Raw genomic sequence first — 60,130 nt, forward strand, 5'->3', positions numbered from 1 at the left:
GGGGGTGGGAGGTGGCTTGGCTGGAAGCACTCCCCTGCCCCGGGAAGCTTCTCCCATGGCTAGAAAGAAGGCCGAGGACATTTTGCGCTTTGGGCAAAGTGCTCAGAGACTGGTGAAGTGTACCTTTGTAATTGTTGAAACTGTATGATTTCTGCTATTGTAATTTATGTAATGTGCCTAATTTCCTTGCACGGGGATGCTGGTGATGTAAATTGGTGGGTAGTAAAGTGAGCATAGGGGTGGATTGTTGGGCAGATAAAATATATTATGCTCACTTAGTTAAAGACGGTGCTGCCCACGAGGAGGCCGTCACCCAGGTGATATTAATGTGTGTTGAGGATCCTTGTAGCCTGGGGCTTGGTTTTGGGATTAAGCCTTTCCTACCCTTTTTGATGTGGGGCGGTACAATCCAATCATGCCTCAGAGAAGTGTCTTTGTATTAGAGACTTCCCTATTTTGTATATTGGATTAAGGGTTTGGATTTCTACACTATAAAATGGGGGCGGAACGAGAGCTTGCGCTCTTGGTTCCTGAGGTTAGCATGAGAGAGCAGAGAGAGTAGAGCCAGCAGCGGAAGGAGGCCACGTGGAGGAGGCCAGGAAAAGCAGCCAAGATGGCAGAGTGCTGAGTGAGATGCCAGTTTGTGTAGAGTTTGTATCTGGGATGAGGAAGGAGATGGGGAACTGAGGAGAATAAGGCTGGTGAGCTAGAAACCTTTGATTCTAGGAAACTCGGATAATTCAGTGGCTTTGTGAGCACTGAATGTGAGTGGGTTTTGGAGCCCAGCATGTGTTTTTACTTGCCCGCCGGGTACAAGCTAGAATTAAAGACTATGGCCCACCAGTTTGTGGCTCCGTTGTTTCTTTACCGACTGTCCGAATCCAATGCGAACCTGCAAGGGCCGGGCGGCTGTGATGGTGGCCCTGGCCGTGGATACTGGCTTAACGGGGGGGGGGAGGGGGGGGGTCAGGCAGTATCCTTATAGCCTGGGGCTTGGTTTTGGGACTAAGCCTTTCCCACCCCTTTTGATGTGGGGTGGTGCACTCTGATGAGGAATCCCATTATGCCTCAGATAAGTGACTTTGTATCAGAGACTTCCTAATTTGTATATTGAATTAAAGGTTTTGATTTCTACACTATAAAATGGGGCAGACCAGGAGCTTGCTCGCTCTCATTTCCTGAGATTAGCATTAGAGAGGGGAGCAGATAAAGGCCACCTGGAGGAGGCCAGGAGAGGCAGCCAAGATGGAGGAATGCTGAAGAGACCAGTTTGTGCAGAGAGGAGATGGGGAACAGAGGTGAATAAGGCTAGTGAGCTAGAAACCTTTGATTCTAGGAAACTTGGATAAGTCAGTAGCTTTGTGAGCACTGAATGAGTGGGTTTTGGAGCCCAGTGTGTGTTTTTACTTGCCCGCCAGGTGCAAGCTAGTATTAAAGCTAAAGTATTAAAGTTTGTGGTTCCGTTGTTTCATAACTGTCTGACTAAATCTAATGAGAACCTGTATGGGCCAGGTGGCTGTCAGGATGGTCATGAATACTGGCCATACAGAGGGAGATCATACAGCACTAGGGTCTTAGAGTGTTGACAAGCAGGCTATTAGTCTTTTTATTCATTTTTATTTTATTTAGAAAATAAAATTTAACAGGGTGACATTGATCAATAAGAGTCTTGTTGGGCAGATAAAATATATTATGCTCACTTTGTTAAAGATGGTGCTGCCCATAAGGAAGCCATCACCCAGGTGATATTAATGTGTGTTGGGGGCGGGCTGTGGTCAGGCAGGATCCTTGTAGCCTGGGGCTTCGTTTTAGGACTAAGTCTTTCCCACCCTTTTTGATGTGGGGTGGTACAATCCCATTATTTTCTAGTGTAAAGCCAGAAGCCAAGGTCAGGGCCACTATCACAGCAGCCTGGCCCATGCAGGTTCGCATTGGATTCGGACAGTCGGTAAAGAAACAATGAAGCCACAAACTGGTGGTCCATAGTCTTTAATTCTAGCTTGCACCCGGCAGGCAAGTAAAAACACAAACTGGGCTCCAAAACCCACTCACATTCAGTGCTCACAAAGCTACTGACTTATCCGAGTTTCCTAGAATCAAAGGTTTCTAGCTCACCAGCCTTATTCACCTCTGTTCCCCATCTCCTTCCTTCTCCCTGTACAAACTCTGCACCAACTCTCTTCTCACTCAGCACTCCGCCATCTTGGCTGCTTCTCCTGGCCTACTCCACGTGGCCTCCTTCTGCTCTCTGCTCTGCTCTCTCCTCTAATGATAATCTCAGGAACCAAGAGAGCAAGCTCCTATTCTGCCCCTATTTTATAGTGTAGAAATCCAAACCTTTAATCCAATATACATAATAGGGAAGTCTCTAATACAAAGTCACTTCTCTGAGGCATGATTGGATTGTACCACCCCACATCAAAAAGGGTGGGAAAGGCTTAGTCCTAAAACCAAGCCCCAGGCTATAAGGATTCTGTCTGCCCACCGCATGCCCCCACCACATGGGCAGTGTCATCTTTAACAAAGTGAGCATAATACATTTTATCTGCCCAACACCCAGATAAGTGACTTTGTGTTAGAGACTTCCCTATTTTGTATATTGGATTAAAGGTTTTGGTTTCTACTCTATAAAATGGGTGCAGAACAGGAACTTGCTCTCTTGGTTCCTGAGATTAACATTAGAGGAGAGAGCAGAGAGGAGAGCAGAGAAGAGCCACGTGGAGTAGGCCAGGAGAAGCAGCCAAGATGGTGGAGTGCTGAGTGAGAAGCCAGTTTGTGTAGAGTTTGTACAGGGAGAAGGAAGGAGATGGGGAACAGAGGTGAATAAGGCTGGTGAGCTAGAAACCTTTGATTCTGGGAAACTCGGTAAGTCAGTAGCTTTGTGAGCACTGAATGTGAGTGGGTTTTGGAGCCCAGTTTGTGTTTTTACTTGCCCACCGGGTGCAAGTTAGGATTAAAGATGATGGCCCATCAGTTTTTGGCTCCTTTGTTTCTTTACCGACTGTCTGAATCTAATGCGAACCTGCATGGGCCAGGCGGCTTGTGATGGTAGCCGTGGCCACTGGCTTTACAAGTATATAGGTTTCAGGTGAACATCTCTCTGTTGGTCAAATAAGTTTGTAAATATGATATATATGTTTGCTCGCTTGTGACTTATATTGGGTGTGGGGGACAGGCTATAAGCAGGCCAGGTCGTTGTAGCCTAAGGTTTGGTTTTAGGACTAAGCTTTTTCCCACACCCTTGACTGATTGTATGATCTGGGTGGTGCACTCTCATGAGGAATCCAATTATGCCTTGGATAAGTGACTTTGTATCAGAGACTTCCTTGTTTGTATATTGGATTAAGGGATTTTGGTTTTCTGCACTATAAAGTGGGACAGACCAGGAGCTGGCTCACTCAGTTCCTGCTATCACGATTGCAGGGGCTTCCCTGATCCCTTGCCCTTCATGGGAAAAGCTGGTTTTCTGCTTTTCCCTTGTCTTCTTTTGTGGTTTGCCTGTCTTGGTGAGACACCAATAAATAGGATGGCCCCCCATCCTCTGACTCCGCCATTTCTTTATCGTCTGCCTGAATCCAATGGGAACCTGCATGTGAATGGCCACGATGGCGGCTCCTGGCCTTACACTCTCTCTATAGCATTTGAACTGTTGATTCTGTTGTGTGCTCATCACTCAAAATCAAATCATTTTTCTTTTTTTAATTGATTTTAATTTATTGTGTTTACATAGATTCTAGTGTTGCCCTCAAATCATTTTTCATCACAGTATATTTTTCCGTCTTTACTCCTTTCTTCCCCACCACCCCCCTCAGAGTCTATTAGTCTTTTTTTTCTTCTTTTACAGAGACAGAGAGAGAGTCAGAGAGAGGGATAGATAGGGACAGACAGACAGGAATGGAGAGAGATGAGAAGCATCAATCATTAGTTTTTCGTTGCGCCTTGCAACACCTTAGTTGTTCATTGATTGCTTTCTCATATGTGCCTTGACCGTGGGCCTTCAGCAGACTGAGTAACCCCTTGCTCAAGCCAGCGACCTTGGGTCCAAGCTGGTGAGCTTTGCTCAAACCAGATGAGCCTGTGCTCAAGCTGGCAACCTTGGGGTCTCGAACCTGGGTCCTCTGCATCCCAGTTCGACGCTCTATCCACTGCGCCACTGCCTGGTCAGGCAAGGTCTATTAATCTTAACAAGTGAGTTAGAGTGTTTTAGTTGACTCACAGTACAAACTTCCAGAATCAAGTCTTTCCTGAGTTAAAAAAATATTTTAAAACAGAGAAAGGAACAACAGGCCTAAATGGAGTCACTCTTGCTAAGCCATGTCATCAAACCAAAACAATAACTATCAGGGGGACGCGAGAGGTGCAGGAGGGTATGGGAGATAAATGATGATGGATGGAGACTTGACTTGGGGTGCTGAACACACCATACAGTGTACAGAGTTGTGCTGTAGAATTGTGCACCTGTATAATTTTATTAACCAATCTCACCCCAATAAATTCAATAAAAAGAAGAGGAAAAAAATAAAATTAACTGAATTGCAGTTTTAGCATCTCCCAAAAATGGAATCTTAAATCAATCAGTGTGGTATTTTCTGATCAACTGCAGATAGGTGATCTGCCCTTAGGGAAGACTAAGGGAAGGTCCCTTGCCTGAAATAACCCACTCTTTTACCTTCTAGTCTCACCCTCTTTCTGCCTATAAGAAGCTTCCATTTTGTACAGCTCACCTGAGTGCCCTCCTAGTTGCTACATGGGATGCTGCCCAATTCATGAATCACTTAAGAGAGCCAATTAGTTCTTCAAATTCACTCAGTTGAATTTTGTTCTTTAACACTTGAAACAAGGCGCACTGAGGAAGGAAAGGCAGGTCCCCTCCTCTCTGATAAAGAAGAAACTAAAAGAATACAAGGGAGAGGACCCAGCAGGGATAATTTATAACTCAGTTATAAATTAACTGTATCCCATGGTTCTCTACAGCAGTGGTCCCCAATCTTTTTTGGGCCACGGACTGGTTTAATGTCAGAAAATATTTTCACGGACTGGCCTTTAGGGTGGGATGGATAGATGTATCACGTGACCGAGACAAGCATCAGGAGTGAGTCTTAGATGGATGTAACAGAGGGAATCTGGTCATTTTTTAAAAATAAAACATCGTTCAGACTTAAATATAAATGAAACGGAAATAATGTAAGTAATTTATTCTTTCTCTGCGGACCGGTACCGGTCTGCGGCCCAGGGGTTGGGGACCACTGCTCTACATGGTTGCTTAGAGTCGCTTATTAACACAAAGCAAGAGAAGCAGGATCTGTATGTTGTTATGACCAGTGATCTGGGAAACTCTTCTTCCTTGCTAATCCCACTGAAACTCCCCTCTCTTCTTGAGTCCTGGGAAACCTTATATAGAGAAATCAGGTGCTTATTGCTTAGATACTGTAAAGGTGTATCACTTGTGAGAAAAATCTAATTTTGGGCACCCGTGTTTTGGAGCTACAAACCCCACGTGCTCTGCCAAATTTAATAAATTCTCGTTCTTTCATTGATTAAGTTATCTGAGTGTCTTACCTCCGTCGGGTCACTTTCTGCTACAGATTTTGGTGCATTGGCCGGGAAGCAAGGAGAAAAGGCACCCGCATTTGGCGAACTTCGGGTCCCCACTGGGGAGTCCCTGAACCATCCTGTAGATGCATCTTCTGAGTGCACACCAGGAATTTTCCTGTGTGAATGCCTCACAGGGTGGAAAGGGGAATTCCCATCTGTCAGTCCCAGCAAGATTCAGATAACAGAAGAACGGGAACGGAGGCACATCTGAAGCACAGTAAGGCATGCTGGGCAAGAGTAGCTAGCTGAGGTCCTGCCCTACTGGGCAGAAGGGAGGCCTGATCACTCTCCAGAAAGTCACTAATCACCCTCCATAGGTTAGGAGCAGCGACTGTGCACTCTCCACAGGTGTGGGGAGTGGTCTCTGTGGTGAACAGGCCCCATGGGTTAGAAGCAGTGACTCGTCACCCTCCACTGGTGTGTAGGAGGTGGTGTGAAAAAGAGTGAGTGCAGAGTGAATAAGACAGACACTAGGAGAGGGTTCTCTCTCCCACAGGGCTGAAGCAAGTGTTGGATCCTGAACCGTGGTTCCATAGGGTGCCTTGTACAACTAAGAGGCAAAATTGCATGCTGATGGTTTATATCCGCCTGCCATAAGTCAAGAAGGTCCACCATTGCCATGAGGGAAGCGGTCAGTGATGGACTGAAGTGAGTGGCGTCCCCTCCAAGTTTCTCTTCCTCTTCTCCCTTTCCTTCTTGTGGCGTGACTGTTGTTTGTCGTGGGAGTTATGGGGGTGTTGTAAGTTATAAAAAATTAATATTAATATTAATATTTTAGGAGGAAAAGTCAGGCTTCTTGCCCCATCCTTTCTTTAAAAATGGAGGGAGAAGAATGCAGAAACTTTCTGGCTTGCAAGGATGACTAGGTCATTTAGTTTAACTATAGAATAAAGGTTATTTGAAGAACTTGCTTTTCTTTTCAATAAGAGACAATATTTACATACCCTATACTTTAACTCTTTCTCCCTTCCTGGAATCCTGAGAGTAACATATATCTCTAGGCAAAAGGAGGAGAGATACTCACTAAAAGATTTGTGAATGTCTTTAATATGTAAAACGACATCACTATTGTGTTACCTTGAAAGTTTTAATATTTTTTATAGATCCTCTAGACAAATGTTATAAGCTTGTTAATAATGATTGTGTTATGCTCCCCCTCCTTTTCCCTCAACCTGTATGTGGTCAAGAGTATATAACCAGCCTCAGAGCTATATTTGAGACCGCACAATTTGGGTCAGCTATACCCCGTGTACGTCATATACAGCGGGCTTATTAATAAATCTCCTCAAAAATTCATTTGGATTTGGTGTCTCTATGTAACCCATGGATTAAGGTACGGTACTTTACAACAGGGGCTTCACAGGGAAAACCCACTCTTTTAGCCACGATAGTCAAGAATTTTAAGAAAGGATTCTCAGGGAATTATGGAATTGCTATGTCCCTAGCGAAATTGAGGACCTTGTGTGAACCAGAAGGAAGTTTGAATAAATCTGTTGTACAGATGTTGTAGCAGGTAATCACTAGAGATCCAGGCCGCCCCGATCAGTTTCCCTACATAGACACTTGGCTTACACTAGTTTTGCACCCTCCCACTTGGCTTAGAGGCCAGGTGAAAGGCCAGGAGCCACCATCATGGCCATTCACATGCAGGTTCTCATTGTATTTGGACAGTTGGTAAAGAAACAATGGAGCCAAAAACTGGTGGGCCATCATCTTTAATCCTAGCTTGCACCTGGCAGGCAAGTAAAAACACACTCTGGGCTCCAAAACCCACTCATTCAGTGCTTGCAAAGCTACTGACTTATCCAAGTTTCCTAGAATCAAAGGTTTCTAGCTCACCAGACTTATTCACCTCTGTTCCCCATCTCCTTCCTTCTCCCTGCACAAACTCTACACAAACTGGCTTCTCACTCAGCACTCCACCATCTTGGCTGCTTCTCCTGGCCTCCTCCACATTGCCTCTCTCTGCTCTCTCCTCTAATGCTAATCTCAGGAACCAAGAGAGAGCAAGCTCCCGTTCTGCCCCCATTTTATAGTGTAGAAATCCAAACCTTTAATCCAATATACAAAACAGGGAAGTCTCTAATACAAAGTCACTTTCTGAGGCATGATGGGATTGTACCACCCCACATCAAAAAGGGTGGAAAAGGCTTAGTCCTAAAACCAAGCCCCATGCTACAAGGATCCTGCCTGCCCACAGCCCGCCCCCAACACACATTAATATCACCTGGGCGACAGCTTCCACGTGGGCAGTGCCATCTTTAACAAAGTGAGCATATATCGATATTTTATCTGCCCAACACTAGGCTTCTACAGTATTGATAGCAAAGGCAAGGAAGTGTTCCACCAGACCCAGAGGGCCGCTGCAGCAGCTGAAACCAGAAATTTTAATCCTTAGTGAACCAGAAGCTCTGGCTCCTCCACCTTCTGTGCCGGCGAGGCTGTACCTTTCCACACCTGACTCTCCACTGCATCACCAGAATCAGGCTCAGGCTCCTCTCCTAGCTGGGAGGTTATACTAAAAAACAATGCCTTGTATGCAGATGCCTCTGAGAAAAGTAAGAAACAGTGATAAACAAGCAGGAGAATATAGTGGAATGGCAGGTGCTGGTGTATCAACCTTTCACCACCACTCTCCCCCTTATACAGAAAAACCTCAGGCCCTAACAAATCTCATGCAATCCATAGTCCAGATCCACAATCCTATGTGGGCTGATTACCATCAATTGTTCCTCACTCTGTTCAACACAGATGAAAGACACTAGATAATACAGTAGGCAACTAAATCACTACAGGAGAATGCTGCTGAGGAACACTAGAATCCCCAGGAATATGCAAGGATCCAGATGCCAGGAGAGGATCCTAAGTGGGACCCAAATGAAGAGGAGGGTTTGAGACGGCTCAGGAGATATAGAGAGGCTCTCCTCCAAGGCTTACAGAAGGGAGGCCAGAAGGCCACTAATATCAACAAGGTGGCAGAGGCTTTGTAGAGGAGGATGAAAGTCCGGGTGACTTTTGTGAGAGATTGTGTAAGACCTACCGAATGTATACCCCTTTTGATCCAGAGAGTCCAGAGAACCAAAGAATGGTTAACATGGCCTTTGTTAGCCAGAGTGCAGGAGATATAAAAAAGAAATTCCAGAAATTAGAAGCTTTGCGGGATGAATATATCTCAAATCCTGGAAGTAGCTAATAAAGTCTATGTGAACAGGGAAATTACAAGCAGGCAGGAAGATGAGCGCCAAATGCAGAAAAAGGCAGAATTCATAGCTGCTGCTCTTCAGCAGAAAGAAAAAGGATAAATTGCCCCTGTTTGAAAAAGGAAGAGAACAAGCAAGGGCAAGAAAGGGCAGTTAGACCGAGCTCCCCTGTGACATGATCAGTGTGCCATCTGCCAGGTCACTGGAAAAATGAATGTCCCAACTGGGGCAAGGAGGAGGCAAGCTTGCCAGCAGCCTCCCAAGGGAAAGGCTCCCTGTTCAACATGGCTGTGGAGTCCCTCTTGGACTGAGGGCAATTGGACTGAGAGGCCCCCACTGAGTCTATGGTCCACATGGAGGTAGGGGGCCAGAAGATAGACTTCCTGATTGACACAGGGGTTGAACACTCAGTGGTGACCTGGCCAGTAGTGCCGCTCTGCACCCGTAGGATGGATATTATAGGAGCTACTGGAACACAGGCCGAACAGGCATTCTGTCTGCCCATAAATGTACAATAGGAGGTCATGAAGTTATGCATCAGTTTTCATACATGCCTGCCTGTCCAGTGCCCTTGTTGGGAGGCGATCTGCTGAGCAAATTAAAGGCTACTATCTTTTGCTGACAGTGGCCGGCTGGACTTGCAGGTGCCTAAGCCTAGGCTTGTTCTAACTCTAACCATCCCCAGAGAGAAGGAGTGGAGGATTTTTCCTACTGAGTCTGGGAGGCTGCCAGGCCAAACACTAATTCATAAACACCCTAAAGTCTGGGCTGAAGAACCCCCCTCCCCCCCGGGCCAGCAATAAACCAAATGCCAGTACAGATAGAGTTGAAGTCTAGAGAACTGCCCGTCAGCCAGAAATAATACCAGATTCCTAGGGAGGCCTTAGAAGGAATCCAGATACATTTACAGAGGTTCAAGGAGCACGGCATTATTATCCCATGCCAGTCACCCTAGAATACTCCTTTGCTTCCTGTCAGAAAACCAGGGATTAATGATTATCGTCCATTATGGGACTTGAGGGTCGTAAAGGAGGCAGCAGTGACTGCACCCGACAGTACCAAATCCTTACACACTCCTAAGCCTCCTCCCTGCTCAAGTCACATGGTTCACTTGCTTGGACTTAAAAGATGCCTTCTTCAGTATAAGAATGGCCCCTGAAAGTGGAAGCTGTTTGCCTTCCAATGGGAGGACCGAGCTACAGGGGCAAAGGAGCAGTACACCTGGACTAGGCTCCTGCAAGGATCCAAGAACTCCCCTGCCATCTTTGGGGAGCCCTTGCTCAGGATCTCCAGAGGTTTCTGGCTCAGGATAGGATGTGTCCTTTTCCAGTATGTGAATGACTTGTTGCTAGGTCATGAGACTCTCCAAGGATGTGCTCGAGGAATGAACGAGCTTCTATGCCATCTAGAGAAGAATAGATATAAGGTCTCGAGGAAAAAGGGCTCAGATATGCCAAAGGCAAGTAGAGTACCCGGGGTTCATTCTCCAACAGGGGAAAAGGAGGCTAGGGATAGAACAGAAACAGGTTATTCAGAACATCCCAGTCCTCACCATGAGGAGACAAGTTAGAGAGTTCCTGGGTGCAATGGGATTCTGCCACTTGTGGATCCCCAATTTGTAGTACTGGGCAAACCCCTCTATGAAGTCACAAAGGAGGGAGAAAAAGAGTCCATGGACTAGAGGCCAGATCAGGACAAATCAACTTTAGGACAAGACCTAAAGGTGCAGGTGCCACATGCTGTACTGACTCTAATGAATGCCAAAGGACATAAAATAAGTAGCAACGACATACTGCTGAGGATACCAAAAGAGAAGAATGGTAGAAACCCAAGGAAACGCCAGAAGAGATGCAGAGGCAAAGAGAGCTTCTACTCTGCCCTATCACAAGGGTATAATAGCCCCTCTCATCCTGTGGGCCCTGGAACTTACACCCAGATATTCTGAGGGAGAAAAAAAAGAGATAAAAAAAGAAAGGGTCAAAGAATTAAAGGACAGCTGGATGCAACAGCCAGATGGCAGAGTTGTTGTTCCTCACCTGTTGGGGACAGTGGTAGTCCAGGTTTTGCATGCTGCCACCCACCTGAGACAAGAGAAGACAGAAAAGCTGCTTGGAAGATATTTCTATATTCCTCTCTTGGCAACCCTAGTCAAGAAAGTCAGCCTGCGCTGCTCAACCTGCCGTCAGAATAACACAAAACAAGGACCTTCAGTGCCCCGGGTATCCAGTCATATGGGGCAGCCCTCTTTGAGGATATACAGGTGGACTTCACTGAGATGCCCAAAAGTTAAGATTACCAGTCCCTGTTGATGTTAGTGTGCACCTACTTAGGATGGGTAGAGGCCTACCCCACCTGGACTGAAAAGGATAGAGAAATAACAAAGACATTGCTCAGAGAGTTATTCCAAAATTTGGACTGCCACTTCAGATAGACTCTGACAGTGGTCCAGCCTTTGTGACTAAGGTAGTGCAAGGAACAGCTCAAGCATTGGACATCACCGGGAAGCTTCACGCAGAATATAGACCTCAGAGCTCGGGAAAGGTGGAACATATGAATAGGGCTCTGAAGTTAGGGATTTAGCAAATTATGTCAGGAGGTAGGTCTTAAATGGGTACAAACTTTACCTCTAATATTGTTTTAGATTTGGTGCACCCACTTCAAGAACCGGGTATTCACCTTATGAGGTATTATACAATAGGCCTCCCCCAATGTTATGTAGTTTACCAGGGACTCCCTGAGAATAAGGAGAAACAGAACTATATAGGCAATTAGAGGCTTTAGGCAAGATGACTGGTACCATATCCAAGTGGCTGCTAGATAAGGTTCTTATCAGTTTGTTTATCCCTGTCCATTCTTTTCCCCCAGGAAACCAAGTATGGGTCAAGGATTGGAAACTAGCTCCCTTCCAACCCAGGTGGATAGGACCCTACACCATGATCCTGACCACTCTCACTGCTGCCAAAGTAGAAGGCACACTCACCTGGATTCACCACAGCTGGCTGAAGCCTGCAGCCCCAATGGAGACTGCCTCGTAGATAGCGGAGACTGACCCTGCCAATCCTTGTAAGCTGATCCTGAGAAGGACAGCATGCCCTGCTCCAGCCACAAACTGAAAGCCGGCTGGTCCTTGTATGACCAAAGCTTGAGGAACCTTGCCGTGGGACTCCTTATAATTGGAGTCTGGGGAGGGAGGGAAACTAGGGCAGAGGACTGTGAACTATGTATCCACATCACTAAGAAAGGCCAAAAATTCTCCACCACCTTGCTTTTTTACAGCTTCTATGAGTGTAAGGAAACTCAGAAAGAGATATGTATCTATAATCAGACTCAATATTCAGTGTGTGACCCCGGGAATAACTAGCCCTCTGTCTGTTATAATCCTATAGATCCTAATACTACAATAATATTTGAAGTAAAAATAGTGTCAGGAGGATGGGGAAAATGGATAAAAGGACCAACAATAGCCCAGATCAAAGTTAAAGAAAACCACAGTCAAGTTACACTGAAGTTTGATGCATGTGCAGCCATTAGCCAGGCATCATGGGCAGAGGGAAGGACACGAGAGCCTCTCAGCTGGGAGAGAAGCTACAAGGTAGAAGAAAAGTATATATGCTCACAAAGTTTCACCTGTGAAACCAGCTGTGCACAGTGGTCATGTGTTTTTTGGGGGCAACCTGGGAAAAAGATAGCTCCAAGAAAAGGGAAGTATACCTGAGGAAAGGAACAGCCCTGTCAAATTGCACTACCTATGGGTACAGTCCCTGAGAGCTAGTTATAACCAACCCTCGGGACTCCTGCTGAAAGAATGATGAGATATTAACCCTTGGCATTAATGGAGCTGGCTTAGACCCCTATGCTCAGCTCATCATCCAAAGCCAGGTGCATAATTACCCAGTCCGAGCCTTCCAAGTATGTCTTTTTATGAAGAAGCAAATAAGCCCCTGCTTTCCCCAGCCCAATCTACTAAAAACTTATTCCTCAGGCTAGCAGAAGGGATAGCTCATTCTCTAAATGTCACCTCCTGCTATGTTTGTAGAGGAACCCTAATAGGGAATCAGTGGCCATGGGAAGCTGAGGCACTAGTTCGCACTAAGGCTTTGCCTAATGCCACAGCTGCCCCGGATCTCTGATGATAATCAGTAAATTTTGAAACATACTCTCATAGGGCAGCACTGCTTAGCCAGAGGAGGAGGAAACTGACTGAATCAATGGGGGAACTGACTTGCCTTGAACAATGGTATTATAATGCTATCTCCAAGCAAAGTGTGTGGTGGGGAAACCAGATGGAGAGAAATCCGTTAGCCAGAATCCTAGAGCTAACTGGAGCCTGGCAGGACCCAGGCAGGGCCCAAGACTAGATATAACACCACGTAGACTTTACGAGATCTGTAAAAACAGGGCCTATACCTGTCTTCCCAAGAATTGGGAAGGAAGCTGTGTAATAGGTATGATAAAGCCCTCCTTTTTCCTCTTGCTTCTGGAAACAGGGAACTGCCTGGCTACCCAGCTCCACGGCCCTTACAGCGGGTAAAAAGAGAACTCCAGATAGGAGACTGGAAAGATGATGAGTGACCCCCAGAGTGGATAATCCAATACTATGGTCCTGCCACCTGGGCAGAGGATGGATCTTGGGGATACTACACCCCCATTTACATGTTGAACCGGATTATCCAACTGCAGGCAGTTTTAAGAAATCATTACCAACGAGCCTGGGAGAGTCCTAACCCTCCTTGCACACCAGCAAACTCAGATGAGAAATATCATCTACCAAAAACAGTTTGGCACTAGACTATCTGTTAGCAGCAGAAGGAAGAGTGTGTGAGAAATTCAATCTCACTGTTGCCTGTAAATAGGCGACCAGGGCCAGGCAGTTGAGGACCTTGTCAAGAAGATGACAAAACTGGCACACGTGCCCATGCAAGTTTGGCACAGATAGAACCCTAATAGCCTTTTTGGGGGTGGTTCTCAGTGTTTAGTGGGTTTAAAACCCTAGTCCTAGGAGCAGTCCCAGTAAGACTGCTCCTAGGAATTTGCCTGACAGGTCCGTGTCTGTTGCCCCTGGTGATGAACAGCATAAAGAGTATGATAGAGACCACCGTACAGCACTGAGCCACGGCTCATAGAGACCACCGTACAGCACTGAGCCACGGCTCATAGAGACCACCGTACAGCACTGAGCCACGGCTCATAGAGACCATCGTACAGCAATGAGCCACGGCTCATAGAGACCACCGTACAGCACTGAGCCACGGCTCATAGAGACCACCGTACAGCAATGAGCCACGGCTCATAGAGACCACCGTACAGCACTGAGCCACGGCTCATAGAGACCACCGTACAGCAATGAGCCACGGCTCATAGAGACCACCGTACAGCACTGAGCCACGGCTCATAGAGACCACCGTACAGCACTGAGCCACGGCTCATAGAGACCACCGTACAGCACTGAGCCACGGCTCATAGAGACCACCGTACAGCACTGAGCCACGGCTCATAGAGACCACCGTACAGCAATGAGCCACGGCTCATAGAGACCACCGCACAGCAATGAGCCACGGCTCCTGTGGTTTTTACCTACTGCTATCAGGCCCTACCCCCAGGGGTCAGATGAAGAATGTGAGACTTCAGCATAAAATAAATTCTGAAGTCTCAAAGTGGGGAATGAGGAAGGAAAGGCAGGTCCTCTCCTCCCTGAGAAAGAAGAAACTAAAAGAATACAAGGGAAAGGAGCCAGCAGGGATAACTAAGTCAGCTAGCTATAAATTAACTGTATCCCATAATTCTCTACATGGTTGCTTAGAGTTGCTTACAACACAAAGCAAGAGAAACAGGGTCTGTATATAGTTATGACCAGTGATCTGGAAACCCCTTCCCCCTTGCTAACCCCACTGGAACTCCCCCTCTTCTCTCCTTGAGTCCTGGGAAACCTTAAACAAAGAAATCAGGCGCCCATTGCTTAGATACTGTAAAGGTATATAACCTGTGAGGAAATCTAATTTGGGAGCCCGTGTTTTGGGTCTACAATCCTCACGTGCTCTGCCGGCTTTAATAAATTCTCCTTCCTTCATTGATTAAGTTATCTGAGTGTCTTACCTCTGTCGGGTTGCTTCCTGCTACACGACAGTTATTTTTGCCTAGTCCTGCTCTAATGTAGCACAGAAATAGGGAAATAAACTTTAGTTCCAAATATGTCAATGCCTTTGTTTCATATACATAATTAAAAATTGTCTTCTATTTTTTATTTCATACATGTTTATCTATCTCCTCAGCTAAATTCAGAGCTTCTTTGAGACAGAAGCCATAGCTTGCATTAGGTCATTTGACTGTGTGGAGCATAATTCTCACTATTATTTAAAATGTTACCTCTTTGCCCTGGCTGGGTAGCTCAGTTGGTTAAGAGTGTTGTCCTCATATGCTAAGGTTGCAGGTTCAGTCCCTGGTCACGGCACATACAAGAATCAACCAACAAATGCAAAAATAAGTGAAACAACAAATCAATGTACCCCCCCTTCCTCTTTCTTTCGCTGAAACCAATAAATAAAAAAATATTTTAAAGTCACTTCTTCCACAAAGTCTCTCATGATGCCATCCACAAGTTCTTAGTAATTTTACAGGACTGTTTATTCCATTACTTTGGTATTTGTTATCTTGGCAAATGGGGCTTTCTTCACTCTTTTCCTTCTTTACAATTTTTTGGGAGGAGTGAATCTTTAGTAAACAGAGTAAAGAGACAAGGGTGTGGTTAATGATTTATTGAAGTTAATCCCTGAGAAGCAAGCATACTAAGGAGAGATAAAGAGGTGTATATATTTATGGATGTGAAGGCACCTAAGTCCCTCCAGCAATTTCAGCACTTTTAGGATTTGATGCTGTCCCTCTAAATGAGGTTGGCTCTTGCAAAGCAATTGCCAAAAATAAATGAAATCAAGGATGTTGTTGGGAAGAAGAAAGAGGGAGACTAGAGAAAGAAAGGTCACCCTGACAAGTGACTGGTGGTGAATCAATGGGAAAAGTAGAGAAACATTCTGCCTCATCTTTTGAAATGACAAACAATTAGTCTGTGTGCCTGCCTACTTCTTTGCTAGGTTATGAGATCCAAGAGGGTGGACCAGGACTACGGCTTCTTAGTTTTCACATCCCTCCTTGCCTACTAAGATGACATCTTCACAACAACGAGCTCTGAACAGAATCGATCATGAAGCGGAACTCCTCATTCACAGAGGGAAATACTGCCTTCCTTTAAATTGTACCACAGTAGGGTCGATTTGTTGTTTAACTGTCCAAACTTTGCAAAAGTGACTGTCCTTATCCCATGGGATCTGCCTTCATGATCTAAATTTGGCCATCACGTATATCAGCCACCCTGTAATCCAACTCTCTTCTTTCTTTCATTAAGTGTTTCTTCAGAATGCCTTCTGTGATATAGCATCCTTACATCCTTATATCATACATATATATAATATATGTATATATAATATTATGTGTGTGTGTGTGTGTGTGTATATATATATTTATTATTATTATTATTATTATTATTTATTTAAATGAAACTCGTCTCAGGACCAGTTTCCCTCTGGCGGTTTCCTTAATTGGTGATTTGGCAACATTGGATTCTTTTCTTTCAACTTGCCTGTTTTCTTTCCTGTAAAGCAAACTCTGTAGCACAATTACCAAGCACAAAACAAAACTGCAAATGTGCATTAGCTTACTGGGGTAGTAGTGCCTAGTCTATGAAAAAGAAAGAGATAACCATAAGAGATTGACAAGAGAAGGGAGCACTTCATTGTTCCGTTTGTGTTACTGTTGCAATCCCCCATTTGACGGTCTCCGGCTTTCACAGCGTCAACTCCCCACAATGACACTGATGAAGGAATGCTGCCTCTTGTTCATTCTTTAACCAACTGTGTTGCTATTTAGTGGGGATCTGGCACTGCCCCCCCGCCCCGTTCATTGTGCAGAGTTATGAATAGCTGAATCTCGGGGTACCCCTGCCTCCGGTGTGTATGGCAATCTTTTCCCTTTAGGATTTCTCTGATTAGATGGTAACTACACTTTCTGTCAATAACTTCAATGTTCTAGATATTTCAAATTATGGGCAGAAATGGGGATTTTTTTTTCCAGCTTGAGGGGGAAGAAAGCCCAAGAGGGAAGATTGATCAATTTATTTTTCATCACATTTCTCTGCTTTGTGGGATAGACTGTTTTAATTATTTCCTAACCATTTTCTTCAGTCTGTTCCTCACGATGGCACCCACATTTATAATTGTTTTTGATTAATTGTTTGCTCACGTCTGGCTTCTAAGTAGTTTCAGATTTAAGCAGAAAGTTATTCTGTTACTTTGCCGGAATGTCCAGTCTGGCCTGATTTCCCATGGGGCTCATTTAGTTTCTTCTCTGTTTCCTCCTTTGGGTACCTACCACTTTCCCAGAAGTGTAGAATGTGATCTCTTGTCAGTTCTCAGAGACTCCAAAATAAATAAAGTTTTGGTTTAAGCGCCAACCCAATGAGGGCAGTGAGGTGAACACTGTGTTTTCAACCCAGTCTGATCACCAGTCATGAAATGTAACTGAGTCTAAGGTTAGGTCTAAACTAGATGGGTCATAACCTGAAATCACTAACAGAGCAGACCTGCTTCAAGATACAGGAACAAAGGGAATATCATCTGGAGAATAGGAAACAGAGTGGATGGCCCCGCCCCCTGGGAGCATTTTATTTCTAAAGATAATTGACATATTTTGATATTACCAGACAATGAATGAGTATCACACAGAGTGTTAAGTTGAATAGAAATGGCTAGGTATGTCAAATGAAGCTTCTTGTATTACATTAAAATAGTTAACTAGATTTAAAAATTTTTTAATTTCTTTTCGGTTGTAGAGGAAAATTTTGATGTTTTTAAATAAAAGACTTTAGCCTGTCCAGGTGGTATTGCAGTAGATGGAGCATCAGCCTGGGATGCAGAGGACCCAGATTTGAAACCCTGAGGTCACCAGCTTGTACGCAATCTCACCAGCTTGAGTGTGAGGTCTCTAGCTTAAATGTGGGATCATAGACATGACCCCATGGTTGCTGGCTTGAGCCCAAAAGGTCATTGGTTTGAAACCTAAGGTCGTTGGCTTGAGCTCAAGGTTCCTGGCTTGAACAAGGGGTCACTGGCTCAGCTGGAGTCCCCCGGTCAAGTCACATATGAGAAGCAATCAAAGAACAACTAAGGTGTGGCAACTATGAGTTGATGCTTCTCATCTCTCTCTTCTCCTGTCTTTCTGTCCCTGTTTGTCCCTCCATCTCTCTCTCTCCCTGTTGCTAAAAATAATAAATAAATAAATAAACAAACAAATGACTTTATATATATATTTTTAAATTTTTATTTATTTATTTATTTTTTAGAGACACAGAGAGAGAGTCAGAGAGAGGGATAGGCAGGGACAGACAGACAGGAATGGAGAGATGAGAAGCATCAATCATTAGTTTTTTGTTGCGTGTTGCAACACCTTAGTTGTTCACTGATTGCTTTCTCATATGTGCCTTGACAGTGGGCCTTCAGCAGACCGAGTAACCCCTTGCTCGAGCCAGAGACCTTGGGCTCAAGCTGGTGAGCTTTTGCTCAAACCAGATGAGCCCACGCTCAAGCTGGCGATCTTGGGGTCTCGAACCTGGGTCTTCCACATCCCAGTCCAATGCTCTATCCACTGCGCCACCGCCTGGTCAGGTGACTTTTTATTTTTTTAATTACTAAAACTATGTCATATTAATGCTTAGCAAAGACCTGTTAACATTATCTTTGTGATTACTATTGTTGTTATTAGTAATTCAAATAGACAAAGATTTATTGAGGCACTATTATAAAACATGGAAGGCAATAAATGACAAAATTAAATGACATGGTTCTTGGATTTAGTGGCAGTGATATTGTGTAAATGGCTACACATGAAGCAGGGTGGGATGACCTAAGTTCTAAAAAGCAATACGGAGAAAGGAACAGGAAGTTCTGACTTTTGGGGTCTTGGTGAACGAGGCCACTGGTATGCTTTACACTGAGTTGTGCAAAGGGTTTCGGGCAGTGGATGATTCTTGGATTTTGATATCAAAGGCAGTGCATATCAAAGCCCTAAGGTCAGGCAGGTGAATCCACACTTCCAGGGCTGATGAATACCTGGTGGACCTGGAACAGAGGGATGTAGAGAAACATGAGGGGCACGGCTGGAGTGGGAGCTGTTGTTGGCTTGCATGCCATTCCAGCATTTTGTGTGTTGAGGAGGTGCTCTGATGTGCTACAAGGAGTGCAGCAGAGTGGGTAAGACTTCAAACCCGACTCTACCATGTGATAGCTTCATGAACTTCGGTACCACTCTTTGACCCATAAACTGAAGATAATAATAGTGCAGATGCTCTTTGTCTTACAGTTACATCATCCTACAGTTACAGGATTACATTCCCATAAACCCATCACAAGTTGAAAATACCCAAAGTCAAAAAAGCATTTAATACACCTAACCTACTGAACATCATAGTTTAGTCTTGTCTACCTTACCTGTGCTCAGAACAATATTCTGAAAACACGACAACACCCACTGCAGGGTACGGTGGTTTACCCTCGTGACTGCGGCAGCTCGCCACCTCTGCCGGCGCCACAGGACATTACCCTACCACAGAGCACCAGCTCAGGAACAGATCAAAAATCAAAGGACAGTTTCTACTGATTGGGTATTGCTTTTGCACCATTGCAAAGTAAAAAAATTGTAGGTCCAACCAATGTAAGTTGAAGACCAGCTATAATTACCACATCAAGTTGTGAAAATCAAATAAATACATGTGAAAAAGCCTACCATATTTATAGGCACAAAGTAAGCTCCCAATATAAGGGTAGCCAATATAATAAGTACTTTGATAATATGACATATCATTGTAGCAGATATTAAGAATTAACTGGAAATATAATGAAGATGAAGGAAGAAAATCACTTTGGAAGTTGTTGCAATAGCTAAGATGTACAAGGGAAACTTGGAAAGAGGATAAAATTAACACAATATGATAGTTCACAGGATCTGAAGGGGAAAGAAGAATACAACATAAATACAAGGTTTTAACTTGTATGATGGCAAAGTCTGTAGATTATAATTCTATTATTTGACAAAAGAACTTAGAAGATGCATGTTAGGGTTATTGGTGAGGAAAGGGAATGTTCAGTTTGGTTTTGGATCTGAGTGTATTCATTTCTTAGAGTTGCTATAACAAATGCCACAAACTCAGTGGTTTGCAACAACAAAAATGTATTATCTCCTAGAAATCTAGAAGCTAGAAGTCCAAAATCAAATTGTCAGCAGGCCCTGCTCCATCTGACACCTGTCAGGGAAACTCCTTCCTTGCCCCTTCCAGCTGTTGCTCGTCAGCAATCTTAGGTCCACCCCAGCTTGAAGCTTCATCATCCTGACTTTCACTTCCATTGTCATATGGCTGTGTTCTCCCTGTGTGTGTGCCTCTTTTCCTCTGTAAGAACAATATACTATTGGACTATGTGTCCACCCTACTCCAGTATGACCCCATCTTAACTAGTTATATCTACAATAACATATTTCCAAATAAGTTCACAGTTACATGCACTGGTAGTCAGGACTTCAACATCTTTGGGAGGAATTCAATGTAAGCCATAACAGTGAGTTCCTGGTACTTATGGCCCATCAAGGTTGAGCTGTCCAATGGGAAGTTGAGATGTGCAGGCTGGAACTCAAGAGAGAGGTCAGATATAGATGTGTGGTTTCAGGATAATTACCTTGAGTTGACAGTTGAAACAGATGAGTGACTAGATGGAATTATTCAAAGAAAGAGTATAGCATTAAAAGAAGGAAAAAGGGCCCTGGCCAGTTGGCTCAGTGGTAGAGTGTCGGCCTGGCATGCAGGGGTCCCGGGTTCGATTCCGGCCAGGGCACGCAGGAGAGGCGCCCACCTGCTTCTCCACCCCTCCCCCTCTCCTTCCTCTCTGTCTCTCTCTTCCCCTCCTGCAGCAAGGCTCCATTGGAGCAAAGATGGCCCGGGCACTGGGGATGGCTCCTTGGCCTCTGCCCCAGGCGCTAGAGTGGCTCTGGTCGCGACAGAGCGACGCCCCGGAGGGGCAGAGCATCCCCCCTGGTGGGCAGAGCTTCGCCCCTGGTGGGCATGCCGGGTGGATCCCGGTCGGGCGCATGCGGGAGTCTGTCTGACTGTCTCTCCCCATTTCCAGCTTCGGAAAAATACAAAAAAAAAAAAAAAAAGAAGGAAAAGGGTACAACCTTGTGTAATTCCTTTCATAATTAATACTAGCCATTGTTTAATGTCAGAACAAGAATTACTGAGGGTAAGTTTGGTGGTAGATTGTTGCTGAGTCAGGATTGAACCAGAGCTGGCATGGAATAACGGTTGATAGCAGGAATAATCCCTTAGCAATCTTCCTAAGGATATGAATTTGACCCCAAAGGCAAGGGAAGTAAAGGCAAAAATAAATTAATTGGACTATATCAAACTAAAAAGCTTCTGCACAGCAAAAGAAACTGACAACATAACAAAAAGGTAACCAACCAAATGGGAGATAATATTTACAAACAACTCCAATAAGGGGTTAATATCCAAAATATATCAAGAACTCACAAAGCTCAGCCACAAACATGCAAACAACCCAATTAAAAAATGGGGAAAGGACCTGAACTGACACTTTTCCTAAGAAGACATATAAATGGCCAACAGATATATGAAAAAAATGCTCATTTGTAAAAAAATTCTATTTATATATGTTTTATAATATCCTTGTATACAATTCATACAGAAATAAACATATATTCAGGGTATCTATTTAAAAGTGTTTGGCATTTATATGTTTATATTTTGTTTGTTTAAGTTGATAGCATACAGTACACAATCAAAAAAATTAGAGACAATCCTGGTAGATCAGGTGTTGGCACACTGTGTCTCATGGGCCAAATCTAGCCCACAGCCTGTTTTTTGTAAATAAAATAAATTGTAGCACACAACCACACTCATTCATCGTCTCCAGCCATTTTTGCATGACAATGGCAGGATTGAGCAGTCATAACAGAAACTGTATGTCCCATAAAGCTGAAAATATTTATTTATTTTTTGGCCCTTTTCAGAAAAATTTGCTAACTCCTGGTTTAGGCCACCCTTTGCCTGCCAGGAGCTTAGCTGAATTGTAGACATACAATCTGAGATGAACCCAGATAACCTCAGAAAATTAAGACTTGCAAGGACAAACCCACAAACGTGTAACAGAGATCACACCCACCAGTCGCCAAGGCTGTGACGTTGGCAGGGAACACAAACATCTCTGGTCCCCATCCGCCCAGCTTCTCCATGGGGAGGAGAGCTACTCTAGCAGAGAGAGCTCTGCACTGTCCTGGGCTATTCCTTGTCAGCATCAGTGCAGTGATCTGCCTGGACCACAGAAGGAAGCTTTTAAGCGAATGTGGTCTGTTGGCAGAAAGGTTTGTCCCTGTCATTATTATGGTACCTGAGGCACCAGACTAGAAAAACACGTCTAATCCTTTGGGTCACTTATTAATAGGACAGTTCGGGTCACAGACAAAGTGCTCTACCATTATTTACAGATGATCAAAGATCAACTGGAGAGATAGGAAGTGAGAGTTTTTGCTATTTGTGTGTGAGTGTTTCGGGAAATCTGTTCCAGAGTAATTTTTGCTCTATCAGTGGCTGAAGAAATCAATCAAACACAAAGCCAATAGGAGTTAGTTGGTGAAAAGGGATTAACAATTCAGTTAACCGATGGGTTGCTAGGCAATGTGACCTCAGGGCGACAGGGAAATGAATCAGCTGAAGCACTTGGTCCACCAATGCCACCTCCACACTTCATCATTTCTCGGAAGTTGGTCTCTCAATACCAGATAAATACAACCACAGAGAATTCTCCTAAGAAAGGAACCACTATTGAAATCCTTCATAATCCCATCCTTCCAATGTTAGCAATGAAGGGGTTTGATCTTTATTGTCAAAATCCATCATTTTATTAGACAGCAGACCTACAGCGAATCATTTTTTAACATATACATCCTTTTTTTTTTTTTTTTTTTTTACAGGGACAGAGAGTCAGAGAGAGGGATAGATAGGGACAGACAGACAGGAACGGAGAGAGATGAGAAGCATCAATCATTAGTTTTTGTTGCGACACCTTAGTTGTTCATTGATTGCTTTCTCATATGTGCCTTGACCGTGGGGCCGCAGCAGACTGAGTAAACCAGCGGTTCTCAACCTGAGGGTCGCGACCCCGGTGGGGGTCGAATGACCAAAACACAGGGGTCACCTAAAGCCATAGGAAAATACATATTTTCGATGGCTTTAGCCGCTGAGAAGCCGCGCTACCTTCTGCAGCAGTGCTATTCAGCTTGAACACACGCCGTTATGGACATGCGTTCCAAACTGAATGCCTGCAGTCATGCGCAGACGTGATTGCATCATCTGTCTGGGGCCTAAGGGGGAGGGAAGCAGGGGAACGCTCCACAGTCCATAGCAGCACATTACGTGTGTCCGGCGCTTGCTGACGTCATCAGTGGGCGGGTGCAGCAAGCGCCGGAGAGGCAGGAGGCGGAGAGCCAAGAGAGCCTGCGAGACAGCCTGCTGGTGTAAAAAGGTTAATAATGTAAAAACAGTACACACACCATACACACAATACTGTGTAAGTGTAAGGTGCTTTGTGTATAATCATTACACAGTACACAAAGCAGCTTACACTTACACAAAGCACCATACATTTACACAGTGTGAACTACATCGGTCTTATACTATAAGAGACCACTGTAAGATGTAGTTCACGGCCCTGGCCGGTTGGCTCAGCGGTAGAGCGTCGGCCTGGTGTGTGGGGGACCCGGGTTCGATTCCCGGCCAGGGCACATAGGAGAAGCGCCCATCTGCTTCTCCACCCCCAACCCCTCCTTCCTCTCTGTCTCTCTCTTCCCCTCCCACAGCCAAGGCTCCATTGGAGCAAAGATGGCCCGGGTGCTGGGGATGGCTCCTTGGCCTCTGCTCCAGGCGCTAGAGTGGCTCTGGTCGCAAAAGAGCGACGCCCCGGAGGGGCAGAGCATCGCCCCCTGGTGGGCGTGCCAGGTGGATCCCGGTCGGGCGCATGCGGGAGTCTGTCTGTCTTTCCCCGTTTCCAGCTTCAGAAAAATACAAAAAAAAAAAAAAATGTAGTTCACACTGTTCCCCAATGTATAATTATCTCCCATTATCTCCCACTATTTTCCCACATTCTGAATGAGGAAACTGCTGAAATCAGCGGTTTCCGGCATTGAATCCGCCTCCTATTGATTTCATTGGAAGTGCGTAGGATTTTGTGGAAGAGAGCTCCCGAGAATTTCAGGTTACCACACAATCCGCCGCAGCCTCCTTTTGATTTCAATAAGAGGCGGAGAAATGACAGTTTCCGACACATTTCTTCCTCTCCTATTCAAGTCAATGGGAGGCCGCAGCAGATTCCGCTCAAATATAGAGCATGTTGCTGAATTTTTTTCACGCTAGAACTTTTCCTAGAGCAGAAAAATTCCAAAGGTGGAATCCGCCACCCCCAATAGACTGAAAGAGGCCTCACACTGAGGAATCTGCTGTGTGGATTCTGCAGTGTAAAAGATCTGCCTCCTATAGAAGTCTGGCTCGATGTCATGTTCCTCAAAGAAGGCAGATAATTTAGGAAACATGTAAATTATATTTTTATCCAATTTATTTTTCCAAAGCTCAAGTTTCATTTGGAATGATTTAATTTTTTTGGACAAATTGAGGCACATTGCATTTGGTCCTTGCAGTGATAAATTTAAGTCATTCAAGATGACAAAGATGTCCACCAAGTAAGCTATTTTCTGCAGCTCAGTTTCATCGCTAAAAAGTGCTTTGAATTGCGGTCTTGCTTTCTGATTAAAAAATGTTTTCAGTTCATCACGAAGTTCAAAGACACGTTTTAAAACTTTTCCTCTTGACAACCATCTGACTTCAGTGTGAAATAACAGAGCATTGTTTGGCGCATCTAGTCGTTGCACAGTTGCCAAAACAGCCGACTGTTTAAGGCACTCGACTTCTGTGAAAGAACATTTGCACATGCTTGTAGACGAAATTTCATCATACTTTCCTAATCTACCTGCCCCGGAGACAGCGCAAGAAGAGTTCTTTGATCTAATTAACAATGATGCAGCGAGAACAGATTTCTCTATGATGTCACTGACAAAATTCTGGATTAAGTGTTTACAGTTATATCCTATTCTGTCTGAGATGTGCTGTGCTTTCTTCTTCCTTTTCCAACAACATATCTTTGTGAAATAGGGTTTTCCAGCTTGCTGGTAATCAAGTCTAAATACCGAAGTAGACTTGTTGTGGAAAATGATCTTTGCTGTGCCCTTGCAAAGACTGCCCCAAGAATTTCTGAATTGGTAAGCAAGAAGCAACCACAACCATCTCACTGAATTTGGCAGCATACTGTTGCAAAATATTGCACTGTTGTTTACTGTTATATTGCTGTTGTTATATTTAAACCCATGTTATGCCATGGTGAAATGTTATTTATTTGGAATTGTTGTTATATTTAAACCCATGCTATGCCATGTTGAAATGTTATTTATTGGAATTAGTAATAAATATTTCTCAATATATAATTAAATATTGTTTTTGTGATTAATCACTGTTTAAATTATGTTTGATTTGTAGCGATGAGAATACATAATGCATATCAGGTATTTACATTCCGAATCATAACTATAGCAAAATTACAGTTATGAAGTAGCCACCAAAATTATTTTTTGGTTTGGGGTCACCACAACATGAGGAACTGTATTGCGGGGTCACGGCATTAGAAAGGTAGAGAACCACTGGAGTAAACCCTTGCTCAAGCCAACGACCTTGGGTCCAAGTGGTGAGCTTTGCTCAAACCAGATGAGCCCTCACTCAAGCTGGCGAGCTCGGGGTCTCGAACCTGGGTCCTCTGCATCCCAGTCTGACGCTCTATCCACTGCATCATCACCTGGTCAGGCTACATCCTTTCCTTAAGTGTAGCTGTGTGAATGGAAACGTTGAGAAAAAAGACTGCATCTCAGGATGCCACAGATGAGATTGCCCATGACGCAAACAACAGCTCAATACAGCTAAAAAAGCATAACAAATGGAAACTCTGGGACTGCTTGGGTACCGGCAGGGACAAGGGTACTGTGTGTGAATCTTATAAAAACAACTACAGCTCCTTCTCCACTAGCAAAGGGGTTGGTTGTCTAAACTCAGGAGACTACACCAAAGCCAGAGGCTTTTACCGGTACCTAGAAGGGGCTCCGTTTCTTAGGCTCTGTCGGCACTGGGAATGAGCTTTGCTCCTGAGAAGAGCTGTTTGCTGTTTGTTTCTGAGGATGGTTAATGTAGGAACAAACCAGGCTCCCAGAGCTCTGACTGATAGCATACGAAGACGCCAATGGAGCGGAGCCATGCTCTCTTGCCTTGAAGATACCACTGGAGAAGGTGGGAGGGAAAGCACGTGGCTAAATTAAGTAGTTTTTAGAGGCAGTAGATTAAAGGGAGGACAGTCAGTAAGCAGCTTGTCACTCACCTCTCCTCTGTCCATGGAGCCAGTTGCGTATGTCATCTGTGCCTATCTCGCCCCTTGGCTTCCTGAATGTTCTATGATGCTGCTGCCTCAGTGACTCACTCTGCCCAAAACCATTAATGTTCTGAAGGCGTTAGAAATGGAGTTGCCCTACCAAGGACAGGGTGCTGCGGGGGAGAAAAGCCTGAAGCACTGTTTTGCCACCTTTAAAAAAATGTCTGTTGCCTGACCAGGAGGTGCCACAGTGGATAGAGTGTCAACCTGGGATGCTGAGGACCCAAGTTTGCAACCCTGAGGTTGCCACCTTGAGCACAGGGTCACCAGCTTGAGTGTGGGATCATAGGCATCACCCCATGGTAGCTAGCTTGAAGTTCAAGGTCTCTGGTTTGAGTAAGGGGTCACTGGCTCTGCTGGAGCCCCCAGTCAAGGCACGTATGAGAAAGCAATCAATGAACAACTTAAGTGGTGCAACTATGAGTTGGCACTTCTTGTCTCTCTCCCTTTCTTTCTGTCTGTCCCTGTCTGTTCCCTGACCCTTCCTTTGCTTAAAAAAAATGGTTGTCCCTAATTTCACAAAATGATAGAGCAGTTGACGGAAACCACTGTAAATGACAGTTATTTCTCTGAATAGCCTAAAAGAACAGGTCACCCTAGCTAATACACTAATAGCCTACTTTTCTGTATGTGCAATTTTCATCCACAGCTCTGAATGCTTGTGAGCTGACGGACACCTGTACTGAGCAGGGAAAACAGCTTTTTTTTTGTCTTTATGTAGAAACCTCTACATATATTTATTTTTTATTAAATGTATTACGGGTGACAATGGTTAACATAATTATACTGGTTTCAGGTGCCCAATTCTACAGCACATCTCTGTGCACCACCCCCAAGTCAAGTCTTCATCACCATTTATCCCCCCCTTACCCTTCTCCACCTCTCCCCTCCTGGCAGTCACCACTCTGTGGTCTGTGTCCATGAGGGCTTTTTGGTCACTTTTTTTTGCTCTATCCCTCCACCTCCCTCACCCAGCCCTCCTGCCCCTGCCCCCAGTAGCTGTCAGCCTGATCTCTATCTATGAGTCTGTCTCTATTTCACTTGTTAGTTCATTTTTTTCATTAGATTCCACAAATGGTGAAATTACATGGTACTTGTCTTTCTCTGACTGGCTTATTTCATTGAGCGTAATGCTCTCCAAGTCCATCCATGCTGTTGCAAAGGGTAAGATTTCCTTCCTTTTTATGGCCACGTAGTATTCCATTGTGTAAATGTAGCAATGCGTTTATATATGAACTCTGCGACTTGTTCTCATGAGTAAGTCATGCATCCCTGGTAGGAAGAGGGAAGATAGCTTTGAGTTAGAATATGAGCAATTCATGGGCAAAACATAGGTGTATCTACATAACAAAACCTAAGGAGTTAAGAAGGGGAAGACACACACCTTCTCTTCCTCTGTGTTCCATGTACAGGACAATCTGGAACTGTCAATAAATGTTGGCTTCACTCTGCCCCCAGGCGTTTCAGCTCCCCTGTTCTCATCTACAAGGCAAGCAAGTAAAGTTTGTACAGAAAAGCAGGTTATTGACCGATTTTGTTATCATTTTAACTGCAGATGCCTCATAGGCCAAGTTTCTAGATGTGCTGCTGCTAAATAAGAACTTGGTTAGAATTGAACAGAATCCAGTCCTGTTACAGAAAAATGCAGTTGAGGTGGGGGCTTTGGAAATCTCAACTCTTGTGCCCTTTACGTCAGCGGCTCCATTCCCAGGAGCAGTCATGATGGTCAGGCTGTGGACTGGCTGCCTCACACGAGCTACCTTTGTCTCTGGGGACACAGGCCTCAGTGAGGGAGCAGTCTCCCCTGTCCCTGGAGAGGGTGCCACAGAATTTGCTCTATGAATGCACCTGCTACTCCCCAGGCCTGCACAGGAGGGTCTTTGGAGTAATGTTTGCTACAGGCCAACCAGCTCAGCTCAAATGCGTTGGGCATCTGTTATGGACTAGAAATGGTAAGGGATTAAAAACAATAAATGTGTTCTTTATGTACTGTTTCTCCAGTGGTATGGAAGGAGGGCATGTCCCACACACTCTCAACATGCTCCCCTGTTGAGCAAGTGACACCTGTCCCCACTTCCAGGTTAGGTATTCCCCCATGTGCAGGACAGCAAAGAGAATACAATGCCTGCCACCAGGAGCAGCAGTCCCAGGTGCCAACCTACTTCACGGTTTGCAGGTGTCGGAGTTGTCAAGAAAGGCATGACTCAAGTGCTGGCTGGAATGACACTTTACCTGCACAGAGAACAGAGAGAGTGAGATCGGGTTCCACAGTATTGGTCCCCCTGTGGCCAGCAGATCTCATCCCACTGTCAATGTAGGGATTCTGTCTGCATGTGTCCCTCTTGTGCTTCAGGTAAAGACCCCGTTTCCTCCCACCAGGAACAAAGACAGCAGGTTGGCCCGCTGCCATATGATGCACACACTTCAGCAAAACAAAGGAGGACACATCAAGCCTAGAATGGGAAAACTTTCCCAAATCAGACGATAAGACCAGTCGAGGCTCTGAGGGCCCCTTATCTCCGTGTAAGGAAATGTTCCAGGCACAAGGCACACTCTGACGCAACCATGCAAATGTCTAGCAAGCTCTGTCCATGACTGTCTTTCCAACATCCCCCACGCACCAAACAGTAGGAGGTTGGTGGGGCAGGATGTATATGAAAAAATACCCATTGTTTTTGTAATATAAACAACAGAGAGTAAAGCTCAATGTAAGCTTTTTAGCTGGTGAGGATGTAAAATGCAGTGATTCTCAAGGGCAGTAGTGTATCTGAAGTTGGAAGTGGAGGACTCTAATAAATAAATCAACAGAGGGCAGACTGAGACCAGTGTGAGAACTTGATTCAAGGGAAAATGTACAACTAAGTACCAAGAAGCTGCCTTTTACAATGGTTTGTAACAGTGAATTTTCCAGTAACAGTCATCAGGAAGAAAGGGAAAAAATGTGTGTACTACAGTATAAATGTAAGTAATTCTAATTAGCTTATAATAATTACTGTGGATCCTCTCTAGTGTGTGTGTGTGTGTGTGTGTGTGTGTGTGTGTGTGTGTGTGTGTGAGAGAGAGAGAGAGAGAGAGAGAGAGAGAGAGAGAGAGAGAGGGAGGGAGGGGATCTTCTCTAATTTAGTTCTGAGACACATCACCAACCTCAAAAACTTTTAACATTCGTATCAACTTTCTGGGGAACTATCACAGAAAGAAAAGGAAACAGGAAACGAAAACAAAAAGAGAAGCATAGCTTGCCGAAGATATTTGAGTCCACAGTTCTAGTTTCTGTGCTATTGGTGCCTTCTTTGGTTCCAGAGATCTGCCTCCCCCCTTTGATTCTGTAAACTACCTCAGTATTCTTCCAATAAATTCCTTTTGGGCCTTAAAGTAGTTTCCATTGAATTTCTTCTTTTAAAACTAAACATCCTTCATGACAGCACCCCTTTATAGATAAGCTTTTTGTTTCTGGACTCGGATTCAAGGCAGCCTGATTCTAGTTCTCCTGTGCAGCTTCTCAGCTGTGGATCCTGACGAGTTGCCCAAGCTCTCTGACAGTTTACCGTGGAGCAGAAGTCCTCTCAGTTTCTTACAACAGTAATCCTATCATCAGGAAGCCTTATCTACACATTCAGTTAAGAAATTCTGGCTTTCTGTGATGGACCATGTGGAGGCCAATCTGCATCCAGACTTAATGTGGACTTTGGGAGAAATTATCAGGAGGGCCTTGAGACAGATGGCTAGGCTTAGATTGAAACTCTAAACCAAAAGAGCCCTAGACAAAAAACTATCTTTATAATTCAATTTCCTTGGCTATCCTTAGATTACTATTGTCTGAGGAAGCAAAGGCTATAACTTTTTTTTTATTACGGAAAGTATAAAACATATCCATGGTAATGAGAAAAGTATAACCAACTTTCATGTAACCACCATACAGCTGCAGCAATTTCCGTTTTGCCATTCTTATTTTAATTATATTGCCAAACACTCCCCATCCCCAGTTAAATAATATAATTTTTTTTTACAGTTCTTTTTAAAGTAAAATTTGCACACATTGAAATGCACCCATCTCAGCGGCACCGTTGTGACAAAAGGATGCATCCGTGTAACCCCACACCTGTTACCATCTCACCTCCCTGGAAGTCCCATTTGTGTCCCTTCTAATTACTGACTTCCTAAGGTCAGCCACCATTATGATGTTTTTTCCCTCCTTAGGTTAATTTATTTTTTCTGTTCTAGAATATTATGTAAAGGGAATCATACAACATGTACTCTTGTGACTGGTTTCTTTCACTCAGTTTATATGGTCAATGAGATTCAGCCACACTGTGGTGCTTACCAGTGGCTCACGTCCTTTCGTTGCCGAGCAGAGTACAGCCTTGGAGAGTGCAGCCTGCTTTGTTCCTGCATTCACTGTTGTTGCACATATGGGTTATTTCCACTTACAGACTACTGTGAATGAAGTTGCCATGAGCAAGTCATTTTGAACACATATATTTCATTCCTCTTGGGTAAACAGGAGTTGAATTGCTAGCTTGAGAGGTACATCTATATGTTGAAATTTTTCCAACATGGTTGTACCACTCACTGTTCATTCCCACCAGCAATGTATAAGTCTGCCTACTCCATGTAGTCTCTATATTTGGTATTCTCTGTATCTTTAAGTATAGTCTCTCCAGTGGGTATTTTCTGTTATTTAATTGTGGTTTCAAGGTGCAATTCTCTGATGACCAATGATGTTGGGCTCTTTTTTGTGGATTTATTGGCCCATATATTTTTCTTTGCAAAGTATCTGCTTTAGTCTTCTGTCAATTTAAAAAACTGAGTTGTTTTATACTTTACCCCCAGTTTTATTGAGATATAATTGACATACAAGCACTATGTAAGTTTAAGGTGTTAGCATAATGACTTACATATATTTTAAAATGATTACCACAATAAGTTTAGTTAACATCTATCATCACACACACACACACATAACATATATATAAATATATAACATTATATCTATATAACATTATATCTATATATAAAAGGTTTCTTTTCTTGTGATGAGAGCTCATAGGATCTAACAACTTTTCAATATACCTTACAATAGTTCTTTTTTTTTCTAACTGTAAGAGAAAATTTATTTAGAAAGTTACAGAGATAGGAAAAGTGAGCCAGCTGGGTGTGGGCTCAGGAGAAAAGCTACAGGGGTCAAAAAAGGGCCTTGGAGCTTAGGAGAGAGAGAGGCAAAGGTAACACACCTGGGGGAAGAAGAGGGGATAAGAAAGGCACCAGTGTGCCAGAGAGAGGGAGAGAGAGAGAGAGAGAGAGAAAGAGAGAGGGTACCTCATATAGCAATTTTAACTATGTCATCATGTTGTACATTACACCCCTACTAGGTCTTTATTTCACAACTGGAAGTTTGTACCTTTTGACTACCTTCTCACAATTTCCCCACTCCCCTACCCCTGCCTCTGGTAGCTACAGATCTAATCTCCATTTTTTCTTCTGAGTGTTTTGTGGTTTTGTTTTAGATTTCAAAAATAAGTAAAATCATACAGCATTTGTCTTTCTCTTGTTTGACCCTTTTAAGATCCCACTATAGGTATTCTAAATATAAGTCCTTTAAAATATATTCCTCAGTGGGTAGGTTGCCTTTACATTTTCTTAACAATATCTTTTGATAGGCATAATTGTCTCAGTTTGATAAACTTAGATATTTTTCTTTAATGTCTGTTGCTTTCTATGTCTCATCTACCCTCTTAGCTCTAGCTCATGAAAATACTATCCTGTGTTTTCTACTAAAAATGTCATTGTGTTAGCTCTTACATGTATAATATATATCAAATTCATTTTTATGTATGATACAAGATGTAATTTAAAGTTTATCTTCCCCCCCTCATATGAATATTTAGTTGTTCCAGCAGCATTTGGAGAATAGACTTGTCTTTTAACTGACAGATATAAGCATAGGTCTATTTTTGGTCCGTTCCATTGGTCTGTTCCATTGGTCTCTTTATCCATCATTGGATGTGATGACTGTGCCTTTATAAATCTTGAAGTCAAGCAGTGTTGAGTCTTCTAGGTTTCTTCTTTTCTAAGATTGTTTTGGTATTCTAGAAGCCTTGAATTCCCATAGAAATTTTAGAGAGAACTTGTCAATTTCTATTTTTAAAAAGAACAGCCTGCTGGTATTATCATTGAGGTTGTATTGGCTCTATAAATCAATATGGGAAGAAGTGACATCTTAACACTATTGAGTTTCTGCTCCGTTAACATGATATATCTCTTCATTTGTTTAGGTCTTTAATTTCTCTCAGTCATGTTTTATCGTTTTCAATACAGATATTTTGAATGTCTTTTATTAAATTATTCCTGAGTATTTCATTTATATTTGACATTTATAAATGGATTTACAAATTTCCCAATTATTTCCTGCTGGCTTATAGAAATACAGTTGATTTTTATATGTTGACCTTGTATCCTGAGACCTTCTTAAACTTCTGTTTTAGTTATAGTAGTTTTTTGTTTGTTTATATTCCTTAAGACTTTCTACATAAACAGTCATGTTGTCTGCAAATAAGAATGTTTTACTTCTTCTTTGCCAATGGTGTGTCTTTTCTTTCTTCTTGCCTATTTTCACTGGGTAAGATCCTTGGCACAATGTTCACTAGAATCTAGCTCCCCATCTTAGTGGTAAAGTGTTCCGAGTTCAGATAATATGATGCTAGCTGTAGATTTTTTTTAATAGATGCCTCTCATCAGATTGATGAAGTTTCCTTCTATTTCCAGTTTTCTGGGAACTTTTTTTTAAATAATGAATTGATGTTGTATTTTCTAATTGATTTTTCTTCATGTAATATGATATTCAGATTGTGGTGGGTTTTTTTTAATTCTGTGAATATAATGAATTATGTTGATTGATTTTAATTATTAAAGTAACTAATATTCCTAGAATGAAACCCACTTTGTCATTATATGTTATCTTTTATGCATATTGCTAGATTTGATTTGTTAAATTTTGTTGAAGATTTTTTGCATTTATCCTAGAGAGATTTTAGTCTCTGTATATTTTTTCTTGTAATAAGGATTACATTTTTATGGGTGACTAATATGGAAGTGACTGGGCCTATGGGGAAATACATTGAACTTGGTGGGCTTTTTGGTGACTCTCAAATTATATCAGTAAACAATTAATCACCTATTCTTCTTTAAGATATATTTTATATATATGGTTTGTTTAAACATTGTTATAAAAATATAGTTAGTATAGTGTGTTGGGTGATTTCAATAACAATCCAATTGACTTCACAACAGATTTGATAAACTGGACATAAAAATGTCACTAAATTGGATCTGATCAGTGATGGCACAGTGTGGTAGGACATCGACCTGGGACTCTGAGGTCCCAGGTTTGAAATCCCGAGATTACCGACTTGAGCACCAATTGAACAGCTTGAGCATGGAGTTACTGGCTTGGACAAAGGATCATCAACATGATTCCATGGTGGCTGGCTTGAGCCCAAAGGTCACTGCCTTGAGCAAGGGGTCCCTGACTCAGCTGGAGCCCCCGGTCAAGTGCTGCAACAACAAGTTGACACTTCTCATCTCTCTCCCTTCCTGTCTCTCTCCCTTGCTAAAAAAAATAATCATTAAATTGATAAAAGAACGGATTCAGCCATATATATTCAGACAGATAGGTAAATAGATAAATAGATACAGATAGCTATAAATGAAAGAGAGGGAAAAATTATCATTTTCTTGCATTTAGATTTGTAAATTTTAGAATGAGGAAATTCAACTTATTATGATTGGAAGAGAGAGTATTCAGGTCATCTCAGTCATCCTTAGGCAGAGAAGCAGCTAAGCAAATTCTGGCGGCAGGTCCTTATTAATGACAAACTTGGATGGGGCTTTTCTGACAGTTCTTTAGCCTGGTTTTCATTTGAAGATCTTTTTTTAAAGGCCCTCATCAGCCCTGTCTATGCAACTTAGTTGCTTAGAGTGTCATCCAATATGCCAAGATTGAATGTTCAATCCCCAGTCAGGACACATACAAAAACCAACCAATAATCTGACCTATTGTGGTGCTGTGGATAAAATGTCAATCTGCAATACTGAGGTTGCTGGTTCGAAGCCCTAAGCTTGCCCTGTCAAGGCACATACAAGAAGCACCACTACAAAAGCATGCTTCCCACTCTTTGCCCCAGTTCTCTCTCTTTCAAATCAATAAAATCTTAAAAAAATAGAAGTAATAACCAATGAATGCATGAGTAAGTGGAATAACAAATTGGAGTTTCTCTCTCTCTCTCTTCTCTTCCTCTCTCTCTAAAAGATAGATGATAGATAGATAGATAGATAGATAGATAGATAGATAGATAGATAGAGGCTACTGTCTCACATCACTATCTTAACTGAAGAGAAAAAGATACTTGTATCTGGCTAAGAACTGAAAGGATAAAAATGAGCAAACTGATGGAAAAGAGGAAAGATAAATGTTTCACATTGTTTTCAGATAGAAAGACAAGGGAAAAATGTGGCACTAATGTTAAAAAACACATTTTGACAAAACTGACACAAAATCTTTGAAGCGGTTACCTCCTGAGACAAAAGCATCCTTGTTCTCACTTAAGAAGGACAATTTTAAAATCAGATATAGAGAAAGACACGTACAAGACTATGTTTTAAGAATATAATTATAATAAATTTTCTAGTAGTAACAAGATTGTTTAAAAAATCATAGAATATATATATATGTATGTGTGTATATATTAAGTGTATATATTGTATATCTACTGCTCACAAAAATTAGAGGATATTTCAAAATGAATATGAAGCTATAAAAAAAGAAGCATTTGATTTTTTTATTAAACAAGAACATCAGAAAAGCAAACAACAAATCAAAGAAAGTTATTCAATTATGCAAATGAGATGCCAAACCAACTTTAATTTCATTGGTGAAAATGCACCATACAAAAAGCTGAAAGTACTGGAGTACATGTTCCCTGATTACCTAATTTTTGTGAGCAGTGTGTGTGTGTGTGTGTGTGTGTGTGTGTGTGTGTGTATACAATGCAACCCCTGAAAGTCATATTTATGAAGTATATGCAATGTCATAGGAAATGCTGTGATAAAATGTCACAAAAAAGTCCATACACACACATCCAAATACTGTGGGCCAAAGAAAAATATAATTAAAGATAACAACCCTCAGCCTGACCTGTGGTGACTCAGTGGATAAAGCGTCAACCTGGAATGCTGAGGTCACTGGTTCAAAATCTTGGGCTTGCCTAGTCAAGGCATATATGAGAGTTGATACTTTCTGCTTCCCCCTCCTTCTCTCTCCCTCTAAAATGAATAAATAAAATCTTTAAAAAAAAATAACAAGCCTCAGACACTAGGTATACATGTATAGAATAAATGCCGGGAGAAATACACCCACACAAATATAGTCAACTGATTTTTGATGAAGGAGCAAAAACAATTCAGTAGAGAAGGGATAGTCTTTGTAACAAATGATGCTGGAATAACTGGATATCCACATACAAAAATATTAACACTGACCTTACATCCTTCACAAAAATGAACTTAAAAAGAATCATAGACTTTAAATGTAAAATGTAAAATCATAAAACTTCTAGAAGATAACATAGAAGAAAATCTAGGTGAGCTTGGGCTTGGCAATGATTTTTTAGATATAACCACAAAAGGAGGATCTGTGAAAGAAAAAATTGTTAAGTTGAACTTCATAGAAATTAAAAACTTCTGCTCTGTGAAATACACTGTTAAGAAAAGAAAGAAAAGAAAAACACAAGCCACAAACTGGGAGGAAGTATCTGAAAAACACATATCTGATGAAGGACTGTTATCCAAAATATACAAATAATTCTTAAAATTAAACAATAAGGAAACAAATAACCCAGTTAAAAAATGGGCAAAAAACCTGAACAGACACCTCACCAAACAAGTTATTCAAATAGCAAATAATATATGAAAGATGTTAAAATACTATGTCATTAGGAAACTGCAAATTAAAACTAGAAGGAGATATCACTGCACATTTATTAGAATAGCTGACACCCACAACACCAAACACACCAAATGCTGGACAGGATGTGAGCAGCAGGGCCTCTCACTCACTGCTGTGGGATTGCAGGGCACTTTGGAAGTTTCTTTTGCAACTGAACATACTTTTACCACATGATCCAGCAATCATGATCCTTGGTATTCCAATCCAAGGGAGTCCACACAAAAACTTGTACACAAACGTTTATAGCAGCTTTATTTGTAACTGCCCAAATTTAGAAGCCACCAAGGTGTCTTCCAATAGGTGGCTAGATAAACAAAATGGTGCATCCAGAGAATAGAATATTAGTCAGTGATGAAAAGAAAGGAGCTGAAAATAAATGAGCTATCAGGACACAAAAAGACACGGAGAGACTTACATGCATAATTACTAAGCAAAGGAAGCCAATCTGAAAAGGCTACATGCTTATGAATTTAATTCTATGACATTCTTGAATAGACAGACTGTGGTGTCAGTACAAAGACCAGTGGTTGCCAGTGACTGGGGGGGGGGGGGGGTTGTGTGACTAGGCAGAACACGTGGGTTTTCAAGGCAGTGAAACTATGCTGTGGATACACGTTATACAATTGTCAAAATCCTTAAACTGTACAACACAAAGAGTAAGCTGTATGTAAACTTTGGATTTTCAGTAATAATAATATTATCAATATTGGCTCATTAGTTAGAACAAATATATCACACTAATGCAAAATGTCACAAAAGGGAAAACTGTGTGAAGTGGGGGAGTTTTGAGGGGGTACATGGAAACTTTACGTACTCTGTGTTCAATTTTCTGTAACCCTGAAGTGTTCTTAAGGATGACATCTACTAATAAAAAAAGTGTATGTGAAAGCCATTTCTAAGTAAAGCAAAATCTAAGGATATTTTGGCTCCTAGTAACAGAGGACCCAATAAAGATAGTTTGAACCGATAGTTATATATATTTTTTGATATATAGCAAAAAATGTTTGAGAATGCACTCAATTTATACAACAAATATCTATTTATTTATATATAAAGTATACAGGCCCTGGCCAGGTAACTCAGTTGGTTAAAGTGTTGTCCTGATACAACAAGGTTGCAGGTTCGATCCCTGGTTCGGGGCACATACAAGAATCAACCAATGGATGCATAAATAAGTGGAACAGAAAAATCGATGTTTCTCCCTTCTTCTTTCTCTAAAAAAAATCAATCAATAAAAAATTTTTAATTAGCCTGACCAGGTGGTGGCGCAGTGGATAGAGCATTGGACTGGGATGCGGAGGACCCAGGTTCAAGACCCAGAGGTCGCCAGCTTGAGCGTGGGCTCATCTGGTTTGAGCAAGGCTCACCAGCTTGGACCCAAGGTCGCTGGCTCAAGCAAGGGGTTACTCGGTCTGCTGAAGGCCCGTAGTCAAGGCACATATGAGAAAGCAATGAATGAACAACTAAGGTGTCGCAACAAAAAACTAATGGTTGATGCTTCTCATCTCTTCTGTTCCTGTCTGTCTGTCCCTATCTATCCCTCTCTCTGACTCTCTTTCTGTCTCTGAAAAAAAAAAAGTAAAGAAAAAGTTTTTAATTAAATAAATAAAATAAAATATATACATTACATGTAAAAAATATTTTGTACAATTTATTAATGTATACAAAACAGAATTTTAACAATATAAATAAAAGATAAAATAAGCCATATTTTGAAATTATATTTTATTACAAGTATTTTAGCAGGAGCACTCTGTTTTATTATTTTTGAAACTTGAAAAATATTATTTTGAAATTTGTGTAAAACATACTTTGAATATTGAACTTTAGTGGCTTGTTTTTATACTAGATTCTGGTGGCCATGAGTGTAGAAAAAGATCCCTCACAAAGGTTCAGAGAAGTTCATAACTGGCTGCAGTCTAACACATGATACCCTAGTTCAGTCCCATTCTCAGACTGTGAAACTCGGCAACGTATTTTACCAACTTCCCTCATGAGAACATTGTTCTCAAAACTAACTGGAGTTTCAGTTTTTATTTTTAACAAATGATTTTAAAGCCTATTGAAAATGTTCTGCTAAAAATGTTTTAAAGTTGGATAACTTTATGTTCTTATGGGTGACCACACATTGGCATAATTTTTAGCAACAAAATACATTTTCTTTTTTTTAATTTTATTTAGAAAATTAAGTTTAATAAGGTGACATTGATCAATAAAAGTACACAGATTTCAGGTAAACATTTCTATAGCTTTGGAACTGTTGATTATGTTGTGTACCTGTCACCCAAAGTCAAATCATTTTCCATCACCATATACCATATTTGACCCTCTTTACTCCCTTCCCTCCACTCCCTCCCCCACATCCCCTTCTCCCAACTAACCACCAAAATACATTTTCAAACATGTGTTTTAAAAATACTTACCGAGTCTGGTCTGTGGTGGTGCAGTGGATAAAGCATTGACCTGGAATGCTAAGGTCACAGGTTTGAAACCTGGGCTTGCCTGGTCAAGGCACATATGGAAGTGATGCTTCCTGCTCCTCCTCCCCTCCTCTTTCTCTCTCTCTCTTCTCTAAAATGAATAAATAAAATCTAAAAAAAAATTTAAAAAGGCTCTCACAAAGCTTTATAAAGTAGGATAATATAATCTTTGACTCCACTTCACTGGGCATTTGTAAGTTGTAATATGTCACAATACGCTGAGAGCCAACCAAGAAAGAATGGAGGAAAGCACCAATGTGCTTTGGAGAGCTGCCTCTCCTATTTCTAGGGTCTCTTTGGAGACACAGTTGTCTGACCAAGGATAGATTGAATAAAGCTACTGATTTCAATCTGTACTTCAAGTTATGTTTTTGAAAAGGAGTGTGCTAAAATAAAAAATAGAAATCAATGTCCTATTATTGTTCTCCTTCCATTTTGGAGACAGCAGGCTTAAATTATAAGGGGTTTATTATCTCCAGTAAGTTCAAGCTGATTCCACAATGGTAAGTTCAATGGCCAAGGACATCACAAAAGACTCAAGTTCTTTCCATTTTTTATACTCTGCCATCCTTCATATGGTTTTATTATCTTGTCTTCAGTCTGTCACCTCATGACTGTAATATGGAAACTTCAAGTGTCACATCCTCACTGCATAGTATTCAAATGCAGGAAGAAAACTGTTGCTTCTTTGTCTATCTCTTTTAATAAGTGAGGAGACCCTTCTCGGGAGCCTCCATGCAGATTTCTCCTCATCTCTCCCTGGCCAGACTACACCCAACATTCACACCTAAATTAATCCCTGGCGAGGAGGATGAGATCTTAGACTGTCACAGTTCATCTTCAGGGTTCAGAAGGAACCCTTCAGAGGAAGCAGGGTTCGCCTGCAGGGAAGAGTGACGGGGACGCTGCCAGAAGGGACCAGCAGTGTCAGTCACAAGCACAAGGCAGAGATGATGTGGTAACAGAGGGAGTGCACCTGTGAGATGGGGGTAGTCCTGAGGCCCTGAAGGGAAACTCCAAACTCCTATTGGGTCTTGCATGAAACTGTGGAATCATTTTTTTCTTTTCTTTCTTTTCCCCATGTTCATAAAATATGTATACCATGCGAGAGGTATGGCTGTTTCAAGAATAAGCATTTTTCAGGGAAGAATCTCCCAACACTGTCAAAATGTACTTAAAAACTCAGAAAATTCCCTTGAAGTTTAATACTGTACTTTCTACATGTCACTAAAAAACAAACAAACAAACAAACAACAAAAAACCCAGCCTGTGCCTGCTTGTGAATTCTGCCACATTTGATAATAGTGTGTTGTTGATATTCTCCTGTATTGATTGCTGTTTGCTGTTAAAGCAACATGTTTGTTTAACTAGAAAATGCTACCTACATTAATGTCAGAGATTAGTGGCCATTGCCGAAGGGAAATGTATTTTTTCCCACAAATGTGGTACAGGCAACCTCAAACTTGGGATAGTCACCCTCAAAAAGTGATATCTAACATTATTCTGTGCTGTCAGTGCAAAAACACAGAGCTAATGAAAACAAACACTGTGTCCCCTGGGAAATATAGAGGACAAAATATAAGGTCCGTAAGTGCAGGAATCTTTCTTATCTTTTCCTCACTCGTATCCCCAGTCCTAGAGAAACACCTGTTCATAGAAGCCCCTCAGTAAATACTTGCTAAATGAATGGATAAATGAATATAAATGAAACGAACTGCTATAATAAAAGCATCATTAATTCAATCAATTGATATCACGTCATTATTGGAATCGTTCTATCATTATTAAAATAATGTAGTTGTCTTCTATAAGAAATGCAACTGGATAGTAAGAACATGTTAGTTAGTGTTTAATCAGTACATTCCAAAGGAGAGAGAAGTGCCCATACCTCACGGGCACAAATCCCCCCGTCACTCTCCTTTCTGCAGCGTACGCATGGCTTTGGTAGGCTTTCACAGCTTGAGCAAAATCCTTCAAAACTTTTCAAGCTGTAAACTCTGATTAGCATTTGCCCACCAAGCATCCACTCAACTGATTTGAGTGTCCAGTTACTTAATACTGTAAGTAGATTTCTTGGAAAGAAGTCACTTCCAGTCACTAGAAAAGTACAGTCACCACCGTAAGTTAATCTGTTGACATTGTGTGAAGTATAAAAGGAATCATGTAAATGCTCTAAATCTCTAATTTGGGGGTTGGGCCCAAGAAGGCCTGCCCGAGGTGCTAGTGAAGACGGGGACTGCGACACTTGGGGCTCTGAACTTGTTCTCTCTCAGAACTCTTGGTCCTCTGTGCCCCCTCAGACCTGCACCATGCACAAGATATTTTCCAAGACAGCTATGTGGTCAGGAGCCCCAAGTCCGTGGCTCCAACACATGAACCCATCTCTGCACGAGTGGCTGAGTGAGAAGTTAACCAAGTTCTCCCACGCGGACCCCTTAGATCAGATGAAGCCCAGAGTCCTAAGGAACCGCTTGATGGGGTTGGTATGTCTCAAACATAAAATAACCCATTTCTTCACTTTCCCCCCAAAATTACAGGTTATAGCTACAAATGTCTATGATTTGTAGCTGTACGAGGAGGATAGAAAATTGTTCTAAATTATCTCAAAGTGGTTTTGGAAGTTAGGATTCCCCTGAAGCCTGCATAAGTGATGTGAGGAGCAGAACCCAGGAGGCTCACTCCACACTTCTGCTAGTTATCTGAGAAGGGTGGCCACCTGCCACGGAACTGGCTTCCTCCATGGCACCCAGTTTTTCAGGAGCAGGGACTGCAGGACACCTAAACCTTCTGATGCTTCCCCGTAGGTATGGCTTTAGACCTGACACGTGTGGTATCTGTAATCTCCTAGAGCTCTCCTGGAGGACCCCTGAGGCTTCAGGTGTGGGTTGCATCCAAGGGACCCTATGAGAGGGCAATCCTGGCAGACAAGGTCTAGGACAGTCAGGGGTAGAGTCTGAGCAATTGTCTCGGAGAGAATTAGAGTAGTGGCGAGTTGGAAAAAGGTGATGAGGGGCAAGACAGTTGCTGCGAAAAGAATTGAGACGTTTACAACTTAACTTCATCGGTTACTAGCAGCATGCATCGTGAGGGCGCCCATCCCAATCCCACCTACAGATCCACTTCTGATTAAACATTCTCAAACGTCTTCTGCCCGGCGAGGCGGTCTTGAGACATTGCCAGGCTCTCTGGCCCATGCTTGTGACGCACTGCGGGGCGGAGCATTCTTCAACCATTTCTGGTTCCCAGGGTCACTCTTTGAGTAGAGCCCTATGCAGTGAATCAGGTGATGGACTGATGCCGGCTTTGGTAGGAATATTGTTCCTATCCCATGTCATCCATGTCAGACTGTAGAGGCCAGTTGAGTTATGGAGAGTGGATCTGCTTAGGCTGGGCAGAGCACGAATGATTTACTAGATAAGGCAAGCCTTCACAGATGGGGATAATTAGTGATAAAGTAGATCTGAGAGAGGAGGGTTCTAGAAGAGTATCCCAAAAAGTGATGACAATTTAACGCTCTCTCTTATTGATCAGCTTCTTGGAAGCCCAATGGGCTTTGGGTAAAGTAGTAACATGCACTTTGTGACTCTCTAGAGCTGGGAGTGTAACCTGGATCACTTCCTGTGACACCATTAACACCCCACCCTTCCAGCATCCTCCTGGACACCAAAGAGCATTCCTCGTTAGCAACATTGGTATTTCCTTCTTTTTTTTCCCTCTGATATTTTAAAACTCTCTTTTGTGAATGTTATCTTTCTCCAATGTTTTGGAGAAAGATTTATGATTGAAGAGTGCTTGAAAACTGACCCTGGGAAAAGGCTGGAGATCAGCACAGGAAGCCAGTAAACACAGACCCCGGAGAGCAGGCTGAGGAATTCCCCATGAGCAAAGACAGAAATACACGTGGCAACACAGAGCTGATAGCCCAGGAGGGTAACTGGGAGAAACTTCACACAAACCTTACAGGGGATAAAGTACTCATGGGGGTGTTGAGCCGAGGGTGGTGACAAGCAATACTGAGAATCGTAGGTATAGGCATATATATAATTGGCTACACTAATAAGGGGCTGGGGTAGAGGGGACATCGTAGTTAAACATTTTGATAAATGAAATAAATGACACTCTGCAGGCTCCGAGGGAATTGCCTAATAAAAGCATATGATTTCTGCTACCCATTAATTAAAAGTTAGAAGGAAGTTTAATTGTGGCTGAGTTTGTACCCAAATAAAAATGCCTTAAGATTGATTTAGCATAGTGGTTCTCAACCTTCAGTGTGTACCAGAATCACCTGGAGGGCTTATTAAAACATAGATTAATGGGGGCCCCATCCCTAGAGTTTCTGATTCAGTAGGTGTGGAACGGGGCCTGCAAATTTATATTTGTAACAGGTTCCCAGGTGACGCGATGCTGCAGGTCTGAGAACGACCAATTTAGAGAAAGAACAAAAAGGCTCGTAACAACTCTTTTCTTGACTTACACCTTCACATGCCACAAAAGTGAGGGATTTTCCACTTTGTGCATGTGCATCAGAATTAAAAATCACGTTACAAAAAATGAAATAGGACGCTCTCTTCTAACAACTAGGAGATTGTTTCTTTATACGATTCAAAATATGGAAGAAATTCAAAGTAAAAAATAATGATGGATAGATAGAACCACATAAAAACATAACGCCATGGACTAATGATATTCTACAAAACTAAAACAGGAAAGAACTCTAACAGAATAAAAAAGTGTTTGTTATAAATATGGCTTCTTATTTAAAGTTTAATGGCTAAAATATATATTCAAACCAGGCTCCCAGTAGAAACATAGCCCGGAATGCACAGAGGCAGTTAGTTCACACACTGGGAAAGCCAACATAAACCAACATCTGAAACACTAAACCTCAAAAGTAATTTAAAAAATCCAAATGAAAACAATTATAAGGGGCCATTTAACACATATCCAATAAGCAAATATAAAAATAAATGATAAAATTAAGTACCAGTGAGACTAGTGGGAAATGGTTGCTGGTGGAAAGTGTAAGTTAGTTGTTTTTGTTTTTTTGTTTTTTGAGTAACAGTCATAAAAATGATCATACCAGAAAACATGTCCCACATAAAGAACTCAAAATAGAACAAACCAATAATTATAAAAATACTTATAGCAGAATTATTTATAATAGCAAAAAAACGAAATAGTCAAGTAGAAAATAGTAAAACCAATAATTCTCTATGAATATAATATTCATGCATTAGAAATGAAACATATGAGAACTCTGTGAGCAAAGGGAAGTGTGTGCCGCCCTGAAATGTTGGATTCTTCTTCTTCCTGAAGAAGCCTTGGATTGGTAACCAAGAGGCCTGAGATTAAGTGACCTTCAACTAAGGACTTAAACTTTCTAAACTTTGTTAGTCTTCTAAAAAGGAAGTTCTTTTTTTTACAATGTAACAGCTTGAAAATGTTTTTGACCACTATCAAAATTAAGAAGTCATACATTCTGATCCACTACACACACACACATCCTTCTAGACCAGATGGGCAGAGCATCACCCTGCATTGAGCTTGCTGGGTAGATCCTGGTAGGAGCACATGCAAGAGTCTTTCTCTGCCTCCCCTCTTCTCACTGAATAAAAAAAAAAATTCTGGTCACTAAAATGATTTCAAGCCCACTAGTATATCACATGCAGCAGTTTATAAAACACCTGTCTAATTTATAGTAGTGCTCAAAGTTTATTGCCTCTGCTCTCTCCAACATCCGACCCTTCCCCAATCAGACACACATTCACAACACATTCAAAGAAAGCTTAATAAAAGTCATGGCCAAAATAGAGCCATAGATTGCAGTAATTGCAGTAGGCATGTGACTTTTATACCCTGCTAAGTACAGGGCATATATGTCAAAAGGAATAACAATTTTTATTATAACTACACTGGGTTAACATATTTCTCAATGGTGTTAATAGCAATCTCAAAACTCTAATAGGCAGGCTATTTCTTCCTTCCCTCTCTTCTCCCCTTGCTCAAAACCTAGAAAACCATATGACTTACTTATAAAAGCCGCAGGAACAAACACCTTTATTTCTGTTGGTTTCGTTGTGCTAGGACAGGCCTAGAAGCGTTTTCTGCTTGGACAAGGGTCTGGCTGCTCACCCACAAGCTTTGCAGTGGTCTTGTCTAGCTCAGAAGCCCAATAGGCGGTGCTGAACTTTGGGTCTGTGTGTCATCTATGACGTAAGCTCATCAAAACAGTGGTTCTCAAATTTTAGTATACTTGAGAATCATCAAAGTATTTGTTAAACTTGCATTATGCATATGTCTCATTCCAAGGGAGGCTGACTCAGTGAGTGGTAGGGCCCTGGAAATTATGTTTTAACAAACACTCAGATGCTTTGTAAAGCCAGTAGCCACGGCCACCATCACAGCTGCCTGGCCTGTGCAGATTTGCATTAGATTCGGACAGACGGTAATGAAAGAATGGAGCTGAGAACTGGTGGACCATTAGCTTTAATCCTAGCTTGCACCTGACGGGCAAGAAATACACACAGTGGGAAAACACTTTCTTTTCCATTCAGGGCTCCCAAAGCCACTGACTTATCCAAGTTTCCTAGAATCAAAGGTTTCTAGCTCACCAGCCTTATTCACCTCTGTTCCCCATCTCCTTCTCTCTGCACAAACTCTGCACAAACTGGCTTTTCCTTCAACATTCCGCCATCTTGGCTGCTTCTCCTCTCCTCCATGTGGCCTTTCTCTGCTCTCCTTTCTCTAATGCTAATCTCAGGAATCAAGAGAGAGCAAGCTCCCGGTCTGCCCCATTTTATAGTGTAGAAATCCAAACCTTTAATCCAATATACAAACAAGGAAGTCTCTGATACATAGTCACTTATCTGAGGCATAATGGGATTCCTCATGAGAGTGCACCACCTGCTATCATGCAACAGTCAAGGGTGTGGGGAAAAGCTTAGTCTTAAAACTAAACCTTCGGTTATAATGACTCTGCCTGTTTACAGCCTGTCTCCCACACACAATGCAAACTATAAGTGAGCAAACATATATATCATATTTACAAACTTATTTGACCAACATGCTTTATCCGTATTTGGAGAAACCCTTCTGAGGGTCTTGTGGCCGAGGTGGCAGGCCAACTGGAATTGGCTGTGAGCGTTCCTGGCCACTGCTTTCTGTCAGACATGTCCAACAAACCTTAGTTTTTCTCAACTGTAAAATTAGAGGATATACCCGGACTGTAGGCCTTCTTTACCTCTACTTTTGTATAATGTGTCTACAAATAATATTACGCGAAAGAACAAATAATTCTTTGTACATTATTTTCAACTCTTAAAAAGCTAAAGACTAGGAAAAAAGGACACACACAAATATGTGTGTATCTATTTATCTATCTATCTATAGAGAGAGGGAGAAAGAGAGAGAGAGAAGAGAAGAGAAGGTGAAGGTACTTCTCTCCTGAGAGAAAAGCCTCTTTGAAGCACTTGCCACTATTCCCTCTGACCCAGTAACCTGATTTCCACTGAGGGGCTGTCTGTCTTCACCCCAAGGATGGGCCTTACCTGGCTTAAAGTGTTCAGTGGGTTCCACCCCTTCCCATCACCACAGCTAGGTAATGAACACATAACCTAATTAGGGTCAATCAAAGACACATTTTTCTGGTGAATTCTGGAGAAAACGACTTCACTCTTCCTTAGAAACGCCTTGAGTGACATTTTCCTTGGGATGTGAACAAGGCAGTCCTGGGTCCTCACAGCTCCTTGCAGCCATCTTGTGGCCATTAGAGGAAGTACATGTCATGGAAAGCAGAAGGGGAACCAAAACGGAACCTGGGTCTTCACGTTCACCTGTGTTGCCAGCTAAAGGCTTAACTGAAGCCGGATGTTACTAGTCTTTTCAAGCATGTGAACCAATATGTTCCCTTTAATGTTCAAGCGACTTGGAGTTGCATTTTCAGTAACTGCAGATTTAAAATTAATGTATACTGTAACACATCAGCACATGAGTTTAGGAAGCCTATTTCAGGGTTTCCCCTAACCCTAGTAGAGTTTTCAAAGGAAGCAGTGATTCCTGGAATAGAAAATCAGATTTTCCTGTATCAGTCAGATGAGGAGAGAGAGAGAACCAAGCTTATAAAAACCGAAAAAAAATTTTTTCTTAAATTTTTATTTATGGATTTGAGAGAGAGAGAGAGAGAAACATTGATTCAATGTTCCACTTATTGATGCATTCATTGGTTGATTCTTGCATGGACCCGACCAGGGATCTAATCCACAACCTTAGTGTATGAGGACAACATTCTAACCAACTGAGCTACCCAGCCAGTGCAAAACAGAGGGCTCTTTAGTAACATTCCTCTAACACGCACATCATAGCCAAATGAAATAAGCAAAAGGCCTTTTAAAAAGTCACAATCAAAACCAAATGCTAATTATTACTATGACTGCTTTTGTGACACCTCTCACTGAGTGTTGTTTGTCTTAGCAACTTTCGTTTTAACTCAGACATGGTGATTGGGAAGGAAAAGACAGGCCTTTAACTACCCTTCTGAGTTTGAGAACATGACAAGGAGATTCCAGAGATACCACAGTTTCTGCAAGAAGAAGGACAGTTGCAGAAGATACCGGACTCTGCCATACAGGAACTTGCATCATCCAAGAAAAGGCTCACTTCCTGCGTCTTTGAAAATAAAGCCAATGAAGAAAGGCTTCTGCTAGGGATCTCCAGATTCCAAAGCCAGTGCCAGTGGACTCGGCAACTTTTTTGAAACAGAAGTAGCTGCCACAGTCCAGCCAGGCTTGGCAAGCAGGTGGTAGGAGTAGATAAACATTCCAGCAGCCTTTTCCAGAGGGATCACGGGCCTTTCACCTTGTAATCAGCAATTTTTTCTTACTGTAATGGAATCCAGATGCTTCTGATAAAAATAAAATAAAATAAAAGGCTGGCGTTGAAGCTGTTTGCTAATTCCGCCTCGAGGTAGAGGGAAAACAAAAAAGCTGTGCCCCACATCATTAATTTTAAATATCCTATTTTGTTTTATTTTCAGAATGAAATGGTATGGAACGGCATAATGAGCAATAGAAATATAGAACCAAGAAGCAATTATATCTTCAAAGGAACAAAATGAGAGCAAATAAAAGGCCCCAGCACAAGTCAGCACACAAGCGAGCGGATCGGGACACCGTTGGCAGAGTCCAAAGACCTGCCTGCTGGTTCTGCCCATAAATTACCTTCCACAAACGTCATGCTACATCACTAGAGACTCGTTCCTAGGTTGCCATAAAAATTGGATTTCTCAAGAGTCCTTAAAACACCTTAAATTCAATGTCACTAACATTTAGTTTTGCAAATTTGCAGCTGTGGAGCTAGGCACTGGAGGCAGCAAGGTAAGTGGCATAAGCTCTACCCTCAAAGTGCTTACAGTCCAGTTAAGAAAACAGAGCTCCATGCAAATAACCATGATGTCATATGCGCTGGGTAATACAGAAGAGGGCACATTTAATCATCTGAAAGATAAGGGGAGGCTTTACATCAAAGGAACTGATGCCATGCGGTGCAAACAAAATTGGAGTCAACCAGAAGGTATGAAAGCCAGGTCTTCAGTCACTCAGTGAGGATGCCTAAGAGCATCCTGTGGAAATGAGGATCCGGTTTCCCCACCTGAAGCCTGGGGCCAAGTCAAAGGCATAGACCAGTGAACAGGGACTAAGATAGCTCCAACTAACATTTTAGAGCAGCGGTTCTCAACCTGTGGGTCGCGACTTATTAAAATATGTATTTTCCAATGGCTTTAGGTGACCCCTGTGTTTTGGTCGTTCGACCCCCGCCGGGGTCGCGACCCACAGTTTGAGAACCGCTGTTTTAGAGCCTTTCTGTTTGGAGTGACAAGAAGCAGTGGTTCTTATATAAAAACAGGAATTGGGCCTACCTATGGTATCCCAAAATGGTGCGCTATATAATGTAGCAGGCATTAGCCGCGAAGGGAGGATAAAACACCCAGACAAGGAGAAAGAAAGATTTACTGTTAGCTGGTATAGCACGTGGGGCTGGTAGCCATGAGCTCCCTAGAGTTAAATTTCTTACATCTTATATACCAGTACAGCTTTAGCTTGCACTGGACAAATGCCTGATTTCTGTGACTTCTTTGTTTGCAGACCTACATGACTTTTGTGTCTCCGGGAGGGGAGGGAGTAAGAGAGAAGGTTGGAGGGTCTGCCCTTGAAAATCGTATTACTTATTTTCTTGCTAGTGCTGCGAGTTCATTTCAAGGAACTCATAACAAGCAAGGACTAGCTGTGGTTTGTTATTTTTCAAACTTATCTCAGTCTGCCCTTGCTCCCCCAATCTGAAATGCTGGGGTCACTGGCTCAAGCATAGAATCCCAGACATTGCAGGCCTCCCTCCTCTGCATTCTTCTGGTTTCCCCTCTCTCAATATAATCAATTGAATATCGGATCAAGTAGTTATATGATATAGCATTGATCTATAATATATATATTCCCAAATTCTTATATAGAGATTTAGTTGAGAGTTGTACATCTCAGAGGACCAAGCCGATACAATAATGAAATCATTCTATAGGGAGGAGTGAGCATGGGAAAAATTTCCTATGCACGATTAGCTTCCGTACAAAAATTACAGAGCACTTAATGATATCCACAATCATGAAAGCTGGTTGGCAGATCCAGGAAACAGGAAAAATCACACCTAAGGAAACAGACATAATGGCGCAACTAGCCAAGGTGTTTCCAACAAGTTTGGTTAGAATCTCCAAAGATATAAATGCAGAAGGTACATACTTAAGATGACAACAGGTTATTACATTGAAAAAGGCATATATGTGTGTATGTATAGATATATATATATACATATATATGTATACATATATAATTGAAAATACAAAATTGAGTGCAAAAACTTAGTACATGTGATGAAAAGTAGACTAGATAAGGTAAAAGAGAATCGGTATATTGAAAAACAGAACTAAATAAAGGTGGTAGAATTTTTTTTTTTTTTTGTATTTTTCTGAAGTGAGAAGCAGGGAGGCAGAGACAGACTCCAGTATGTGCCTAACCGGGATCCAGCTGGAATGCCCACCAGGGGGCAATGCTCTGCCCATCTGGGGCATTGCTTTATTGCAACCAGAGCCATTTTAGCACCTGAGGTGGAAGCCACAGAGCCATCCTCAGTGCCCGGGCCAACTTTGCTCCAGTGGAGCCTTAGCTGTGGGAGGGGAAGAGAGAGATAGGAAGGAGAGGGGGAGGGGTGGAGAAGCAGATGGGTGCTTCTCCTGTGTGCCCTGGCCAGGAATTGAACCTGGGACATCCACATGCCAGGCTGATGCTCTACCACTGAGCCAACCAGGCAGGGCCAAGGTGGTAGAGATTTGCTACTGTTCATCGATTCCATTTCCTCTCCTGGGCACATAAGAAAACCATATTTCCTGGAAACCATTGCAGTGAGATAAGGGTCACGTGACTGGAGTGTGAGTGAAAGTAGTCCCGGTCATGAAACACCCTGGAGGGTCATTTCCTCTCTCAGGATTCACAAAGAACTCTGGAGGATGGCAGCATCGCAGGATAAGAGTCCTGTGTTGAAGAGACCTGTCCAGGGAGGCTCCCAACCTGCCTCAGATTGTGACGTAAGTAAGAAGTAAACTTTTCCCCCTGCTTTTTTAGTGCATTTGTTGGGCAGTATAGCAGAGTCTATCCTAAATCTTTTTTTTTTTTTCCTTTTCTTGAAGTTGGAAACGGGGAGAGACAGTCAGACAGACTCCCGCATGTGCCCGACCGGGATCCACCCGGCACGCCCACCAGGGGCGACGCTCTGCCCACCAGGGGGCGACGCTCTGCCCCTCCAGGGCGTCGCTCTGCCGCGACCAGAGCTACTCTAGCGCCTGGGGCAGAGGCCAAGGAGCCATCCCCAGCGCCCAGGCCATCTTTGCTCCAATGGAGCCCTGGCTGCGGGAGGGGAAGAGAGAGACAGAGAGGAAGGAGGGGGGGGGTGGAGAAGCAGATGGGCGCTTCTCCTATGTGCCCTGGCCGGGAATCGAACCTGGCACACCAGGCCCCGCACACCAGGCCGACGCTCTACCGCCGAGCCAACCGGCCAGGGCCTATCCTAAATCTTAATAAATCACTCTGAAAGCAATAAAACAAGATAAATACATAGAAAAATGAAAATGAAATCATAGAGGCTAGACTGAGAAGCTCCAACATGTGCAAAACTGGTATTCCAAGTGGTGAGAACATTTCAAAGGGGGGAGAGAAAATATTACAAGTAGTGATAAACTGAGAATTTCCCAGAATTAAAGAAAAACCTAAATCCTTACACTGAAAAAAAAAAAGGCATTCAGTGTACTGATTTACTTGCGGTAGTAATTTTCACAATAATGATTTAAAAAAATTTTTTTGAGCAAAGCTTAGATACACTGTAATTTTTTTTATAACTGTTTATTCATTCATTCATTACTTTATTCATTCACACAAGAAATATTTTTAAGAACCCATTATCTATCAGATTCCTTGTGAGGAACTCAGGGTTCACAATCTAGTGGGAAATTGGAGACATAGCTGACAATTATTATAGAGAGCACAGCATGGAGAAGGTAGGGATTGAGGGCATTCTGGCATAAAATGGCAAGATGCAGTGGTACCTTGAGATATGAGCAGACCAACATACAAATTTTTTTTTTTTTTTTTTTTCTGAAGCTGGAAACGGGGAGAGACAGTCAGACAGACTCCCTCATGCGCCCGACCGGGATCCACCCGGCACGCCCACCAGGGGCGATGCTCTGCCCACCAGGGGGTGATGCTCTGCCCCTCCGGAGTGTCGCTCTGCCGTGACCAGAGCCACTCTAGCACCTGGGGCAGAGGCCAAGGAGCCATCCCCAGTGCCTGGCCATCTTTGCTCCAATGGAGCCTTGGCTGCGGGAGGGGAAGAGAGAGACAGAGAGGAAGGAGGGGGGGGTGGAGAAGCAAATGGGAGCTTCTCCTATGTGCCCTGGCCGGGAATCGAACCTGGGTCCCCCGCATGCCAGGCTGACGCTCTACCGCTGAGCCAACCGGCAAGGGCCAACATACGAATTTTTAAGATATGAGCTGTGACTCAGTCCGTATTTTTGTTCGAGATCCGAGCGAAATTCTGAGATACAAGTCATGATTCGGGAAGGTGCCGCTAGTTGGCGTGTTGGTGCATGGGTCCAGTGTCAGCATCACAACGCCAGCATCTCGTTCTTTCTCACATGTTACCCGCAGAAGCAAGTTGAATCTCGTACCCTCTACTCGTTCTTGCATCATTTTTGCCTTTTTACTAACTTTTTTGTGTGCTATCATGGGGCCAAAGAAAGTAAGTATAAAGGACAGTGGTGAGAAGAAGAAGAGAATGATGTTGATAGAAGTAAGGCAAGAAATAATAGAAAAACATGAGTGTGGTGTATGAGTGATTGAACTGGCAAGGCTGTACTACCGCAATACATCTACAATTTGTACCATCCTTAAACAAAAGTATGCCATCAAAAGCGCAAATCCAGCAAAGGAACCACAATTCTGTACCAATTAAGGACAACTATCTATGAAGAAATGGAGAAGCTTCTGCTGATGTGGGTGAAAGAGAAAGAGCTGGCAGTGACGGAGACGGTAATATGCGAAAGGGCATGTATTATTTATATTTACGGCAACTTGAAGAAGAAAGAACCATAAACCTCAAAAGAGGCAGCAGAAGATACATTTAAAGCAAGTCACGGCAGGTTTGAAAATTTCAAGAAAGATCTGGCATCCACTCGGTGGTGAAGCATGGTGAAGCTGCGAGTGCTGACGTTAAGGCAGCTGAAGAGTACATAGCACGTTTTGCTGTGCTTATTGCAAAGGAAGGCTACATCCCCCAACAAGTGTTCAACTGTGATGATACAGGATTGTTTTGGAAAAAAATGCCCCAGAAGACTGCAGAGGGAGAAGAAGCTGCCAGGCCATAAACCCATGAAGGACCGTCTGACCCTTGCATTGTGTGCAAATGCTCGTGGTGACTGTAAAGTAAAGCCACTGCTAGTGTATCATTCTGAAAATCCTCAGGCCTTTAAGACTCACAAGATTCTTAAAGAAAAACTGCAGGTTATGTGGCGTGCCAATGCTAGGGCATGGGTTACATGGCAGTTTTTTATTGAATGGGTAAATCTCGTCTTTGGTCCTCCAGTGAAGAAATATCTTCAAGAAAATAAACTCCCGATGAAAGCATTACTAATCTTTGAAAATGCTCTGGCCCACCCACCTGGTCTTGAAGATGACATTCTCGATGAGTTCAAATTCGTGAAAGTCCTCTACCTCCCATCCAACACGACTTCAACCTTGCAACCTATGGGTCAGCAGGTCATTTCCAACTTTAAAAAGCTTTACACAAAGCACTTGTTCCGCCGCTTTGAGGTGACTGAGAATACAAATCTAAACATTTGAGAGTTTTGGAAAGATCACCACAACATAGTGATATGTTTACACATTATTGACTTGGCATGGCAAGAGGTTACAAGAACCTTGAAATCAGCATGGAAAAAGTTATGGCCTGATGTTGTTGCAAATAGGGACTTTGAAGGATTCGAACCAGAGACCGAGACTGAGATAGAAGTGTTGAAGGAGATTGTGTCCCTTGGAAAGTCGATGGGTCTGGAGGTAGATGAAGGTGACGTAAATGAGCTTATCGAGGAACATGAGGAGAAACTCTCAACTGAGGAGTTGAAGGAGCTACAGATGATGCAACATACAGAGCTTCTGCAAGAGATTAGTAGTGAGAAGGAGGTAGAGTCGGAAGAAGTGATTTCTACAAGTGAAATTAAAGACATGCTGGCAATGTGGGAGAAGCTTTCAAGTTTCATTGAAAAGAAACACCCAGAAAAAGTTTCAACTGGTAGTGCTTCAGCACTTTTGAATGACACTTGTTTGTCACATTTCCGTAACATTTTAAAAGGCAGGCAAAAGCAAACCTCTTTGGACAGGTTTTTATTCAAAAGTCCTGCAAGTGAAAGTGCCGAAAGTGCAGCCAAAAAGGCAGAAACAGGTGATGATTAAATGACAAATACATAATGTTAAGCTTAGGTTAAGTTTAAAGTTAAGAAAGTGCATTTTTTTACAATTAACTTTTTGTGGTTTCATTTTAGTAAAGAAAGTGCAGTTTTAGTTTTGTTTAAAGTAAAGAAAATGCAGTTTTAGTTTACATTTAGTGTTAAGAAAGTGCAGTTTTAGTTTACGTGTCTGCAGTGCCTGCATCCCTTCCTCCCTCCCTCCTCCTCCGCCATTCACCTCCGTTAGCCGCACTTGTTTGTCTCCAAGGTAAGAATACAGTACTAAATAACACTTTTTTCTTTTATTTTATATATTTTGTTACACATTGGTAAAGTATACATGTGTGTTTCTTAATTAAAAACCTCTTTTTTCATAATTTAGGATGGTTTGAGGATGTTTCACAGGGCTGGAACGGATTAAATCTATTTCAGTTATTTTAAATGGGAGAAATTTGTTTGATATACGAGCTGACTGACTTATGAGCTCGGTTACAGAATGAATTAAACTCATATCTCAAGGCACCATTGTACATTTAAAAGATGTTAGTAGTCAAGAAAGGTTAGAGAAGAGGAAACATGTAGGCAAGTCACTAGCAGTCAGGAGCTGGATTCTGAACATTTGCAAAATAGCTTGAAGCTTTAGAAGCAACATGCTCACTGGATGATTCCCCCACCCCCACCCCCCAAATCAATACATGGCTTATATTGCATCTTTTAAAATATCCCAAACAAATATGAGGAATCATTTGGCATCTTACAGTTTCTATAGCTGGACAACTTTGATCTTATTCATCAGCCTGCTGAACTGTTCCTTTTTCAGAAACATGAACACCATCCAAAAATTTTCTGATATCCTTGTTTTTAACTGTTGTAGTTTGCTGAATCAGAACTGCTGAATTTGATACAAGCTCCAATGTCATTTCCTTCGACAATCAACTCATCTTTCCGGGCTTAAAATGTTGAATAATCAACACCTGACCTTATTCAAGCCCTGTGGTGTATCTTTTACCCAAGATTTCTGATTTCAACAAGAGAACCATTCTGAATAATGACACTAATGGGGAAGTGTGCGTAAACAGATATTATCTGGGAATGGAAGCTCGGTGTCACGCCCTTGATCACATTCTGCGCATGACTGCAGGTTGTATAAACGGTGGCCAGTTCCCCTCTGTTTCCCCGTCTTTTGTCAACCAGAGCCACCTCTTTTCTTCTCCAAGGAGACCCAGTTCTACATTGATGTGATGAAAGTCCTTCGCAGGGTGGCTCTGGGGACCTTCACAGTAACCATCTGTCCCTTCAGAGTGACGTCCACATTTCCTGGCACATTCGCAGTCTGACTGGTTGCTGAGAATGGCCTCCATCCTCACAGCAGATGTGGCAAAGAGATGATTTTTAAGACTAATAAAAGATTTTCCCAGAGAGAAACCTGTCCCACTCACCTACATGAAATACCAGCACTGCTCTAGGGAGCCATAGATTTTGAGTGGGACAAAACTTTGTGCATATGTCTCACCACCACACACACGAGAAGAAGTATCTTGGCCAGGGAACAATGCCGGAGTACATCCTCTTATTTGTGACATCCTGTCCTTCTTATCACCTCAGAGCTTTTCTTACTGTTGGTCCTAACCAGGCTTTTGTTGTGCCAGGTGGGGGAACTGCTGAAAATGCAGAACTTGACAAAGTCTAATAAATTAGACTCGGGTTACCGAGGGAAGAGTGTTCAGGAGGCAGGAAAGGGGTCACAGTTGGGGGCTGCACTGTGAGGTACAGGTGACAGCCGTGACAGCCAGGTGGTTGGGGCAGAGAAGTGTTGAGGAGTAAAAGGAAGGAAGGAGGAAAGAAAAGAAGGAAGGGAGGGAGGAAGGAAGAGAGGAAGGAAGGAAGGAAGAAAGGAGGGAGGGAGGGAAGGAGGGAGGGAGGGAAGAAGGAAAAGAGGAAGGGAGGAAGGGAAGAAGGGAGGAAGGGAGGAAGGGAAGAAGGAAGGAAGGGAGGAAAGAAAACCTGGTGTGTGAGGGGTGGGACTGCAGAAGGGGATTCAGTGATAGACATTTCTGGAAGTCCTTCTCTGTGTCATCCCATAGAGCATGCTGCTGCCTCAGGACACCTCAGAAAAGACCTGTGTTGCTTCTAATGTTTTTGGATTCAGGTTTAAAATTTTTCACTTTAGGATAATATTGGTGGAGGATGGCCACAGGTTTTATTTGGGCTACAAATTCATACAGTTTCTTTCTTTCTTTCTTTCTTTCTTTCTTTCTTTCTTTCTTTCTTTCTTTCTCTTTCTCTCTCTCTCTTTCTCTCTCTCTCTTTCTCTCTCTCTCTCTCTCTCTATCTCTCTCTCCCCCCCCCTTTCTTTCTCCATTTTTGTCTCTCTTTTTTTCTTTCTTTCCCAAGAGAGAGCAGGGTGGTGGTGGTGAGGGAGAGACGGAGAGAGGGACAGACAGGGACAGACAGAAAAGGAGAGAGATAAGAAGCATCGATTCTTTGTTGCAGCTCCTTAGTTGTTCATTAACTGCTTTCTCATATGTGCCTTGACCCGGGGGTTATAGCAGAGTGAGTAACCCCTTGCTCAAACCAGCAACCTTGGGCTCAAGCCAACAACCGTGGGCTTCAAGCCAGTGACCTTTGGGCTCAAGCCGGTGACAATGGGGCCATGTCTATGATTTCACACTCAAGCCAGTGACCCTGCACTCAAGCCGGTGACCTTGGGGTTTCAGACCTGAGTCTTCAGCATCCCATGTCGATGCTCTATCCACTGCACCACCGACTGCTCAGTCATACACTGTTTCTTAATAGTGAACATTCCGGGGGAAAATACCCACAAGCGTAAAAGCAGCCCCTGTGAGAGACAGTAAAGGGGTGCCAGCAGGCACCGAAGAGCAGGGAGGACGGTGAGAAGGACCAGACCTGAGTGCTGTGGTGCAATGGAGACAAATTGCACTCATGTCGTCCTTGTGACCAGATCCATTCTTACTGTACAAATGATTGTGAGTTCATAGGCCAAGGGCTTGAAGAAATTAGATTAGACCTGAATAATATAAATTATGGTCAAGGGAGAATTTGTTAAAGGTGAAAATATTCCCCACAGCGCTGGGGTTGTGCTGGGACCATCATTGTCCTCAGATGGCTCTGCAGAATGAAGGGAAGTGGAACAATGGTCCTCGGAGAAGGCCAGTTACTTGTAGGAGTCCTGGCGGGGGAGGAGGTTGGTCTCCCCAAGATGAAATCATCAGAGCAGCCAGCAGGTGGCCTGTGCAGGGGGAGGGGGACTGGGTGCAGCGTGGTCTTTGTGCACCTTCCATGGGGGTACTGAGACAAATTCCCAGCATCCCCTCTGACAGAAAGGAAGCTTGTGCACAGGCAGCAGCCGTCGTTCTCTAGAGATCTGGGCCTTTCTTTTCTTGGAAACGGCTGACAACGTGCTCTGAAGCATGGAAATGGCTCTCACTGGAGACCTTCCAGGTCTCCTTCCAGTCACAGACGGGCTAGGCTGGCTCCGCTCGTCTCCTGTGACCGCTGGAGGACTTCAGCGAGCGTTGGGAGTAGCTCATGATGTAAAAGGCAGCGGTGTTTTTTCAGAACAACGTGCAGTTATGTTCAGACTCAGAATATTGAGACCACAAATAGGGCTTTGGGTCTGAACTACCCCAGAGGGGAGGAGTTACAGATGTCCCTGTGCCCAAGGTGACATTTCTCTTTATTCTCTTTCATTCCCTGAGCCATTTCCTCAAGGGCCAGCAGCCTGGACTCACCGTCAGCCAAATGAGGGCAGGCACCTCGACTGCTAGCACTCTGGCCTGGTCTGAGTGTCCCCCTCTGACCCAGAGTGCGTGGGGGTGGTCACTGAAGGGTATTCCTTATGAAGACTTCTCTCACTGCACATGGTCTTTTAGATCCTGTGTGGTTGAAGCATGATCTTATCACTTCTGACATAACCAGGGGCCTGGCTGCCACCGAAAGACCTTCATACCCCAAGATCGTATCTCCTCTGGGCCCCAAACTCTGCTGTCTTGCTACCAGCTTCTCACCAAGTGCTGTCAAGTCCTCACCTAGGCCCCTGCAGTGCCCATACCACTGCCGTCAAGCAAATAGGCCCATTCTAGACAATTCGCTTGCCCCAGCTAACTGGGGATCTTTCTTGTTTCACTTATAAGCAGAAAACCCTTCTTTCCAGAAAGTAGTAGCCTTAGGTAACCTAAGGATGGGGTGGGGGCACTAGTTGTTGGAGAACCAACCCTGCAATTAAAGGGTTGGAACATTCAATCCTCCTCCCCCCACCTCTGGGGAGGGGAGAAGGGCAGAAGTGTAAGTTCAACTGCCAATGCCTGATGATTCAATCAATCACGTTTGCATAATGAAACCTCCAATAGAACCCCCAAAGATGGAGTTTAGAAAGCTCCCAGGTTGGGTGGAAGTGCAGGGAGACTGACGTGCTCAGTAGGGGCACGAAGCTGCACCCTGGATCTTTCTGCCTGGCTGTTCCTGAGTCACCTTCTTTTATAATAAATTGGTGATCTAGTGAGTAAAATATAGTTCTATGAGTACTGTGAGCTGCTCTAGCAAGTTAATCAAACCCCAGGAGGGGTGGCGTGCAAACTTCTGACTTACAGTCAGTCCTTCGGAAGTACAGGCAGCAGACCGGGCTTTTGACTGCCGTCTGAAGTGGGATGGGGGCATTGAGTGGGGACAGTCTTGTAGGACTGAGCCCTCAACCTGTGGAAAAGGATGCTCTCTCTGGGTAGTGTCCTGAATTGAAAGACGCCTGGTTTGTGTCCAGAACAGTGCTTGTTGCTCCCCCACACACAAACACAACACACACAAACACATTGAGACTGGGACCAGACACCCCAAAGAATGACTAACTTCAATCCAGAATAACAAGTTCTGCAATGAAAGTATAGTTGATTCTCATTGTTTCCAGATTTTATATTTGTGGATGTGCTTGTTCTCTAAAATTTATCTGTGAGCCTCAAGTCAGTATGTGCCATGCTATTGCGGTCACTCCGGAAGACGCACAGAGCAGTCAAGACCTTGAGTCGCCCAACGCACACACGCACATTCCCAGCCGCGGTTGGACAAGGCGATGCTCGGCCTTCTTGTTTCAGCTCTGGCTGTAAACAAGTGCCCTTTTCATGGGTTATTCAATGCCATGGTTTTCATATTTTTGTGCTTTTTGTTGGTGATTTTGCTGTTGAAAATGGCCCCAAAACATAGTGTTCCTAAACACAAGGAGGCTGTGCTTTTCCTTACAGGGAAAATGTGTTACATAAGCTCCATTCAGGCGTTGGTTCTAAGTGCTGTTGGCCATTGTTCAGTGTAAATGAATTAAAAATACATCCTAAATAAGAGGTGTTTAAATAGAAATAAGAAATACAGAAGCTATATACTGGTCAGTTGATGAAACTGATCCTGTGTTAGCCCCAGGGTCCATGGTTCAGTATTTACAGGGACTTTACAGAACACAACTGCTGCACAGAACAAGACTCAGCTCTACGAAGGAAGAGGCCAGAGAATCCAGGGGACTTTCCTGTCTGCCAAGGGAAGAGGCTTCTCCATGGAGGGGCTTGTGAATTGACTTTGCAGAGGGAAAGTGAGAGCTTCCTGGTGGATTATAGAGCTAGTGTGGTCTGGGGATGTGGGTGGACGCAGGCAAACATGAAGGCCTGAAGGCCAACCTGTGAACTACTGAGATAGAAGTCCAGTGTTCTCGGTGGAAATGGGGTCCTTCCACAGAGTCAAGAAAACATTTTGGGGACCCACGTACGGGAGGATGAGATGTCATGGTAAGATTTATTGGAATAGAGATAAAAGTCTGCCCCCAGGCTCCTGGTGTCTCAGCTCCGTCCATCACTGTGGAAGAAGTCCAGCCTTGTCTTCATCAAGCTCAGAAAAAGGGCGGGGCCCAGAAATTCTGTGCCATCAGTCCAATCCATGCCAAAGCTTCTTCCAGCTCAGTCTCTGCACCCTTCTAGCCAGCTTAGTCTCTGTTGCCAGCTGTGCTCCAGATTCGAGCTTGGAGCCTATGTTTGGAGCCTGCGCTTGGGCTGACATGTCTTCTAGGCCCCATAGCTTCCATGAAGAGAGAACATGCAAACAACCAAGCACGTGTTACGCGAAGAGGCCTTTGTAAAGCTTTGATTATATTATCTTGGCTTGTGAACTGGCCAATCTCCCAATCCTTTGCAGGTTTG

At 43.0% G+C, this 60,130-nt stretch overlaps 1 pseudogene; it reads right to left on the minus strand.

Annotated features, from left to right (window-relative positions):
* Positions 1 to 54,681: 54,681 nt before the first annotated feature.
* On the minus strand, positions 54,682 to 57,241 carry LOC136388104 (large ribosomal subunit protein uL6 pseudogene; annotated as a pseudogene).
* Between the last annotated feature and the right edge of the window lie 2,889 nt (positions 57,242 to 60,130).

Source organism: Saccopteryx leptura, chromosome 1, assembly GCF_036850995.1.
Source record: "Saccopteryx leptura isolate mSacLep1 chromosome 1, mSacLep1_pri_phased_curated, whole genome shotgun sequence".
NCBI classification, from domain to species: domain Eukaryota; kingdom Metazoa; phylum Chordata; class Mammalia; order Chiroptera; family Emballonuridae; genus Saccopteryx; species Saccopteryx leptura.